We start from the raw sequence: 57,329 nt of genomic DNA on the forward strand, positions 1-57,329 counted from the left end.
TTAGATATTTTAGATTTTTTGGGGGGTAAAATGCTGTTCTGATAATGCTGACATAACCACGAAGGCCCATTTCCGCATTCAAACCCCAATGTTGTCCTTCTACTGAGCTGCAGCCATGAAAGAGTTAAGGATGGATTAGTTTATGCTGCAGGGTGGTGGAAGAGATATCAAATACCCCTGCCACAACAGGAGCACAGCATGACTTAGATGTTTCTGTGAGAGAACTTGTGCAGTTCTTCACACTTCAGAGACAGCAGAGCAAAAGGAGGTGAGTAGACTTTTTTGAGATTCTGATTAGTACGAGACCGGTGATAAACGATGATGACCAAGAATGTCTTCCTCCTTTTTCTTGTTGTATAGCTATATAGAGTTTGGTAACAGGGTATGATCCTGTAACTGTTAAGTGGTTTAAGCATATCCACAGTGACAGCTTCCTGTGGGTGCATCAAAAATGTACACATGTTCACAAATGTGCACGCACAAGCTTGCTAAATATGTAAACAAGATGGCTATATGGACATTTGCTTTCAGGTCAAGGGTGAGTGCACTTCCTTTGCTTTTTCTCCTCACTCCTCTCCAGGGCTTGGCCACTGAGGAAGATGAGAAGAGGAGACACGCCTTTTTTAAAGCAGCACTCAAGCCCTTCTTTGGGAAAGAGTGAGCTTCTTCCTCTCCCTCTCTCATAACTATCTCAGTAATGTGGCAAATGGCTTTTTTCTTGTGTTGTTGAGCCTTGCTGTCAGATATAAGAGCCAGCTTGGGTGTTCAGCCAATAAGAGCAGTGAGGTGTCTGAGAAAAATCCAACGAGACAAGATAAAGGTGGCAGAATACAGCGAGCTGGGTCTGAGATAGGCTGTGAGTGATCCAGTAATGGCCTCCTGCAGTCTCCAGTGGGATTTCCACTGGGAGTAGGAAATAATGAATAATGATCCTGCCTCTCCAAAGTAACCATGGCGATAATATATGCTTGACTCCAAATTTCCACATCACAGCGCCCTTGAGCAGACTCACAAACAAGGCGATTCTCAAACCCACATTAGCAGTCCCCAAAGACTGAGCACCATTAAGATACCGCTCACATTAGTGCCTATTAATGCTTTCTGCAGATCCACTCCATAACACTTTCACAGCTATCTGAGATCTGATGTTACAGACAATCTGAAAGGCTCCTGTAATGCAGATTAAAAATACTTTTCCGCTGCGTTGCTGTAAAGCGGAATCAGGAGGTATTAGCACTGAAAATCATCGTTATTATCAGGGATTATTATTGTTATTATCAGGGATTGGTTCAAGAGAATAAAAAGGAATCCAAGTCATTAACCATCCATCCGTCCATTTTCCATACCCGCTTCATCGAGGGGGGGGTTGTGTGGAGGACTGTAGCTGATCCCGTCTGCCACAGGGTGGGAGGCAGGGTAACACACTGGGCAGGTTGCCCACACAGATAAACTACGTCAGCTCATTATTTTCCCCCCCAGATATCCTATTATTTCAAATTCTGAGTCGTACTTGCCATTTTAGAATATTAGCTACTCCAATATAAAAATTGCAGAGGTCTAAAGTGAGCAAACAACAACTTTTGCACATAGCCACATGCAGATGAAACAATGTAGGACCTCCCTAAATGAATTAAACAGAGGCTCAGACTGAGCTAATTTCTCAAGTAACTTGACCATCTGTGCATAACAATATAGCATGAACACTGTCGATGTTTTGATGCTTAAAGAAAACATTTAATCATTCTCACTTACTGATTATTGCTACATTCCTGGAAATATGTGCAGTGATGAATTGAAACATGTGTAAGCATAAATGGTATAGAGTACAGAGTTTTTACAATTCTAACCTGAATGTCAATATTAGGCACGACCATCTTTTGTCTCAAACCCAGTCTGAGCCCTCTAAGGCAAGCGTTCCAGTAATTTCTTAAAGTAGCTTTCAGGAATAGTTCTCCAGGCTTCTGGAAGGACATTCAAAAGCTCCAAAGTCTATTGTCTGTCAAGATGACACCACAATACTTCAGTGGAGAAATGACGGGTGGCTCAAGACCTTTGCACGATATTGTACAAAACTGTCACAGATCACAATCTACATTTAACTCTCTGATCACAGCGTAAACAGCCCCAGAATCCCAAAGCATGAGCATTTTTTTTGTTTTACTGCTAAAGTGAATCAACATAGACCTGAAGGACAAGTAGCTGCTTGGTTACTTGGCTGCAGTGCAGTGACAGAGAGTATCTTCAGCGTCATAAACAGATAACAAAAAGCGAGGAGGGGTCAGCTATCTTTGCCATCACCTTGTTGTGATGCTTCTTTGCAACGGAAGTAAAAAGAGATCTCTTCTTTTCCCGCCCTCTTGCGTGTGCACATTGTGTCGTTTGTACTCGAGTGCTTTGTGTTTGTGTTTAAAAGTCAGAGTGAAACGGAGACTAAGAGAGAAACAGGGCAGTGGATTCATCTGTCTACCCACGATTGAGACCTCTCTTTCTTTGTTGACAGCCAATTTTGACATATTCTCAGGATTAGCAGCTCTGTCAACATCATGACACTGGATCCCTAAAATAGAGAAATCGGAGGCCACAGAAATAAAGCCCTAGTGGTGTATCACTTTAGACTCACAAGGAAAGGCAGACATAACCTCTTCAGGTACTGCTGATCTATGCATTGCTTCTCCAACTTTAAAGGACCCCCCCACAGAAATGGCTATGAGCATCACAGAGGGTAAGTGCAGCAGGCTAAATGGTTGTGAAGTCCAGTTAAAATGCTGTCTAGCAGATTCTGTGCATCAATGCACATCTGTCAACATCAAAAGGCAAGGTTGGTGAGCAGCAAAATAGATAACATAAGAAAGATGAGCCCCCCGCCAGAGTTTCATGTGTCTCATAAATTTACGATAATTAATGTAATAGTAAAGTAAACTGTGGAGTTCCTGGAGAAATAGCGAGAGACTCCCCAACCCTTGTGTTTTGTCTAGAAGTTAAAGTTGAAGTAAAAGTGTGTGTGAGTAGAACAGAGAGAAGACAATCTGCTGATGAGCAAGTGTCCTTTAGCTGTGATCTCCAGCAGGTGGCAGGTGAGGTCGCCATGGTGAAACACCCTACCTCAAAATTCAGTTCAATTTGATCTAGAATAAAACTGCTGTTTAGAGAAAAAACGTAGCACTTTTTGACACTCATAAAGGGGCCATGAGAGGAGCAATTTTTTTTTGTCATCTAAAACAACTAAAACCAAAAAAAAATAAAAAATTCATAGCATTTTGAACAAATGCCACATGACAAGTTGCAATTTTTCAGTTTTCTCTAATAATTCTTCTATCTGAACCATAGCTAATGGGAAAAAAACAAGTCAATAATAACATTTTATCCCGTTACAACGCCACGGTGGTTTACGCTTTTACAGTTATTCCGTCAAATGTCTGTCAACATTCGTTTGTACAATTATGCCACCGTTTTACCTCGGTTGTCATGGTTACCATGGTCAAGGTATGTTGAAACTCTGTTTTCAGACTGAGATAGTTCTTGGGCTGCAAACATAGGCTCAAATATTAATACTTTAATACTTTATACGCCAAGACCAGTCAAAATGTACTGAAAACTCACCTTACCAGAGGAAACACCTCGGCACGATGAAGAAAAAGTGTTCCATGGGTAAGTGCAGGGGACTATTCTAGGTTAGCATCTAAAAAAAATTGAAATTTTAGTTGACTTATATTATATGTTTCCAAACTAAAGCTATCGTTTAAGCGCGTTATTTATTGTTGAAAATCGTATTTACAAACTTTCCAAACACGGTAAACGATTCAATTAACCGTTATAGCCGTTGATGCAGTTAGGAATGTGTTCCTCCGCCGTTTGCCTGGGTGCAGTCGCCTACAGTCGCACACAATCTGATATAACACGACGAGCATTATGGTTGACAGTCAACTGTAAAGGATAGACTATGAGTCTTAAATGTCTCGAATGCTGTATTTCCATCCTTTTGGGTCACTGCAGTTTGAATAGCTGTTTTGTCCTACTAATTTTGGGTAAATGCTTGGGTCCAATTCCTCTCCTCTTCCATATACGTTCCGTTTACTTATTCTGTAAACACGATCTGTGACTAGTTTTATTTATTGATCATGTCTAGGATTAGTATTCCCATAATTTAGTAACAACTCCACATGTTGCATTGAAAGGGTTAAGAATAAAGTAGGCCTATACTGAGTTTGTTGCCATTGTTTTTTTTTTTGTTGTTGTTGTTGTTTTTTTTATCTCTGCAAATAACGACTGAATTAACTGCAGGTTGTTGCAGCCATTTGTCAACTGATATGCAAAAATCCAAACAAGCATCATTACAGGTGGTCTAAACAAGAGCAAGTCCATCAGTGTATTACTTTAACTGTGCATGCATTTAGCTGTTGGGTGTTTAAACGTGTGACAAAACGTGATATTTAAGTTTTGTCAGCAGAGAATGTTGATTTTACAATGGAACAAGTTTGCTTCCTTGAGCTGTCAGATGAATGTTGTGAGGTTAAAAAAGTAACTTTTCATGAAAAGAATAAAGGTAAAAATACGAAGTTAAAAAGAGAGACTAAAGTGAAGTAGAAGTTGCACAGATTTGAACCTAACTAGTGTACTTGGGTCTGCATACATGTGGAAAAAGTGGGAAACAGAAAAACCTGTGTCATTGGTAATAAATTCTATTTTGGGACGTGTGAGATGCTGGTTATTAATTCATAAAGCCATCAGCTCCCAATCATTACAGCACTATTGGCCTAGAATCTCTTTTTACAACACGTGCTGCCAGCAGTGATATACACAGCTGTTGTCAGGATAGTCTTGTGTGTTTGTAATGATAAGTTTCCTGGACACACCCTGGCTTGGATTACACCATGCAGCGTGGCCTCGCTCCGTCATTGCTGCAGCACTCCAATGACTAGAAGTATGTGTTGTATCACCGTGAATATCAAGAGGGCACTGTTTGTTTGTCCAGATCGTCTCCTTGCAAAAGCTATGTCTGTATTGTCTGACAAATGACTGCAAGTAGATAGAAATGACACAGGATTGAATATAAGTGTGTATAATACAAGTGTTATTATGCGACTTTGTTGTTTATAAGAAATAAACCTGATTTACTGCCATTCATAAGAGGAAAAAGATACACTGCCACTACTAAAACCTGACATGTCATGACTAGATCCAGAAGACTTTCGTTCCAAACAAGGTCTGGGTGGTTTCTTTAAAAAAGTTGGATCTAATCTAAGTTAATGTGCCAGCACATGTCATTGCTGACCTGAGTGCTCAGGTCAAAATGCTTTCAGCATAAGTGTAATGGTTTTCCCTTCAATATCCCATTGGCTGTCCTAGTGTTTCCACTCCAGTATCCATTACAGCAGATGATAATGACTTTATTGTCAGAGCATGTATTAAAATAGAAGGTGTTGCTTGACACAGAGAATGCTTCTTAAAATGAAAGAGACAGCCTACAAGAATAGAAAAAAAAAGCACATAATGACATTATGCAGGGACACAAAAAGCAGAAAAAGCTTTTTAAGGACGACAAGAACACCGGGGAATATGTGTATATGTCACATGTTAACAGAGGCTGTTAATTAAACAAAAAGAAACCAAAATGGACACGACATATCTGTATTTCACCGAATGATCGAAAAATCTTGTTGTTTTGGTTGTTTGAACTAACAAAGGTAGTTCATGTAGAGCTCCGCAGGTGGCGCAACTGTATTTGAATGGCATTCATACTAACCTTTACACAGTTAGATCCTCATGTTTACTAAACAGCCCAAACTGCTCCGAGCAAAATCACCTCAGAGATTAAGAACAGGTTCTTTCATCGCCACCTGTTGTTTCACTGCAGCTTCTGCCTTCTTGCAGACATGCCTCGTCAATTCCCGAAGGTAACTCTGACTGAGGTGGATGAGAAGACGCAGCTGCTCGCAGAAAAGGTGTACGCTTCAGCATTAAAAGAAGAAGACAACAATGATGCATTGTCAATGTTCACGGTGCCCGAAGACTGCCCAATTGGCCTTAAGCAAGCCAAAGACCATGAGCTGCTTAAGGAGCTGGCAGAGCAACAGTCAGAGGAGAGCAACAAGAGGTAGGACCGACGATGGCTCTGTCGCTGAACCGCAGACCACAGACTGGTCAGATCATAGCAGAAAACGTGTTATATGAATATAAAAACTTATTGAAACAAAATGATTATGTTGCGACTTTATGGTCATTTGTTTTGATCTTTCCAGAACTGACAGTAACACCAGGTTTAGTAAACATTATACCAACTGGTAAACATGTTGATGATTCATCTTCCAGGAGAAAAAGCCTGAAGATGATCCGTTCCCAGTCCCTGCAGATCCCGGTGATTACAGACGGTGCATGGTCAGGGACAGTTACCCCCTTTCTGTCCCCCAGCTCCACCAGCTCATCAGTGATAGAAAACTGCCCTGATTTCCAGAGGGTCACCATAAGTGGCGATTACTGTGCAGGGGTAAGTCCCTCCGTGATCTGGTGTGCCTCACAGTTACGAAAAATTGAGGCTTGTGCAACTTTACTTACTGTGTATTCAATAACTATTTACTAACCGATGTATTTGAACAATCACCAAATGACTCGGATAAGACTTTATGTGTAATGTCAATTTCCCGCACAGATCACATTGGAAGACTATGAGCAGGCAGCCAGAAGTCTTTTTAAGGCTCTGCTTCTTCGAGAGAAATACTCTAAGCTGGCCTATCACAAATTCTGTAGAACCACAAGCCAGTTCCTCTGCAGTGCTCAGAACATGAGATGGAGCGAAGAAGATGAGGTTCTGCCAGGTATGAAGTGCTCATGAAAGAATGACTTGTTGCTGCTTTTTATGACATTAACAGAATAATGACATGGCCACCAGACATGTGCCCGCCAGCAGGTGACGAGGATCCCTACACCATGGACTACATACCTGAGAATCTGAACTATGAACTGAAGATGAAGGATGGGATTGTGTATGTGTATGATAATGCTGAGGCACTCAGAAAAAAACAGCCCCATGATCTTCCTTACCCAGACTTGGAGACCTTTGCCATAGATCTTGGTCATGTGCTGGCAATGGTTGCAGATGGACCCACGTAAGTTGCCAAAACAAAGAGACTGTTTGGTTATGCTGGCGGAAAAACAGTTCTTGTTGCTTGAAGTATACAGCCTAATTACACATGTCAGTTATGAGTTTCACTGTGATTTCTTTTTTAGGAAGACCTACTGTCACAGAAGACTAAACTTCTTGAGTTCAAAGTTCCACCTCCACGAAATGCTTAACGAAATGGCTGAGCTGAAGGAACTGAAAAGTGTGTCTCACAGGGATTTCTACAATGTTAGGAAGGTCAGTATTCTACCTGCAGGTGCTGTGCACCGATCAGCCACAACACTAAAAGCGCCTGCTTAGTCTGTGTATTGTCTGGCACCGGTGAAGGCTTTGGGTCCTTTGGGTTCCATTGTGGCGGGACTTTGTGGATCAGGCTTGTTCTACTTGCTGGATCGGATTGAGTTCTGGGGAGTTTCAGTTTGTGTTCCTCAAGATGTTCCTGAGCAGTTTTTTATAATGTGACGGGGCTGGTTGTCCTGTTGGACACAGGGTGGGGTAGGATTGGTCTGCAGTAATGTTTAGGTGGGTGGTGCATGTCGACCACATGAATGCCAGGACCCAAACAGAACATTATGTTAAACCACGATGATGAATGTTGTTCGCTTCATCTGTAAGTGGTTTATCTTGAATATCCAGTAGTAGATAAAGGACACTTTGACTTAACCTCTTAAGCTTTAGGATGATTTTTTTTAAATAAAAAAAAAGAAATCCAAATGCATAACCACAGCTAATCTCTGTATAACTTTCACAGGTCAGAGTTAGATCTGAAAACTGGACCGTTTGACTCCTGCATCATTAACACTGTACAGACTAAATAGAAACTGTATCTTATGGTCAGTGACACTCATGTCAACTGTAACTCCAAATACGATGCAGCAACAGTGAAATATAACAATGTTACATCTTTTTTATTAATTGATGTTGCAGACAGGCTTTGTTGTTGATTGTGCCATGCTCAGCAGCCTTCTAACAACTGTGCTAGTTTTGTTTTACATACAGATACAGCTTTGGACCAGTACCTTAACCTCCACTGTAAGAAAGTATTTCAATAAGTGCTCCCAATCTCTACTTAAAGGGATAGTTTGCCTCTTTTAACATGAAGCTGTATGACATCCCATATTAGCAATATCATTTATGAACATTGACTTACCCCCCGCTGCGTCCTGTGGGCCGAGTTCCAGCCGAGTTTTGGCGTTGACGATGGTAGTCCGGCTAGTTGGCTAGGGTCCCGAAAATAAAGCGTTTTGCTTCTCAAAACAATATGCGTTCAAAAGAGTAATACATTTGCATCACAAAATCGTTAGCCAGAAAAAGTCAGACCTCACAATCGCTTGGCGCTATTTTTGCCTCCCTTCATATCAATGCGTTCAGCCACCTAGCGATAGCCGCACCTGTTACGGTGTTTACTGCTCGGAAGCAGGGGACTGCTCGGTCTGCACGGTCTACACAGCCCGTAGTGATACAAAGGTAGAGAGAAATAGCGCCAAGCGATTGTGAGGTCTGACTTTTTCTGGCTAATGATTTTGTGATGCAAATGTATTACTCTTTTGAATGCATATTGTTTTGAGAAGCAAAACGCTTTATTTTCGGGACCCTAGCCAACTAGCCGGACTACCATCGTCAACGCCAAAACTCGGCTGGAACTCGGCTCACAGGACGCAGCGGGGGGTAAGTCAATGTTCATAAATGATATTGCTAAAATGGGATGTCATACAGCTTCATGTCAAAAGAGGCGAACTATCCCTTTAATCATCTGTTCAAATAAACTATTACATAAGGTGAATAGCCACGTGTTAAAACAAGTTAAATTGTTTGTCTCTTCCAGATTGACACACACATTCATGCAGCTGCATGTATGTCTCAGAAGCACCTGCTGTCCTTCATCCAAAAAACATACAAGACTGAAGCAGGCCGCTTGGTTGTGGAAAAGGACGGACAAAAGATGACCCTCCAGCAGGTTTTCCACAGCCTCAACATGGACCCATATGACCTCACCGTGGACTCTCTGGATGTGCATGCTGTAAGGGAAGAAGAACAAACCACCTTGTTTTAGCATGTCAAAATGCTGTTATCTTCTGAGTTCTTTTATTTTTTCCCAGAATTTAGTTATGCATAGTTTGTTAGGCTGAGTTGAAGAGAAAGATATGACACGAATCCTGTGTCATATCTTTCCGCTGCTTACAGCTCCCGTGCCGCTTCTGATTAGTTAACGTTCATTTGACCCCTCGTGCTGGTAGTGTTGAATGCCAATTGTTGTGGGTTCTCAGTTGCATTTCATAACTTGTTAATTTTCCAGGGGAGACAAACCTTTCACCGGTTTGACAAGTTCAATTCAATGTACAACCCAGTGGGCGCCAGTGAGCTTCGAGAAATTTTCCTGAAAACAGACAACTACATCAACGGAGAGTATTTTGCTCGGATCATAAAGGTATCACGTCCTGTCGTCGTGCATCATAAGTCAGTTCTGGTGCAGAGGCAGTTCAGCACACTTTCCTTCTCATCTCACAGGAGGTGGCTCGTGACCTCGAGGACAGTAAGTATCAACACGCAGAGCCTCGCCTCTCAATCTATGGACGCTCTGCTGACGAGTGGGAGAGTCTCGCAAAGTGGTTCATTCAGCACAAAGTGCACTCGCCAAACATGAGGTGGATCATTCAGGTGCCCAGAATATAGTGAGTGCAACACATCCTTGGGAGAAAAAGAAAACAAGCTTCTGATGGAAAAATCTCTCACGAAATAAAGCTTAAATATGTTTTTGTTTTTTTCAGTGATATTTTCAAATCAAAGAAACTGGTATCTAATTTTGCCAAGACATTGGAGAACATATTCCTTCCTTTGTTCAAGGCCACTGTGAACCCACAGAAGCACAGAGAAATTCACGTTTTCCTCAAATATGTAAGATGCTGGATCTTTTAGGATTAATTAAAGCAAAATATGCATGCCATTAAGGGGATGTTCTTTATTCAGCATGATATGAAGTATGCAAACACTTACTAGATTGTTTATGACAAACTTTAAAGTAGATAAAAAAGTTCAGAGCACTGTTCATCATTAATTTGGGGGGAATCACATGAAGAAAGTCGTGAGTAATTCATTGATTTGTTAGTGAAGTAGCCATGCTAGGCTTTGTAAGACAATCCCAAAAGAAAATGACACATTTCAATTTTTTTGTGTAGGTATCAGGCTTTGACAGTGTAGACGACGAGTCAAAACACAGCGATCATATGTTCTCCTTCAGGAGCCCAAAACCGGAACAGTGGACCACAGATGACAACCCTCCCTACAGCTACTACATCTTCCACATGTATGCAAACATCATGGTCCTCAACAACCTCAGAAAGTAAGTGGTGCAAATGCCTTTATCCTCTTTCTAAACATACACTTATCAATTACAGGAAGAGCTCTGATGGAGGTCCTATTTTATTTGATCTGAACTGAAGGCCTCGTACTATGTTTCTTGCTCTAAGTTTACTGTGTCGAGAAATAACCACGGGTAAATAAGAACTACTGAACAAGCAGATGAGACGACCTCTCAGTATTTAGTAGATACATTCTCTTAATATGATTAAGGCAGGGAGAAACAGAATTAGACGCTGCTCTGTGACTAGCTCGTATATCGACTAACTTGTTTGTTACTTGTCTTTTGTCCTCCATAGAGAACGTGGACTGAGCACCTTCCAGTTTCGTCCCCACTGTGGAGAGACGGGATCAGTCACTCACCTGGTTTCCGCCTTTCTCGCTGCTGACAACATCTCACATGGACTCAACTTGAAGAAGGTACTTGAGACGCGTTGACAGGATTATTTCCAACCCTTTGCAACGTCACCACTGCACAAAACACTTTGAATTCAAACTTTGTCCGTTCAGATCAAATGGTAATCAATCACAGAGCTGGGAAGACATAACTCAGAGCTGTTTTTGGTTCACCTTGTTTCTTTTAAATGCCTGGATTGAATTTTTCTTGATATGTGTGTGTTTCACACAGCAACTGAAAATATCAGAAGTGTGTAAAATCAAGGATATCTGGAATTTTTAATTCCCTGTGGATGGATTGAATTTCCTGTAAGCAACTGCCAGAAAAGATAATGATATTGACTTCCTTAATACTGATCTGCAAAAGTCTCCCCAATTCGAACTGGTTTTTAAATGCACCGTCACCAATTCAACTATACCTCCACGTTGTGGATCTTCCAGGATCCTTACACGTTCTTTTAGGAACAGAAAAACCTGGAGCAATACAGATTGTTTTAAATTTGGAGAACTTTTGAGCTGCAAAATGATCACAGCTCACTTGTACAATACTGATACATAAACATTGTATAGTATGTTAACAACTGAAAGGGGTTTCATGTAAAGGTAGGATTAGAATAATTCTTCAGTCAGGACAAAGAAGAACAAATTTGCCAAACCTTAGCCGTCCCCGCTGTGTGAACCTGGTGTCTTTCATTACCAAATTGTTCCACGTTTGTCCAATCTCTCCTCAGAGCCCTGTGCTTCAGTACCTGTACTACCTGGCCCAGGTGCCGATTGCGATGTCTCCTCTCAGCAACAACAGCCTCTTCCTGGAATACTCCAAGAATCCACTCAGAGAGTTCCTACACAAAGGTCTGTGTGTATCCCTGTCCACAGACGATCCCATGCAGTTCCACTACACTAAGGTAAAAACACACAGGAAACATGGCGAATCCTTGTATGACTTACTGTTGCAGTAAGGATGAGATGGATGATAGTTCTGCCACATAAACAGGCCTCCTTCTTATCCACTTTTTGCGTGCCCTGATTCAAGGAACCACTGATGGAGGAGTACGCAATAGCAGCCCAGCTGTGGAAGTTTAGCACTTGCGATGTGTGCGAAATCGCAAGGAACAGCGTGCTGCAGAGTGGATTATCTCACCAGGTAACTGTGACGGCCTCCTATTTCATAGCAGGCATGTAAATGATCTGTTTTACAGCAGTTAATTAGATTGTTTTAATCTAAAGGAAAAGAAGCACTTCCTAGGAGTGAACTATCTGAGAGACGGACATGAAGGGAACGACATCCGTCGGACCAATGTTGCCCAGATCCGCATGGCCTACAGACACGAAACACTGTGTAATGAACTTAGTTTCATAGTCGATGCAGCAAAGTCCGAGGTTATGAATTAAAACAGATCCCACAGTAAACAGAGTCATAGCATGCTGCACACTCAGGTATCATCAGTCAACATTATCTTTTAAAGTATCACCCATTGCCTTGATGGTTATCTAAAACACACCACATATTGTCACTTACAGAACAACGCATCAGAGAATGTGGCAAAATAAAGATGCATGCCTTAAATGACTGATGGTACTTCAGTTTTCTGAGGTTTAGACTAAACCTCCGGCGCTCCAGACTCCAGGGAAGCAAATCCACACTTGTCATTGTCTTTAAAGAAGCCCGTATTTATGAACAATTGTACCTTCCACTGCATTTTGTGATGGGGGAGACGGCTAAAAACGTGTCATTTACTGCATACACTATATATCAGACATGAGAACACGAATGGTTTAAAAAGCTTTCAGCAGTCAACTGGGATAACAGAGATGAATATTTCCTGTGTCTCTTCTTTCAACAGCTTGTTCAGTTGAGATTCTGTGAATGTTGATAGATATGGTTGATCCCCAACTGTTTAGAAAGTGCTTGTAATTGCTGAAGAACCCCCCCCTTTAAATGTATGTTCACTATCTGAAGCACCTACGCAATCTTCTGAGAACATAAAGCCTTGCAAGCATTGCCCTCTATTGGCTAAACGGCACCACTGAGCGACATTAAATGACTGAAAACAATAAACACATGTGCACAAAATAAATTCCCTTTATAGTCATTCAGTTGCAATATTTTCATACCAATCAAGGTGCATAAAACATTTAAATCCTTGTTCAAAGTTTTTCCCAGAAATGTTTAATGTGCACTGTCGTCCACTTCTATCCTTTCATCTTCTGAAACAACTTTCTTGGTTTCTGTGATAGTCTTCGCACACTCCCACTCTTCTGTCTGGATGTACTCTTGCTGCTGCGTCACATCGGAGCTTTGAGAGCAACGCCTTGTCCTTTTCACACAGAGAGAGAGGAAAAATCACGCAAGAGATTGAGAGGAAGAAATCATAACAAACACTGAAATCTGAGTTGAATGAAACTTCTTGAATCAAGGCAACAAACGCCTGTTTTTTCTCTCCAGGACAATACTATGTAAGATATTCTTAGTTGTTAATGATATTTCATCACTGGTTCAAAGTCAGTTAATACTTTTAATAGAAATATTTTTAAAAAAGTGATAGCAGGAGAGATTTTGCAGTCCAACATCTGGATTTTGTCATGCACGAGTGAGGCTTTGCTTTAAAAGTCTTCCCCACATCTATCTATCACCTTCTTGTTAATTCTGTTGAAAATGTATCTCACTTACACCTGGCTGACTCAGATACTGACTCTATAACGCAGTAGTTAACCTATGATAAATACTTTTTTTCTTCTTCTATCATTGTGTTTATGCTACTCACAGTTTTAGATATGCCAGGATGGCTACTGAAATCAGAAGAAGGCCACAGGAGCAGGTGATGAGCACCGCCTTTGCTGTAACAAAATAAAGAAGGGTAATTAGTCGCTGCTGTGTCCTCTGCACAGCACTGGATAAGACTAGAAGCTCCTGCAAAGCAAAGTCTCATACCTCCCGCAGAGTTATGCACACTGCCGACAAAGCGGGCTGGTTCTGCCTCACTGTTCGTGGTTGTAGGAGGATGAGAGGAAGTGGATGTAGACTGTGTTGTCAGAGGGGATTTTGTTGCCCTGGAAGTAGGCCGTGTCGGCTCCGAGTTATACCCGCTGCTCGAAGGGCTGTCAGTCGCTGTATCCTTCAGCTGTGTCACTGCATCTGTGTGTGGATATCGAAACCACGAGTTATTAGATACGTTCATGTCCCACCATGAGTCAGTTTATGTGGCATTTTTAATTATTTTGACTTTGTCGTTGCCTCTCATTTGCCACCATATACTGTTATTTATTCTAAGAAAATGGGGGGGGGGGGGGAGCCCATACATTTATCCAACAGTCCATTAAAAATGTAATTCTGCTCTCTGCACATAATTCTGCACATAAGAACATTTTCAAGCTTTTGTATGAAAAAGTTGTGTAGAATGTGCCGAAAAATACATTTGATTTCAAATTTAGTAAAAAATACAAGTGCAGTAAATCAGTCATGTTCACTCCCTTTAATCTGAGTTTAGAGCATCTGATTTATATCAACCCTCCGTCTTTTCAAGAGCCAATGAAGAGCAGGGGGGGCAACTTGAAATAACTGTGATCTTATCATTGGTAGTTTGAAGCACAAGAGAAGACTGCAGATCAAAGGTCTCATACCGGATTCATTGAAGCAAAACACGTCAAACTTGTGCGTTACAGCAGCTCGCCATTTCACCAGCCCTGTCCGGTTTTTGCCACAATTAGCAAGTGCATGGACGCGGGGAATGACTGCAAAATGTTCATCGATCCATCCAAATCTAAAAGAAACAAAACATGACATTATGTACCTTTTTTTGTTTAAATCAAATTTTCACTTAGGAGGTATTGTGAAGCATGTCTGTGGTCTTACCTGCATGTTTCTAAACCTCTACTCAGTGCTTCCTCTACCTGTGCTTTTGAGGCAATGCTCAGTCTGAGAGAATGGCACAGCCTCCGGGCTTCAGAGGCGTTGAAGGCATAATGTAGCTGGTTTTGTTCATTTAAGCCGCTAACCTGGATTACACCAGCTATGCTTTGGTTCACTGATGGGAAAACTGGAAACAGCATGAAACAGGTTCAGATTTAGTATAAGATGAGATTAAACATCTCATTTTATTTCTGACCCGATGAGTTAAGCATAGTTACATATTAAAAATCACCCGGAATGACTTACCGCTGATGTGGGTCATGTTTTGATCAGAGGAGACAGAAGCGATGGCCAACGCTGACGCGATGCAGAGCCAGATGATGTTCATGACTGCTGGGAGCAGAGATAACAAGTGCCAGGCAGTAATAGCTATGCAGAGTTCATGTGTCTGTGAGCCAAATGACTCGGTTAAATAGAGATGGTTCTGTTCACAGGGGTGTGTGGACTCTGTCATTGCCAGAGCGTAAAGGAAAAGGAAGGAGGAAGTACTGCACACGGGTCAGATCAAGAGCCATCATATGTTCTAGGAGCAGGACCCAGGAGACACAGACATATCAGTAAATGCCAACAAAGACAAAGCTTTGAAGAAAATCAGTGGAAGGCAAACTGTTCCAGACATAATCAGCCAGATAAAGTGTTTGACTAAAACAAGAGCCAATGAGAGAGCGAGAGAGACGTTTAAATTTGAGGGTGGAAGCAGAGTTATGAGAAATAATGTCCTCAAGTGATTTAGACCGTTTCCCACTTCTGAGTGGCCGTGCTGTCCCCATGATTTCCTCCCGTGAGGCATTACTCAGTCATAAACGCACTCGTTATCGCTGGTATCCTCTGATGAGCCTTTGGCACAGAACGACATCCCACTTCCACAAAAACATCTTTCCACAAGCCCCGATGGCAGGAAATGACGCAAAGCGTGCTGACAACGACTCGGCAGCTGATGTGAGGTGTCGGTGAGGTGAGTGAGGATTGAAAATGACAACACATAGCAACACAAACTTAAACAGACGTTTCACTTCTTGAGACAATAAAACCACTGAAATGAGAATGTAATAGAATTTATATGCGTTGAGAGGAGAGAGCAAGACGTTTTTTGTCCCCCCCCCCCCCCCCCAAACAGCCATTTTGACTACAGATTACTCCTGCAATAATAACAGCAATAATGGCTCTATTTGTTTATTTATAACAGGCCCACATCCAGAAACTGAAGCAGCTAAATTGAATTCTGTCACCCCTATGTTTTACTATTCACACACGTTCTCCTCCGTCTTTGGCCTGTCAAAGTGCTTTCCTCTGAGATGACCTGAACTTCATCATTGTGATGGGAAGAGCTGGAGGACATTCATGTCTCTGCGTTAACATTCTCATTGCTGATGACAGGACTGCTACCTCACATTTCCACCATCCAGTTTAGGCTGTATGAACAAACAAATCATAACAGTTAGCAGCAGTGGAAATATTTAGCAGCTCCTTAAGTAAATTTGTTAATATGTAACAGAATTTATTACATTTATTACGGGATTACCATCCCGTGAACAAACACTGAGCTAGGTATATATTGTGTTGTCGTCAAAATTCACTTAAAGCACCATAAGTGTCAATATTTATTCTGCATAAGAAAGCTCCTGATCTGTTTAACTTTCCTACGCTCCACATATGTGTTTGTCACATTTCACTGAAAATCTGATCCTGACTGTTAGACATGCTTATGAAATGTTAAGCTAGAGGAATAAACCCTAATCTGTAGGATTATCGTGTTCTGAGTCCTGGATATCCCCAGAGGTAGGAGGGTCATTGCGTGCCAACTCACTTGGAACACTGGAATACACTTTTCAAGGTATTATGACAACAAAGGATCATTTTAAATCCTCAAAAGTTTCTGTTTAGGAAAGTGTTACCTGTTCATTGCTGATATATTAATGAATACTCCATCGTTCAGTACTCTTTAGGTATAACTTATACGTGATACTTTTCATTGGCTGTGATTTTACATGAAGCGTTTTCATTTCACACAGTGTAATCGACTTGTATGTTGACCATTTTATCTCTTTATTATGCAGAGACACTCACCTCTCACGTCACAAGGCTCACCTATAAAATGGAATGCGCTTTAATACAACTTTGCCACGGGTGCCTTTTTACCATGAAGTGCATGAAATGTGCAAGTTACAGCTTATCATGGCTCGGTTTGTTGAAAACTAGATAATGTTATGTTGTTACACTTGTCTGGACAACATATTCATGTAAGGTAATTTATCATTGATTGTTACTTGAAATGATGAACTCGTAGCATTGTAAAACAATTAATGAAGTTCAGCCTAAAACTATCTGAATTAACAACCCACTGTCTGTAACCACCTGTAACAACACCACCAATACTTTGTGTGTGTGTGTGTGTGTGTGTGTGTGTTTTAATAAAGCAGAGCTTCATGAATAAATCATCACATTAAGCTGATTAAGTGTCAAATGAACTAAACTGTTTTGTATTTTGATTGTGGTGCAGTCCATTTACCAGAAATCCGCCGAAATCCATAACCATCTTCAAAGAGGTGAACAAGCATGTTCCTTTAAATGTCTAACTAATCCCTGAGGAGGAATGTAACACCAGTCTCCACCGGCATGACCCATCAACTGTCACAACTGAAATGACTGAATGTCTTCAGGCACCTTTTATTTAAAGGTGAAGTGGTGGAGCAAACAATCAAGAATGAACACACAAACACAGGCACTCGGAAAGATAAAGATACCATCTAAAAGCCATCTAAAAAGTGCTCTCATACAAGAAAAAAAAATAATAAAATCAGTGCTCTGAATCCAAAATTAGACAAACGAGAACCGTCAGCAGCAAATTATTGCACCGAAGGAACTGCTTTGGAATGTGTTTATATTTTAATCTATAAATATCCTTTATATTAACTAAACAACAAGTAAGACAATCTTTAAATATGAAGTCAAAACCTCTTAAGGCCTTTGTCCTCAGTTGGACCTGAGAGATTAAACTGTAACTTTAGAGTGTAGATAAATACACACTTTTTCGATGGTGCCATTTAAAGGAAAGTGCCATTGTCTCTATTTAAAGTACCCCAGAACCAAAATATATCAGTACATGAGCATCTAAATTAATTAAATATGTACGTTTCATTACACTATGCAGTTGGTCCCCATCCTAATACTCACTGCATTCTAAACAAAAGAATGTCTTCATGCTGTCAATCGTAAAAAAAAAAAAAGGGGCAACATCTTCCTAAGAGCCTCCCAAAAGGCCTTTGAGCCTCGAGCTTTGGGGTCAGTCCATTCATGTGAGCCCGGATGTGGTGATATGGTAAAAGTGCCAGAGACGTGATGACTGTGGCCTCTGCTGTGGAGTTCTTAGGTGGTGCTCTTACACTCAGTCCAAAGATCTCTGCTGTGATTCGTACAAAGTCACTCTCTCCTTACGTGTCCCCGCGGCGGTTGTAGTAGTCACTGAAGAACGTGAAAATACTGATAACCACACACATCACCACAAACAGCATCAGGGCCATCCAAAGAAGCCGCCGGCTGATGGAGATCTTGGGACAAAACCGAGTGAGAAGAGCCAGGACCTCATCAATCCTCCTGTGACGATCATAACTTGTTCAGTACACAGTAGATTCTTGATATTTCTGATAGTTTAAATCTCATTGCAGTATAAATTAATTTTCTGGCTTGTATTTGTCATGTGTCAGTGGTAAAAGATAAAGATCATTAATGTTAGGACGAGCTCCTACAGATTAATCCACATCCAATAAGAGTTAGTTAGCTGGTGGAATATGTGCAGTCTTACAGACATCTTAAAACAATTATAAGCCCAAAGCTGAATTTTGAAGCACTTTATGAGGCTGTGGACAAAAGCAAGCTCCAGCAATTCTTTATTATAGGAAACTGTCTCATTTTTATATAAGAAAAAAAGAAGAAAAAACACAAAAACATCAAAAAAAAACAAGTTGATATTCTATCTTTTAAGCTATCCATTCACTTTGTGTATGATATAATTCCTGATCTGTGTTGTTGTAAAATGTGTGTCAAGATTCAATGATTGTAAGTCATACCAATCAAGTAACCTGGCAATGAACCTCTGATGCTGCTTTTGTTCTAGATAAACTTAAAAAAAGAGCACAGATTAAGACAGATGTTCTATTTAAACTGAATGATAACAGATGGGACTCATTTGCATTTCAAATGTAATCTTGTGTATTTACAGGTCTTTGAAAAATATTAGGATCCAAAAGTCAAAATCTGTTTGGAGATTTGCACTTAATAAAGTTACTAAAATACTATAATACCATCAAAATACACATGTGTCTTATTGTAAAGGAACAGATTCAGTTTACCTGCTGCTCTCTAACCTTTTTCCACTCTCTTCATCCTTATTTCTTGACAGGAGCAGTTTCTCTGCATCATTCTCCTCTTCACATTTCTCTTCTGCTTTGCTTTGCTTTAGCCCCTCTTGGTAGCTGCGGTTGAAATTTTGCACATTTAAAATTTGAACTTTTTCCACATTCAATTCTTTAGAAAAAAAAACAAAACAAGATTCCTGCATTAATTACACATAAAAAAAACCTAGTCTGATCTTCATTTTAGGGACGATCTCTATCGGATTAAACCGGTAACGCGACGAATCACGGCAACACAGTGCCGGCTGGAAAAAATATCAACCTACATCGCGTGTTTGTTGTGGAGGCTTTAGAGACTTTGGGACCACTCCTTCCCTCAAAACTGTTTTAGATCAGGCGGAGCACCTTTTAAGAACTGTGACAATATTGAGACTGAGCTGAGTTTGCGTCTCCTCCAAGCTAAGCATCGGTGAAGACTTCCTGATGATTTGAGTTGTTTAATCCAAGTGGTTGGTGTTAAATAAACCTGTATGTGTGTACACAGGGAGCTGCAGCAAGAGTGTCTTTGCTGAGAAGAAACCATAGGTTATAGAGGACTCGCGTCATTTGTAGATACAAATAGCTTGATCCACGCTAACATACAATTCTCACTCTCTACTCTAAAAACAAATGTGAACGTCACATTACATTCATGTCAGTGGATCACACTAAATGCTCAAAAGCTGGAACTTTGAGGTCCAGTGCTCAGGCCCTGCAACCCACACTTCCACTCTCATTTCCTTGACGGGAACACTTGACTTCTAAAAAGTTTGGAGAGGTTTTTTAAAGTTTGGAATGATTACTTAGTCTGTAATCATGTGCTCAGCTGTTTGTGTGGTATTAGTTTAATCTGTTTGTGTTTACTATTATTGTAATTTAGATGAAGATCAAATGTTTTATAAGTAATTCATGCAGGGGATCCTTTTTTGCTGTATACTCACACAAATGTGATCATTTATGAGCAATAACGACGCCATCATACAGAGACTTTTCACATTAATGAGCAGGAGAGAAGGCCTTACCCTTTGTTGTACGCTTCCTCCTCGATCTTTGCCTTCATCTCAGCTCTGATCTCAGCTCTAATCTCCTCCACGTTTATTGAAGGTTTGGCTGGCTCACTTTCCTGCTCCGTCACACTCTTTCCACTGCATTGTTTCAGATTGGAAAGAACAGTCAGCCTTGGAGACCACAACTATCACAGCAGACGTTATAAAACACTTCACAGTTAGGTTCCGTCAAAACATTATGGCTCGTCTTTGTAATGGACGAGCTGCTCAGAACTGGATGAATTACGGCATGCATTACTGACACCACCACAGGCATGGTGAGAGCAAACAGAAGGAATGGAGCTGGCACATTTGTTATTACTGCTCTCCCCACAGAACGTCCAACTCAGACACTCGAGTGCTCGACTGAAGCTCACTTTATAACCACAATATGATCTGAGCCGAGCGTCTGGACTGTGTCAGACTCTTTCATAAATGTTTAGATTACCCAGGATAGCACAGCCCTCATCTGCAGCAGCGTTTGATTATGCTTCCAGGATAAGTTTTAGCTCGCTGGGGCTGTCTGTGCAATGCAAAACACATCCTGCAGGTCACACGAACAAGACAAAGTTCCCTACGCAGCACAAAATGCTTTGATAAGAATGATTAGTAGTTCAGGATTTCTCCTGAACCATTGTTTTCTAGGCCTGTGGAATGACCTTGAACAATCAAACAATGACACGTGACTTGTATGCAGATGGTGTATATACGTGTGTGTGTGTGTGTGTGTGTTTGTGTGTACATGTTCACATTACCTATCTGCTGCTGGTTGTGCTGCTTCTGGTGAAGTGCTGCTTTTCACATCATTTGCTTCACACTGCAGTGGAGAGTGTTTAAGAATGTCATTGTTCTCTAACAATCAATCAGTTAACAATAATCTTTGATTATTTTTTGTCAAATATTGTGTCATTTTTACATTTTGGAGGGAAAAAAAAACCAGACCACATTTCATATAGTTAAATGACTAACAAATTCTAGCAATGCTAGACAAAGGTTTAGCATTTGGAAACAACGTTATTGCTTATCAGACAAGCGCTTATCAGTAATATTAAAAAAACAACTATTGTCTGAAAAAGAGCTGAATCTGCTTCTGACCCACAGATGAACTTTCATTCAGAAGTCAATCTGGGTATCATTTCCCAGTATTTCAGAGCAGGACAGGAAGACCTACCAGAACAGGAAGAGCAGCGCCTGTTGTGGGTCCTGCGTTGGGGCCCGGGCCAGCAGTGGCTGGGGTCTGACCCGGGATGTTAAGTAGGTTAAACTTAGGCACCACGGCTACGCTCACCCTACGCCTGGGCAAAGCCTACAGATGACAGTGTGAAGAAACAGAACATGCAAGTTTGTTGTTTACAATGCTACGACTTGTGTTTTTTTGTTTTTCTTTAACTTTATGCATATTACAGTGTGCCGGTGCCTAGCACCGATTGGCAAGCACTTGAAGTGGACTTCGTAATAAAGACCTGGGATGACGACGGCAAGGGGACTCATCTCCCACTCCTCCCAACCAGCCACACACAAGTCTTTTTTTTTTTATGTGTAAGCCTATTAGTCAAACCTCCAAGTTGACATTATATTTCTTACATATATTATAAATAAACTGTCATGTTAAATTCTAAATAATGTCTCCATGGTTGCTTGAGGGTTAAGGAAAATGGGTCACATTTATGTTGTTACCCCTAGACAGGGCATTACAACAATTACAAAGGCTTGAAGACATCATCGAAAAAAAGGCTCGGTTTTGAAAATGAATCCGGGAGGGAAAAAAAGCAACGATCCTAAAAACTTCATTGCTTACCTTTCCAAGGGTAAGAGACATTGATCTCGATGGCCGTGGCACTCCATCATCTTTATGAAGAAAGCGAACATAAAGTGTGATTGGAAAAGGAAGCATCAATTTCATGCTGGTAGATTTTTTTCCCGAACACACAGTGTAGCTGGTCAGTAAAAACATTCTCCAGTTCAAAGCTAAAAATACGCTAAAAGAACGAGCCAGAAGTGAGCCTAAAATAGGTGCATATTTCATCAAACCTCCGACTGCAAAAACCTCATTATTTAATGCTTTTTTTAGAAGGAAATAGTGATGATATGTTGAGCAGATTTGATTCCCCTGCACTTGGGGACTTTAGTGACATCTTACCTCCAGTGTCTATAGATCCTCCATAGCAACGATTTGAGTTCTGGTTGGCCAGCTTCTTAAACTCCATCAGCTCTGCATGGTCCTTCTCATATGTCCTCTTCAGATTTTCCACATATTGCATCATTACCTCAGTGGCCTTGTTCATGCGTTTCTCCTGTTTGACAAAAAAAAAATCAAGTCCATCAGGCCCGCTCAGTGTATGAGCACAGAAACAGGAACTTCCAACAGTCAGATCCACAATCATTTGCTCTGTTAAAGGAAGAAATCCAAAGTAATTTAAGTGGGTTTACAGTTCAGTTGCTGTTCGCGGGCACTTTTCAAAGTGGTCTGTAGCAATCTAAAAATTCAACAGTCTTATCAATGAGAGCAGAAGCTACAACTAAGGCAAAATCAACAGCTTGGCACATTCTTGCACTGATGAACTCAAGGGTTTCCTCAGTGAAGATAATCCCCTGAACAACATCCCGACCTGTCAAGAACACCCGTCGTCAAAATCGATACTCTCATGGGTGTAAACACAGATGGTTTACCTACAGTTTGCATCACCTGACAACAGTTTATTGAACACACAAAACTAAGATGATATTGTACCAAAATGATATGAAGATAAGAGCATGGCGAAGGAAAGCGAGGTTTCTCAGTTTAAACATCATGGTGGAGGAAGAGTGATGGTAAAGGCCTGTCTGGCTGTCAGTGAAACAGTTTATTAATTATGTGACTTCTAAAAAGTAAAAGTAAAAGTTCTGCAATACACAGAGTTACAGTCTGTGCTCTGTTTTAGTCACACTGCAGCGAGCAGGACCTCACTTCACATCACAGATATATAAAGACAGAAAGACATACAGCACAGACAACAAAGAGCTTCTTGAGGCAAATGAGTTGAATATTATTGAGTCGAGTCAGTCATCTGATCTTAATCAAGTAGAGCATGTATCTCACTCACTGAGGACACTACTGAAGTCACAGAAAATGCGGTATAGTCCAGGAAAAGCATCTCAGGTTGTGAATTAGGTTGTTCTTTAATTACATTAAAACATGTAAAAATGAAGGTACAAATTCTGTGGATCCGAAAGGTATCAAAAATATCCATGTATGGGAGCCTACAATTTTGGTGCAAATAGAATTAGGTTGTTTGCTTTGGTTGGCATGAGATCAGACAAAATTCTTCCTAGTTTTTTTCTAGATTACTGACAAACAGGCATTCCAGCCATCCACCCCGAAGATGACCAAATCTTCCAAGCAACCAAAACTGCACAAGACAAAAGTGAGGTGATAAGAGGTATATTTGTGCAGCGGAGCATTAGTCACTAAATTGCACAGGACTCTACCAGGTTAGGGGTTAAGGTAGTAGGTATTAGGGTGTATTGTCATCTGCACCTGTCGAACAGCTCCGACTGTCTCAGCTCTACTGGAGAGTCGCGTTGCCAGTCGGTGCAGCACCGCCACGGTCTCTATGAGGCGCTGATAGGATTCACGCTGCTCCAGGTTCTGCCACTGTGGTGCGGTCATCTGCAACAAACACTGCAACATGTGACAAATATCAGGAGAACAAAGTGTACATCAATGTTTCTTTTGTAGCTGGGTGTGGACTCTTAGCCACACAAGATGAAAACCACTGCAGGGACACTTCCAGGAACATTAACCAGAAAAAAACAAGTTTTACAATTTAATGAACAGAGTTTTCAAGGACAAACCTTCAGCGCTCCTTTGAACTCTTCAAGTTCTTTCTCCGTGTCTTCCTCAGTCAGGTTCCTCTCCCTCTCGGCCTGTTTGATTCGCGTCTCCATAGTGTAGTTGTCATTACGAAATGCCAGTGACAGCTGGACAAAGGCATTCTGTGGAGAGGAAGTTTCTTCAATATAACACTCATACTGGCACATTAAAAGACTCATTCAAATGCAGATGATGGAAACACACAGTACAGCAAACACACAGCTAAGTGAGGATAATACTGATATGCAACATGGGAGGGAGAATCAAGCAGCCATGATATGAACATGGAGAACAAGCTGTGAGGCTGACATTTGACTTCTTGTTGTTTTGCTATGCTGATCAAAGCCAGTCTGCACAGTTTTCCAATATATGGGCCACCAGCGGGAGGAAATTTATGACCTCTGACTGTCCTGATCCAGACGCATCCCAAAGGGAGTGCGGCTACAGCCCGAGCCTGACAACATTACACATTACACATGTTTGCATTTTCTCCGCAGGAAATCGCTCGAACTCTGATCAGGAACATAAAAACACTTTCCTGTTGACTTTACCGTCAAATCCAGGCAGGCGATTCTGTGACCAGTGAGTAATTAAGCACTTTGGCAGGAGAACAGGTTATTATAAACATGTGGAAAAAGTTCAGACGTAAGTGGAAGAAGCCATCTGTTTCCAGAGCGAGTGTTTGGAACACAATGCACTGTTCAAGGTGCACAAATTACTGTTGGCACTCAATTTTATGACTTGTTTTTATAAGATATATGGACACTTAATTACTGTGGATCATATTCATCACTTTTAAGGCAAGTGAGAACATTAAATGTAAAAGGAGAACATAATATAAAGCATATTCTTGGTTTATTGTTGTTTATGTAAGGATCAGTAATGATATTTGTGTATTTGTGCTGAGAATCCCTCCAAAATCCCTCTGGCAACTATCATAGCTCACAAGCTGTGTTTTCAGGCTCATTGTTCCTGAAAAAGTCTCCCATTTATGTGAGATTCATGGACTGTATTTCATGCATTCCTCTGGTAAGGTTTATACATAGATTTACAATGATTGTTTTAGTCACATGGCGAAATCCTCTATTTGCGCCTTTGATTGGGGATTAGGATCACTACAGTGGAAACACTCTTTTCATCTTAAATTTTTTCATAGACAGTATGATGCTGAAATCTAAATTTCATTGTTTTTAAGTGACTCTGTTCTTCCTTATAAGAGTGGAACGCCCCCTGTGGCATGATGGATCCACCTCTGTGCTGAATAGTATGAGAACTGTGTGTCCTTTCATGAAATTGTTTGGGTTTTTTTCACGATGAAGATCAAGTTATTTGTGCACACACACACACATATACTGGGTGTATATGTATATATATATATATATATATATATATATATATATATATATAACTTGATCTCCATTGTTCCTATTGACTGCCATTTCTTAATAACATGATCTATAGTGAGGGAATGACTACCTGAAAGTGGTTATGTCAGAGTACTGGGTAGTTGCAGAGAAGCCCATATCTTCTGATTATTGATACAGCAAATTTAAAACAGTCAGTAATCAGTTCATCATCTTCTTACTAAACATTTGACTGCAACTCATCACATACTGAGGATTCGACAGTTTTCATCACATGGGGCACCATTTCACTGTCACTTTTCTGATGCACAAGGACCTGCTGTGGCACACCAGCTGTGCCAATAGTAAACGGTGACCGGAAAACATTCATCACTGCTGGTTTATCAGCAAGTTAATACAGATTGTGTAAAGAGGTTAGAGCAGAGGAGGTGGATGGACATTCATCTCCCAAACAAGGGGCTCCTGCTGGCACTGCTCTTTCTTACTTTTAATCCAGAAAGCTTCGCTACTGTTTCAGAAGTTGCCATTCTGACGTGTCACATGACTGTCATGTTAGCTCAACATACAAAAGTGATGCTTTGGGGGTTTCCTCTGCAATCAAAACCATCTTAGCAGGCTCCAGACCACGCGTCAGGAGCCTAAAATATAATTATTGACCTTTGGATTCAGTTGATTTAGGTGTCGACAGACCAGGTTAGACCTCATTGGGGTAAATAATGTTTTTGAAGCTTTGCATATAAATATTTGAAAAGGACTCGACCAACAACATGCAGATATGAAACACCAACCTCAACTTCTTTTTCAGTGAGTGGAGGCGCACTGGAATTGAAAGAGAATAACGGTTTGTTAAATAAGTAATGTACATATTCATACACAGTAAATTGGGTGTAATGAGGCTCACTTCATTACCGAGAAGCAATTAGTCGAATAGTAAAAAATAAACTAAAGCAGCAGTTTGTTACACACCAGCCTGGCAGACCACGGTGAAGCTTGAGTTTTCTCAGCATGATGTCTGAAATGTTTGGCATGGCGTCAAACTTCTCCTTCAACTCTTCACCACTGGTTGACTTCAGAGAAGGTGAAGATCCTGTAGACACATTCAAAAAGGCCTCAAGAGAATGACCAGGTCTATCTGAACTCGACTTTCAAGTGAGAATAACTAAGGGCCTCTTATGTTGTCTCAAAGAAAGTCCAGAAACAATCTTGAGTAATTTCACTGGTATGAAGTTATAAAGCTCAGCCTCCCATGAAACCACAAAAATTACACGGAATTAATGTTCTCATGCCATCAGGTGGTCTTTTGCTTACAGGCTTTAACAATAATGCCATCTGCTGATGGAACATGAAAACACACGTCTTTCTGTGTTTGCCAGTAAATGGGTGGAACAAAAAAAAACAAGAACACATCATTACACTATAACACATTCAGTCTTTTCGGAGTGGAGCAGATTTTTCCTGAGAGGAAGTGTACATCCTGGGTGATACCCAGGAGGGCAAATGTGGATTGTTACCTTTTTCCTGTTCTGCAGCTTCACTCAAGTCTGGTAACTTGGATCCTACAATGGTTTGGTTACGAATCAGCTTGTGCTCCTGCGCATGCAAACACACACAACAGCAGAAGATTTGAATTTTTACATCATTTCAGCAGAGGACACATTTGATAAGAAGAATGGTGACGGCAAAGTGTAGCCTAATTAGTGGATGTTTTACCTCTCTGAGTTTAGACAGTTTCTGCACACTTCCCGGCTGGGTGGGGAGGTTCTTGTACTTGTATGCAGCATCTCTGGGTTTATCTGAGAGAGTGTCCTCGGCTGTAGGAGGGAAACTTGGGGCTCCACTTCTTGAATTGAGGCTGCCTACAGCATCCCAGGAAACAGCTCTCATCAGGGGAGGAAAGGCTCCAATCGTCTTAATCTCAGCTGTGCAGGGGGCCTGCTGAGTAGGAGGTCTGGGAACTGGCTTGGCCACCCCTGTGGCTGGGGCCTGGTTTGCATTTCGACCAGAAGCCTCATCTGCTTTATTGACTGTCGAAGGACTCTTAGGCACGGCAAGATCACAGTTCTCCTTCTGAACAGCAAACCGGGGCTTTAGAGTCCCAGAAGATACTTTCCTTTTTTCAGCGGGATTCCAGTTCATAAAGAGCTGGTCCTGGGGTTAACGAAATGATACAGTATTTAGGACTCTTGCTGTGTTTACTTGAGAAAACCTCTCACACACTTCAACATGCATTAGTCTCTAAAGCAAACAATCAATCAAAAATACTGAGATGTTCAGCGACTGACATGGGCCACCAACACATTTTTTATACTCATTGGCCCCTCTGTTGCTGTATTTTCAATAACATTCTGAGTAAAATTGGACAAAACCACACGTCTAATAGTATAAACTAATTCGAACACTCTAATATTAACTGATCCTAACTTTGTTATAGTTTTTTACATAGTAGTAGTTTCTTTCCCTCTTTTTTGTCTACAAGTGCTATGTGACCATGTGACAGATACTGTTTTCACCACAGGAGCCCAAACTGATAAAATGCTTTAAATCTTTTTTTAAAGTGTGAAGAAAGTGAATGGGACAACTGGAGCAATTATGTTAGAACTGATGATAGACTAAGATGATAAGTTAAATTATCTTTAAAGTATGATTTTACCTCCCTTCATTTAGGTTTTAATGCTATAGGCGCCCACTGAATACTTTGGTGCTCAAGTCATTTCTGTGGTTCTCAGTCAGATCCAAGACTCACTCATCCGTTTCAAAAGACCTCTGACGCTTATAGCTACTTTTCATCCTTCATGGTCTTCCTTTTGGCTATGCTGTGAAAGAGGAAGGACCAGCCAATTCTCACAATGTGAACACATCGCAGACGAAGTTACTAATGGATTTGATGCATATCTAAAGTATTTTGCTCTGATGCTTTCCTTAAAAAACAAAAATGTTCGTCAGCAGATGTATAGTTCCCTTAACTGAAGACACAAATGGCACTCAAAGTTTGTATGTTTTTGTACATTACAAAGGCATTTACGTTCGCATTTATTCTTAAAGAAGCCTTTTTGGAGAATATGATGAAGGTGAGATCATGAAATCTGAGGTTTTGTGGAGTTTTCATACATTTTTCCTGGCAGGAGATAAGAAATTCTGAGTTCCCACTGAATTGATGGAAGCTAAATACAAGCTAGACGGCCTACATCAGCAGAAAGTTATCAGGCATTGGTGGCCCATGCTTTGAGGCATAATAACACGGCTTAAACAGAGAGCGTATGTGTATATGAATATGTGTTAAATTGTCATCTTCTCTGTAGTATTACAGTTGTGGTCAGAGTCTGTTTGCAAAATGCTGCAGCTGTCCCAACAATCATGATAAAATGTTTGGGATCTTCATTCAATGCAGTATACCACATGTAAAAGCTTTTATACACCAAGCTGACAATCGGGTGCTAGGAACATCTGTCGCATTTGTGAACATCTGTCGCTTTTGCTTTTTCGGTGTGTGAAACAGTAAAACGCTGTTTGCACTGTCGAATACCGTCAACGTTGTTTTTTCCCCAGCCGAGTCAATGTGTATAATCGTGTCTATGAGTGAGAGAGATCACTCTGATTGGCTGGTCAGTGACGCAAATGAGAGCACAGGAAGGAAAGCGGCCATGACAACAGAGAAATAACCATTAAATCAATAGGTCACACATGAACTCTGCTCATTTTTCATCATCTCTCCAAAACAAACAACACTTTTCACAAGAATATGGTCATGGGGAGCAAATATAACTAAAAGCCAACTGATGATCACAATTAACAAAGCAAACACAGCTTTGTATAAGTTACTAATCAACAAGTTCTTCTGGGTTTCCTTTTCTAATAACACCTGTACTACCCCTTCAGCACTTGTGTAGATCGTGCATCCTAACAGACAGTTGGACGTCCTCTTTGTGATGTGTTCAGGCGCTTTTATTTTTCTTCCCAAACGGTGGCTACTTGAGGAGACACAACAGGAGGCATGTGGAAACGTCACCACTGGCTCTTTTTGTTAGTTTGGTTAACAAATTAGTGTGAGCTTCAGAGTGTACCAACTGAAGAATCTGACATGAGGCACAGTGTCAGTTAGTTCTCAACTGCGTTGCTACAGTTTTCCTCCTTTTTAACTGGCCAACGAGTCGATGCTTACAGGTTGATTGGTTAAAATGAAGTTGCACAGTGTTTACTAAGAGATTTGCATGTTGGAGATGAATTGAATCAGCATTGTGAGAACTTGTTTAACAAAGTTGTAAGTAAAACTCTAAACGCACTCCGTTTATGTTTGTCATTTATGTGTTGATATGAAGACATGCAGTTCGTCTGTTTATCTGACCTCCTGATCCTTGTTGGTTAAATCGGGCTGCTCACTCACTGAAGGCACCTCCAGATGCTACAAGAGAACATTCCAGTTTTCACGTGTTAATATCGATTAGTTGGATCAATAGTTACTAAGTTGGTTGAGAAATGTTTCTATTTCTGAGGCAATGCGGCATAAAGATAAATAGCTTCATAGAATTACAGAATTAGTCCAACATTTTAATAAACAGAATAAAATCGAAAATAAAGAGACGGCAACTAATTCTTTACCTGACCAGTCGACTGTGAGCAGACCTGAGTTGTCTCTGAGGATCCTGCAGCTGAAACAGGAGAAAACAATTTACAACTCACTATCACTGGGAGCTCGCTTAGACCAAAAGAGAACTTATTCCATTCTTGCTCATGAACAAAATTTAGGCATAAAAAACATTTTAGGTTTCAAGCCAATATAATTTGGTTCCCAACGAGAACCAGAAGCCGGTCGGATCCGAACAGAACTGATGTTCAAACAAGAATCAAACCAGCTCTCTGTGGGTAGAAAGTCAGCAGCAGAATGATTAAAAAAAATATATATATATAAACAGAAATAAAACAAAGATGTATAAATGATTTTTAGACAGGTAAATAGACTGTTGCAATCCATTTGAAGAACCCAGACAGACAGAGGAGTACGGACCAGTCTGAGGGACCACGATGAATGAGCTGCTTCTCGATGAACATGGTGAAGATGATGGTGTTGGAGTTGGAGAAAGACCTGTGGAAAAAATATTGTGAATCAAACAATTCTCTTCAAATTATCCAACAAATAGAGAAAAAAAAGTTGCAGACATTATGTACAGTACATTGCAAAGATGTTTAAAAACCAATAAAACTTCACAGGGAAAACAGACAACCTCACACCAGTAAAAGCCCAGTTCAAGCCACATAATCAATACTTATTATTCCCTAAAAAAAAGTCAGAAAATTGCCAAAAACTATTTTTCTATTTATAACAGTGCAACCCTGTGAAAAGCCACGGACCTTTATATTGGAGAAGTTAAAACTCTTAAAACTTTTTGATTGATCTAAATCACCCCGTGATTTGCCCACAGCCGCAGATCCAGATATATACAACAGTTCCTGCAGATTAAGTAATCATGAGGTATTTATCTGTGTAGCAATAAGAAAGTAATGGACACCTTAAACAACTACTTGTCACGATCATGCTTGGCTGTGTTGTTGTTGCTTTGGTTTCTGAGTCTTAGGAGGAGGCTGGGCAGGTTTCCTGGGAGCCCGGGGCGGAGTCAGGATTGCTCCTGATGTCATACCTGCTCCTCATCTTCCCTCATCAAGACGCCTCCCGTCGTCCACTCTCAGTGCTCTGGTTTCTTATGCCTGGATTGACACCCGCAGTTAGATTCTTGACATCTATCTACTTCATTTACCTGCCTGCTTGCCCCGCCGCCGACTCAGAGCCACAGCACCACGGCCAGCACCCTCCCCTCCTTCCTGGATTCCCTCCCGGACACTCTTAATCATCTCTCTCCTCCCTCAGAGTACCGCCTTACCTGGATTCTCCCTACGGTCTACAACCACCTCCTCCGTTCAATAAACTCTGATAACTTTTATCCTGCCTGTTTCCAGTGTCTGCTCTTGGGTCTGAGTTATTTTGAGGTGGCTAGCAACCTAGCTGTGACACCACTAACACATCATGTGTATCATGTGTGGTAATAAATCTCTCAGAAAACTAAGGCCAGTAAAGACACAAGGCTCCTTGTCCATCAGACCATGTTCCTGCTGAACTTCACCTTCTTGATTCACAACTAGGTGGCTCTTTGGGTAGTAAAATCACAGTTGACTACTTTATGTTGCCCACTTTAACTTGGTTTGCTGTGCAGGCCTTCCACCTCTGCCTGCAGCTGTAAAAAAAGGGGGGGGGGGGGGGCAAATTGTAATCCAACGCTACATACTCAAAGTCTTAGTTACTACGAGGAGTAAGTGGATACTACTGTCACATTAACCAAATACAGATTAAGCCTGAATATGTTTGAAATGATGTGGGCAAGTTTTTTTTTTTTTTTTCGGTTCCATGGTACTGGACAACTAACAATAACGCCCACACTACAAGATATTGATCCAGATATTCAGCTAGAGCGACAGCCAATGACAGCGCAGAAGTACAACAAGCATGAAGAAATTGCATTCCTCCTGAACTCAGCAAACTGATCCGAATCTGGTGAGAACACCAATGTCTCTCTGACATGAAATAACATAACAGACCTGAGACAGAAGTCCTGGACAAAAATTGCCAGTTCTCTTTAACAACAAATACAACTACATGTATCATAGTGCAACGTTATTTCTGGTGAAAAATCTTGTAGAGTGTGAACCCCCCCCCAGACTGTAAACCCAGCAAGACTTAAAAACTCCCGACAACCATGTCTCATAGTGTGCACAACACAGCAATCCACCACTGAAAAGTTTGATGTGTGCCTGTGCACGCGCTACCTGCGGGTGAGTCGGTGAGGCTGCTTGTGGATCGGCGTCCTCGTCGCGTAAGAAAGCGGTCGCTGACCTTCTTGGCCTGTTCCAACAGCTCCAGGTTCTTCTGTCGATCCTCCTCAGAGAGCTGCAGCTCCGGCAGCTGAGCCTTCACCAGGTCGATCACGTTACCTGTGCTGTCTGAAGAACACAGTACGAACATGTTCACACACTTCCCACCTATTCTTTTTTGTTTTTTGAAGTGTTGCTCTGTACGCTCCATTTGTTTTACAAGCAAAACATCCAATAATGATGTTTTAAAATGACATCCCATTATTAAGAAAGTTTTTAGCACAAGAATCTTGACTATCCTTTGAGTGCTGTTGGACTAGAGTTATTTTAGTTGCATTTCAACAAAATTCTTTGTTCTGAAGCCTCAAGGCAAGGAATAATTTATGATGGATGAAAGCCAATAAATCGCCTATTGAGTGTTAGCAAAGTCAGGGGTTTTGAAATCTCCTGCTTTCATCAAATAAGTACTGTAAGTTGAACATAAAAAGTAATCAGATCAGCAAAAGCATTTCAGGCATGTGGCAGAAAACACCGTCAGAAGGGAGATCACCAGACTTTGTCTAAATGTTGAGAAGGTTCTTGTGTAACTAAACAGCATGAAAGTAGTTTGTTTTTTATTTATAATTTTTTTCTTTCTTTACAAAAGACAAGGTATGCCCATTTAAGTGCGGAACTGAACCCCATTAACCCTTTGGAAGAGCACAGTTTTCAGTGACTATGCTGTCATCTCATTAAAGTATTGTGGAAGTAAGCCTATCTGAGCCATGTCTACAACTTGGTAATATTAAACATAGTGAGTATAGGTAAGGACATTGGTCGTAACATATGATCAGAGCCATAAAGGGAAAACTGTTCTTTAAAATGACAACATTTTTCTTGTCGAACAGCTTGCATGGCTTTATTTCTAATTTGTTTAAATAACGAGTGGTCTGCAGAAGATCTGGCACACATTGCTTTACGCCAGGTAGCATTTGTTTCGTTGAAGAAACATAACGAGGTCCCAGTCAATCCAATGACTGAATTGTGTTTTTATTCTTAATCTTTTAGCTGGGGCTTGTTTGATCAAAACGGCAGTAAACAAGTCGCAAGACAAAGTCCAGGGAACTTCCAGCTCTAGACCATTTCACATTGAACAGATAGGGTATAAAAGCTTGACATTTGTTTTTTAGGATTTGTTTACAACTAATTCAGACAGGTAGTTTCAAATGACAATTAGCCTGAACACGGCAATAAAACAGCGGCCACTAATATCAAATCAGAAAACTAGACTTGTACATATGGGGAGAACTTGTTAAGATTACGTCAATCAATGCAGTCCTTTCAGGGTTTTAGGGGTCATACCCAGAGGGATAGAATAAGATCTGATGAAGGCTTAAAGAGTCCAGCTGTTGTAATAATTGTTAAGGTGGCTGGAGCAAGTCTCAATTTGAGATCACCCAATACAGGTCTTCAAAATGGAACAGAATAGGTCCAGGATGAACATGAAAATCACCCAAAATAATGAGCAGAGGAAAGATCAGGGCATGACAGAGAGCGATGGAAGCATTTTAGCGTTGTTTGTAGCAACACTTATTACACCTTTTTACTGAGTGGAAAAGAAAGCCAAATGAAATGTAAATAAAGCAGTTTAGAGATAGCCATCATCAGTCTACTCTCCTTGCACAATAGTTCAAACTTCAGCAAGTTGGAGAGTTTGCAAAGAGTGACATGAAGCCCTTACTGTAGCAGTAGAGATGTTAGTAGAGTCCTAAATTAAGCTCAACAACAGCAAAGATGGTAACATAGCTCAACTTGAGGCACATGCTCCTTTCCCTTTCTGATTATTATTTCCTGCAACGCCAAATATGGCGGTCAGTGGGTCTGATCTAAATCCAGTTTGAAAACATCTTATGGTAGATTCTGATTCAAGACAGCGCCAAAAGAAGTGGAGCAGAGAGATATGTGTAAATGAGGGTGTCATTTTGCCCTGGTTTATACTTCAATAAGACTGAAGCAAAGATGCAGTAGATAAAGCAGGTTCATGGAGAAGCAGGTTATGCTGATAGTGTTACAAACCTCCACTTATTAGCTGGCTCTCGGAAAAATAGTGCTTGGCTAAAGAAATGTAACCAAACAGTTCTCATGGTGTTTATTTTTAGTAATTACAGCTGCAGCATGTGTGTGTGTGAGTGTCGGTTTGTGGGAATTACCCACCGACTCTGGTGATGGGTCCTCCAGAGGAGTTTCTTGCCAGGCGAGCTCTGGGACTGTGCGGCCTGAGAGAGGAAACAGTAATGATTCAAACCCACTATCTTTGTTTACAGCTAAAAAGGCAACAAGAAAACAATTACATGTTTTGAAAAAGTGGGCGTTTACCTGGCCTGCTCCAGAGGACGCCCATCTTGTTGAACAATAATGGCCTGCTGCGGGTAGACGATGGTGGGAGCAGTCACGACGACAGCTCGGTTTTCACATGGTGTAGACTGTGCAAAGCAACACAACAAAGTAAAAGCAGGATTGCATTAAGCTGCTCTGGGGCCCTGATGAAAAATTGAGCTGCGAGTGTGTCTTGACCCTCTGGTTCTTCGCATTGTCTCTGCATTGTGGCGCTGTATCCATCAGGGACAGAGAGACACTGTACACTACCTGATCTGTGCTAATTTGATCAAACATTAAGGCCACTCGACAAGACTCTAGCCTCAAGGACTTAAGATTAAGTAAAATGTAATTAACTGTGTGTTGTGCTGCATGTCCCCAAACAAACTGGCAATAATCACATTTCAGCAAACAACTGTAAACAGCCTGGAGGCTTGTCATAGTCTATCTTGAGTATGGTTTGACTGGGACATATTTCGATGAAAATGTAATCTCACAACTCAATGAACCAACAGTCATTATTAAAACCATCAACAATACTTCGGAGGAGTAAAAGTACCCTAAAAGAGTCTCAATGATGGGAACTGATCAAATATTCTAAATGCTAAGAAAAGGGGCTTTACAGTATGAGATGTAACAAAGGTTAAAGGATAAATGTGGAGGTGATGAAAATGCAGATGAGTTCAGAAAACACGGCAGTGAAAATTGATGCAAATGAAAGAAAAAGAGTTCTAAATGATTCAGAAACAGCTGATTTAAAGTCAGTCTCATTAAAGCAAGTGATGTAACGAGAACCGAGCCACGTTTCGTCATTTTGCCAGTGCTGCATTCATCATTCCTCATTGGTTAAACAAAATCTACCTTTTTAGGAAAGTGGCTTCAGCTTCTCATTTTTCTGTTGAGGTCAAGGTAAATTGTTCAAAGGAAAAAATTGACAAAGAAGGAAATGTTTCTTTATATTGTGTGACTACACGATTAGAGTCCCAAAAACACTGGCCTGAGAGCAGTTGCTCCAACTAACTGATCTCAGGACCCGCCTGTTATAAATGAAAGCTTGGACTGACTCCTTATAATATCTTATGGGACATTCTACTGAGGCCTCCAGGTCTGGATACCAAAACAGATGTCTTTTAAGTATGGTGTCCTTTTTCTTTTGAGAATCTAACCATCCAAATGCCCCGCCAATTTCAACTCGACTAAGCCCCAGCCCAAAGGCAAGGTGACCTCTACCTCTTGTTTCCAAAAGAAAGGGGGCGCCTAAGCCCATCCAGCAGAATGCCAGAAGGATTAGTAGGACCAAGGGACAAGGGGGTGGGATTATGCATCAACATCAGCTAAATGCTATTCTCATGAGTAATTGGCAACACAAAGAAGTCTGTCAGATGATGAATTATGATGAAAATCATCAAAAACCCATTTAACAGTCATTCACTTTTACGGCATAAGATTCTCACGAGACTACCAAAGGTAAGTATGCTCCTATAAAACTCCTATAAAAGAGTTTATTTGTAAAACATCCCTAAAGCAAAAAAATAAATAAAAAATTAATCCCTCATGTAATAACAGATATAGGCTGCAATGAATTTGTCTTCCGACACGGGGTGCTCCAAGTATTCTGGACCTCGCTGTGACCTCCAGCTATTACTGGAACTCCCACCACATTAAAATTACGTTCAAACAGAGGTATGGCAGCTTCTTTAAATGGAAATGTTCAGTTCTGACAAACAGAAACAAAATCCCAAATCACCTCCTTTATGACAGGACTGTCATATGACTGCTGTGACAGGGCTCGCAGAGATAGGCCTGTGAATGACTTAGGAGTCGTCAGAGTCCGACTTGTGGCACACAGCAGTCAGAGCAAGCTCAGTTTGTGAGAATCAGGGAAGATTCCTGATGAGCGAATATAATTTACAGCTTCCTGTGTTGGTTTGGATGTTATTCTTTGTTTTCTTGGATTTATGTCATATTCAGTGAATAACTCTAGTTAAGTTAGGTTCGCCTTGGTTTTAATATGTTAATCGGTGTGGACTTACTCCTGTCTGTGTTCAGTGCGCTTTGCCCTGCTCTGGTTTACTTTACTTCCTGTTTTATAATGTTGTTAATGCTTGCTTTGTTTATTCCAGTTAGACTGGTTTCCTGCCCTCGAGCCACACTTGCTCTGTGTTAAGTCGTTACTCCCATCAGCATATACGCGTGTTGGTTTTTTTCAGTCCAGGATCTTTGTCATTGTTGGCTGTCATTGTTCCGTTGACCTTGCCTAATTTAAATGACTGTTTCTGCTGTTTTTTGTTCTGCAATTCTGTTTTTGGGTTAAATTACCTGCCTCTGCGGGTTTTATTTCGTTTAGATAAAATTTAATTTCGCGTCTTAATCAACTTTCTTCTGCCGTCCTAAACTCGGGCTTGGGTCCTCCTTCAGCTCAGTCTTTCTGTTCTTCCCTCAGTTCTTCCCCTTTATATTTTGGCACATGGAGATATCTATTTTTCTCCTCAGAAAATGTCATGTTGTTACTTTGCTAACCACCCGTCAGTCTGGCTGATCAGTGCCAGACTATATCGGGCGGTAAATATGCAATGATGCATAGCAAAATGGAGGTTATTTTTCGGTCAGTACAATAGTGACAAATGAATTAACCGATGTTGTAAAAATGATGTAATGTAAAAATTCCCACGACAGTGATCACGTGTAGTAACATTTTGAGGTTTGAGTTGTTTTAGATGGTGAAAATTACATGGCCTGAATGAACTGTTTGCATGGCTCACCATGAACTTCTCTGATTCTTCAGAGTGAGAGCATAGCTACTGAATGCACTTTACTGCAGTTAAGACACAAGCTGTGTCTTATTCAACATGTCCTCCTACTGAAACGGTCATATTTAATTTGTTCACAACCCTCAATGGCATCCTGTAAAGAACTGTGCCTACATGCGTCAGAGGAGAAACACGACTCATATGAATCTTTCCACATCAGAGCAGAAGTCATTTGTTTAGGAAGCCACAAAGTCCTTATAAGAAAGAAGGTGGATGGAGCAGCCAAGCGCTGCACTTTCAACCATGATGTGTTTTTGAGACCAAGGTACGTTTGGTCAACATCACAACGATTTACCAAAACACTTTTCTCACTTGCTGGTTGGGTTTAGGCATCAATATCACTTGGTTGACACATATCACATGACACATTTGGAGTAGGAGGACAGTCTTGTTTTGAGTCACCATGTTCAAACAGTACTATCACCTTCTTCCTGCTCATTGAATGACAAGAAGGATAACTTCCCTGAACCAAATTTTGTATTCAGAGCATCTTGAAATGTCACCAGTGAAGATGGCAGTGTGTCCATACATTATGCTGGTCACTTAATCACCTGAGATGTGTCTTACTGCTGCTGTAGTAATCTTAGCACTAATAGCTAATGTTAAGGTTTACTTCTTAGCATTGGTTTGGCTAGGTAAACTATTGTTAGCTTAGCTTGCTAACAGGCTTGTTTTCATTAAGATATTAAAAGAATATTTTGGAGTTTTCCCAAAAACCCCAAAAACAACCACTATAAAAAATAAATCTTCAGAAATAAAGAGGGCATTTGGGATATTTTTAGTGAAAGTATCCTTTTCTTATTAAACAATCTTATGTCAAGCCTGTCCATTTATTATTATTTATTCAGCCTGGGAAGAGACTATTTTAGCTGGGGCCACAAATCACAAATATGTCTTAAATGACTCAATGATACTATTTTTCTGAGACATGATTTTCAGTAGACAGAACAGAAATGGCCTGAGTGAAAAAATAAAGAACAGTCTTCACCATGAGCTAAATTTGGGGGGCTTTGCTTTGAAATTCCCCAACTTATTTAAAGATCTCTGTGGGTTCAACATTGGATGATTCATAGTGAAACCAAGTGGCCAACAAATACTCATAAAACATTCAGGAATCAGCAGAATGAGACTCATTGGTAAACTTTTTGAGGGAGCTAACTGAGTACAGAGCCCAAAAAGGAATACATGTGCCACGTCAAATAATATTTCAGTTTGCAGGATTGGTAACATCTGTTTTTCTTTCTAAACCTCTGTTTGATAACAGTGGGGAGCATTTTTAACGGGAGAGTGGTTGATAAAGGACCAGTGGGGTCTCCCTTGAGGGGGATAAATCAAGAAGCTTTTTCTTGTTACCCGAAACCAGCATGTTGAAAATAGACAGATTTTTAAGGGTGGACTTTAGCAGAAACATTGATGGAATTTCCTCTAATGGTATTTGTAAAAATCATACTTACAGTTCTGGGAGAGCTGGAGGAACTGTCCAGTTCTTCAGGAGAGTCCTCCTCTTCCTCAGGCAGTGTGGGCATGATGGGGGGCAGTGAAGGGCGAGAGCGGGTAAGTGGAAAGATGAAAGGTCTCTCAACAATGCTGAGGGCGTTGCAGGACCACTTGGAGTTAAGGTCACTTTGTTCAAGCGGTAACCCCTGCAGTAAAAGTTTCTCTTCTTGTTGGGGCTGCAAGATCATAAACATATAAAGAAAAACAATAATTTTATTTCAAATCTGAGCAAAGACGTGAGTAAATGAAGAGGAAAACTCTTTTTTTGGGGGGGTAAATTTTAGGTACCCACTGTAATACCACCAGCATGATGTCAAAGTAAGTTTAAAGGGTAAAATAAATGATTTTCTCTATAAATTTATACAATAGATATATTGTGGTCTTTGACTGCCAGTCACACCATGGAGTAACATTTGTTGGATGGCATCTATGTTTTGTTCATACGGCGCAACATGAAAGAAGATGCATGCAAACAATGACAGCATAGTGCAGCTCCTGCATGTACACCAAGCAGTAACGCACCTAAACAACAAAACTATAAATGAGAACATGTGAAGGAAAATGCAGAAATTACTTATGAGGAACAAAATGGATTCAACTCATTTGTTGGAGCTAAACGATGTACGTCTGTGTTTTAGTGAGAAAAATATTTTTAAAATGTCATTTTGGTGGCAAGAAAACATACATCAGGTCACCTTCCATTGATTTTTTTTAATATTGGATGGGGAAATAAATGATAGCTTCAGCTGTGGAAACAAGTGAAACATTGAAAAGCAGCGTTTGTGTGCAACTCAGTGGAGGGATACGCTAAAACGGCCCCTCTTCTTTACAACATGAGTGACAGAGATCGATAATAAATAAAACCCAAGCTTCGTGTGTTTTTCTTCCCACACTGTTACTGTTCTTGTCACAAACACTTGCTGGCATGCTCTGGGTTGTTACAACACAGTGTAGCTTGCTCTCACAGGCTGACTGAGGCAATGAGCTCCTGAGGGACAGTGTAAAACAAACAGAGGGGCTTGTAGAGAGAATATGAAAAAAAGCAATGTATAATACATGGATGAATCATCGCTATGACGTCCGCACGTAGAGCCAATCAGCGCTGAATCTAATAAAGCTGCATTTACCCAAGTTAAACTTGGGAGAAAGTGAAGCAGGCATGAGAGCTTAAAACAAACAAATTGGTCAAAAGAAATAAGACTACAAGTCATCAGGAAACAATTATCTCATTGGTAAATTTTCTGCACAGTACTTCCTTTGAACTTGACGAATCTAAGACTTATATGTTCGTGTCGGTCATCCATTAAACTTCATCATCAGTACTGCAGCAGTTATGTGGCTCACTGCACTGAAGGCAAACATCACCCGATTAAATAAGAAAAATTCTTTGTGCAGCCATCGTAAATCATAGCCTCAACACACAACTCTTCCCTTTTTGGTCGCAAATTTCAGCAAATCTAAATGTAGAACTCTTTGAAGAAGGACATCCTGCTGAGGATGTGTACAAACTGGTGTGAGAGGTTACTGTGCTTCATGTTCGTTTGATTTAACCAGAAACAGGAAGATCTACATATGTATGAACAACACAGGTGTGGCTGCTCCTGTCACCAGTCCTTGTACTCAAATTCACCACCTGTTACAGAGGTAAAGGATTGGATTACTCACGGTGTGTTTTGGAGGTATGGCACGAACGTAACACTGGACAAATCCTCTGAAAACCGAATACCAAGATATGCCGAGTGCTGCTGAGTGTCATCACAAACATGACAAGTCCTTGGGAACATATAGGTACGGAGAGGCTGTGAGTCACTGGAGAGGAAATGGGTTGTTTAACTATCTCTCAGTGAGCTGCAGGGATATTTCCTGATTGCAAAAATAGTGTCATAAATGAGTAAATTCAGCTCTCTTCACCTGACTGTTTGGCTGCTCATTTGATAAATATTGTTGTGTCTTTCATATGAGAACGCTCAACTATTTTACAATGCTGATTCCAAAAAAGTTGGGACGCTATGTATATTGCAAAAAATACAGTTAACCTCATAATACAATATTCTTTTGACAATAGGACATAGAAAACATATCAAATGTATAAAGTGAGACATTTTACTTGTTCATGAAAATATAAGCTACAAAGAGCTTAAAAGAGCTTAAAAGAGCACCTTAAAAAGTCAGATTCGCTCAGAAGTTCTCTCTAAAAATCATTGCCAGTGAGCACGTTCACAGAGCCATCCACAGATGCTTTTATCATGCAAAGAGGAAGCCGTAAGTGAACATGATCCAGAAACTCTGCTGTTTTCTCTGAACCAAAGCTAATTCAAAATGGATTGAGGAAACACGGAAAACTATTCTGTGGTTTGACTTTTTTTTGGAAACCATAGACACCACATCGTCCAGACTAAGGAGGGGAGAGACAATCCTGCTTGTTATCAGCACTCGGTTCAAAAGTCTGCATTTTTTTTATTCTCATTTTCTTTTTCAACAAAGGTCTTGCATATTTCAGCAAGACAGTGCTGTATCACTTAATGCATCTTCTACGAAAGCATGGTATTGTAGCAGAGGAGTCCAGGTGCTGGACTGGTCTGTCTGCAGTTTGCCAACTGAAAACATCAAGAAACGCAAAATATGACTATGAAGACCCAGGACTGTTGAGAAGCTTCCTATATCAGACAATAATGGGACAACATTTCTCTCCTCAAGATCCATTAACTGGTTTTCTCAGTGCCCAGATGTTTACAGTCTGTTGTAAAAAGAAGAAGCGATGCAACACAGTGTTAAAGCGGACATGCTACTGCCATCAAATTCCAGGTGAGCTCGTGTTTTTAATTAGATTTAAAAAAATGTCTCACTTTCAACATTTGATATGTTTTCTCTGCTCTACGGTGAGTAAAATATTGGTTTTAAGTGATTTGCGGATCACTGCATTCTGTTTTCATTTACAGTTCACACAGTGACCAGACTTTTGGTATTAGCGTTGTACATGCAGGAAAATGCATCACGAAGCAACCAAACAAAATGCAAATACAGTTAAAGTAGTTTAACAGTTCTTTGGTGAAAGAATCCTGCTTCCATGTGACCCTGACACATCCCTGACAGACAAAAAAAGCTTTGTACAGCTTAAAAATGATTCAGCTTAAACAAAGGTGCTAACCTGCAATGCAAGAGGCTCGGTGGCGCACGGTGCTTCTCCAGCAGAGCACAGCACTGAGATAAATATTACGGAGAAATTGAATCACTCAGTTTATTTCCTGTAGGGAAATAGGACAGAACATACAGCCCTGAGCTCAAATAACCTCTTGAGCACAACTCCTTTCTTGTGCCTACAAACAAGGAAGAAAATTGAATTGTCTGTCACTACCGTCAGAATTAGAATTAACTTCTTACTGTGGCACAATCCAGCTGTCTCTGAGGGAGGCGAGGGGACCGGCACCCTCCTCCCCTCCTCCCCTCCTCTGTTACATAAGCCCACTCCCCCGTGCCAGATTTGTTTAAAATTTGGTTGTGTAAAGCAGAGTGCAGAGCCAGTAGAGGAAGTGGTTACCAGAGAGGCACAGTCTAAGATAACATGGGAGAGGAAGTGGGAGAAAGAAAAAGACATGATGGACTCGGAGATGTACAGTCGGGTGAGGGAGCAGATCAGTTCCACAAACTTAAAAGAAAACGCATGTTCACACATCAAGAAGATGGAAAGATGAGTCGCACATGCAGGCAGTCTTGTACAAACTCTAACCAGCAGTTATAAATCAGACTAACAACTGTCAGCAAACCTTTGTGGATGTTAAACGCTGCTGCAAAGACAGAGCAGAAGCTGCATGCGTCTGATCACCCACTAAAACCCCACAGCTCTATGCAACCAACCATCTATCTGAACCTGTCCACAGAGAGCACGCACGTTACCTGAGTTCGCCGCTACAGTGCTGTGGTGAAACACATGCACTCTGGACAATCTCTCCCTCTCAGACTGACTTCCCACAGCCGAACTGTCACTCTCAGCCTTTTCCCCAGAAAACTCTTCAATCCTCAGGGCTTCTCCTTCCTTCTCCCGTCCCCTTCGTTCCCTGTCTTTTTTCAGCAGCAGCTCTCTTTCACTCCTGGGAGCTTTGACCATTTAAGGAGAAGGGCTCTGTGCGCCTCTTTAGGCTGTGGAGTGTGTGTGTGAGTGTGTGTTTGTGTATATGTGTGTGTGTGTGTTCTCAGGCTCCTCTGATCATCCCTCAGCTCAGACCTGAAGAAAGTTAGAAAAGTGTGGTATTTCTCTCTGCTGGGTTTGTTTTATTTTCTGCTGGAGGTGTAGGAACTTTTGCCTGCTGTTGTGTACGAAGGCGTGTTTGTGCGAGACAGACACAAATTATTTCACTCGGATCTGTGTTTACTCTGCTGGTTAGAAGGAATCCACGCATCCACTTCCGAACTCTTGAGATCCATTATAGTTTGACAATTTGCTCTGTCAAAAGTTCTGTCATTTGTGCTCCTTTTTTTTTTTACTGGTGAGAGGTTTAGTTTGTGAAGGCTGCAATCATCCTGAAGTTAATGGAATTAAAGAAGAACAGCAGCTACATTGTTTGGAGGAGGACAGCTGAACTACAGCAAATAACAGCATCACATTTTAAATTACACTTGGATGATCATCTTAGACACTCCAGTATGAAGAACGCTATTAATGAAAGGAGCAATTTGTACCAGAAAGTCACATGTTTCTTTCATTCTATCTAAAGAGGAATGATCATCATTCAATTCAATTTGGTATTTTCTTCTGAGTATCCAGATTCTTTTCTACAAAGCAATAATCTAATTATACAAGTTGCACTCCTGTATTCTTGGAAATGATTTAGACTGTACAACTCAGCTTACAAATAGCTGGCACTGTGTAAAAGACAAGGAAAACTGAACACAGTTATTTGCAAGTTGTTTAACTCAGCTGATAATGGTAGAAAAATTTCAAAACTAACCCAGAAACAGAAGATTTATTGTTCTTTCAAAAAATGTGGGCTAATTTTGATTTGATGCCGGCAAAATGGTTCAAATAAGTTTGAACAGAGGCAAACTGGAGACAGTTGTGTAATACCAAAGAACAGCCTGGTGGACCAGTTCAGAACAAATTAGCTTAATTCAAAACAGGTCACAAGATAAAGAGCCGAGAGAGGTTGAGTTTTTCAGAGATTAGAGAAAAAAATAAAAAATGATGAACCACATCATTGACAAATAGGTCAAGAGTTTAAGAATAACATTTCTCAAGGTAACATGGCCAAGAATGTGGGTATTTCATTAGGCACAAAGCAAAATGTCATAAAAGATTCAGAAAATATGACTCTGTTCAGAAGGGGGATCCAGGAATACAGATAAACCGATAATATTAACAAGATCCGAACACAGCTGCCTTCTGTAGGTCTAAGCTCATCCATTCAGCTGGACTGAGGTGAAGAGAAAAGCTGTCTTGTGGTCTTATGAATCAAATTGTGTAATTCTTTTTGAAAAATATGGACACTCCTGTTCGCCAGGACAAAGCACAGAGGGGCTTATTTACACGGGGAAGGCCCAGATTGTTTCAGAGAGACAATGCTGAACACAGACTGGTCTCACGCAAAATGTGAAACAGTCAGGAAAATTAAAACAAATTTTAAAACATATCCACCAGAAATAAAGCCTTCCAGCAGTCAGACGTTGACCTTCAACACTCAGCATCAACCAGTGACCGCAGCCAGTGACAGGCTGGATCACAGCTGGTGCTGGTGTGTCGGGCCAGTTCCATGCACCTCCACCAATGCTCTGGATTGCCCCCCAGTCCCAGCAGGACCCATGCTGTCCAGCTAGACCCTACCAGCAACAGAGCCAGCCAGGGCATGAGCCCCCCCAACCCCAGGTGCAACAGGAAAAAGGACCAGCCCACAATCCAGGAAAGACACCAACCAGGACATCCTGAGTAAACCAGCGCCCCAGCGGGTATGGTACAGAGGGTAGGGGGAGGGAAGCAGCCCAGCCCACAAGGAGGAGCCAGGAGCCGCACGACACAGGCCCCCCAGCCAGGAGGGGGCAACCAACCCCCGTGGGGATCCAGTTGGTAAACATCCTAGTGGGGCTTGGTGGAAAAGCACCAGCAGGTGGGAGCGAACCAGGCAAAACCCGCAGCAGTCATTAAAAGAAGTACGAGGACAGCTCTGCTCCACATGTTCGCGTTCATTTTGTTCAGTGCTCGTTTTCATGCAATTTCAGTATATTGTGAAAAATTAGGTCATTATGTATGTGGGCTTAAAGCTGTTTGTGAAAGTATGGAAGCACAGTGTACTGTGAAGCCATAATCCAAAACATGCAAAACTTAAAACTCAAATGAACAGTTTATAACGGCAGTGTGGTTGTACATAACAGGGTTTATTAGAGCCCAAAGAAGATCCCTTTAGTGTCATGCAATGTCCTCATGGGACACTTCTTCTTTCATATGTTTGTTGAGAGATACTGTCACTGACAGGAGCTTAAATTTACAGCTATCTATGTATGTTGTGTTATAAACTGTTAATTTTGTGACTCTTGTTATGTTTAATCTTTTGTAATTTGTGCACTGGAGCGCTGTGGCGAAAGAATTTCCCGCAAGGGACAAATAAAGTATATTCAGTTCAATTCAATTTAATTACACGTTAATGTGCTGCTTTTTCAACTGAAATGGGGGTGGGGGAAGGGTAGTAAACTGTTTCAGTTTATAGTAAAGAAATACAATGCACTGTCTACAAGTACATTAAGAGTGTTTCTGGGATAAAGACAAGCAACTACTTGCTTAACTACAATACTTCCAGTAAATGAATTTACTTGGTTACCTTCTACAGCTGCTAAAACTCTTCAGTAAAACTGAACAGTTGCATTCTCAGCTAACATAGGCCGTATATCATCTGCTTAACAGGCCACTTCAAAAGCCATGAACAGAACACCAAGACACGCCAGCGTGCACTCTGTGTCCACAAACAGACATGATATCATATCTTACAGAAATGAAGCAGAATGGGTCTTACCTCGCTACTGCTGCCTCGTTCTGCTGCACCTGTTAGAATCAGAGCACAAGCATACAGAGAAAACAACTGATTTGCATTTAACAGGAAAGCATGTGCAATGCAAATGTCATGGGACAGGAAAAAAAAAAGAAAACAACAGACCAACGTCAGTGAGGAGCATTTGTGTCTGTGACATGCAAAAGGATAAAACAAAAGGGAAGAAATATTCTCAGTTCTCTTTCCTGTGAAGCTGATGCTCAATGTATGCCATTCAACTGATTGGCAAAACTATTGTACCTCTTATTTCAGGAAGTATCCCAACCACCCTACTTCTATATCTAGGGGCAACAATAACCTGGCAACCATCTCAAGTACACGAGGTGCTTGATCCGCTGGTTGAAAGCTCTTGTCATCTGCTTTAGAGGCTCTCAGGATGAGGCCTGTATTGTGGTAACAAGCAAAAGACTAAATACCAGTAACTCCTGTATATCATACTGAGCATCATCAGAGATTAAAATTAGTGTGCCAGTTTTACGGTAAATAGTGAGCTACAAATAAACCAAGATTATTCAAACATGAGACAAAAAAAGCAGAAAACACTTACTCTGTCATGGGAGTTTTGTTTCTTCAGCACATATCAAGCATTCAGTCTGACCACAGATCAGTTAACTTCCCAGCAACAGAGTTTCTGTTATTTACGACTTTCTTTCAATCACAGACTTCCCTTCAAAGAACACACAGTTTGTAACCACCATATACATCCACAAAGCATTAGAGGCTTTTCTAAATTATTTAGATTCAGCCCTCAGTTGATCGTTATTTGTCACCCAATCTGACTGAATCTCTTTTTAAACAGCATTGTAAAGCAAGTTTTTTTCCTTTCAATGGTTACAGTGGCATGCATAATGTTGATTTAATATCAAGTCAGTGTTGTTAGTGCAGGAAAGACAGTGAAAGACTATAAAATAGCTTTAAAGCTATAGCTTAATGGAGGTGGAGGTGGAGCACTATATTGTTCTGTAACGGGATCCAAATTAAATGCTGGACTCTCTTCAGGGAGGAGATCTTCCAGCTCACCCAGAAGTGGCTGAAGATCCCCCAGGAGGAGCTGAAGAAAACTGATAGAAACTGTGAGGCCCGGGCCTCTCTGCTCCCCGTTTTGCTAATGTAACCCTGCAGTGAGATGTTTTTGTGTTTGGATATTAGATGTTGCTTTCTTTCTTCATTTTATTTCCTGATTGATCAATGCATGTTGTAACTGATAAACAAAAAAGTTCAACTGAATTATTGTAAAATGTGCTGTTCTCCATGTGGAGAGTTAAAACTTGTTAAAACAACAGTCACTTGATTGTAATACACAGTAACACACATCACAGCGGACTCTGCGGTGCAACTTTTACAACTGAAGTGACAAAGTCCGTCCTATTTGTGGCTGCAGATTAAAATTTGATTGGCAAAAACCAAGCCTACGTCAACATGGCACAGCACAATGTCAACTTTAGACAGGAGGCTGTAAAATAAACAAACATTGCCTGCTCATAATAATTATTTGTAAAACTTTCCCTTTATGGGCCATCAGAACCGTTTTTAAAGGGATAGTTCGCCTCTTTTAACATGAAGCTGTATGACATCCCATATTAGCAATTTATGAACATTGACTTACCCCCCGCTGCGTCCTGTGAGCCGAGTTCCAGCCGAGTTTTGGCGCTGACGAAGGTAGTCTGGCTAGTTGGCTGGGGCTAAACAAATAAAGCGTCTTGCTTCTCAAAACAATATGCGTTCAAAGGAGTAATACATTTGCATCACAAAATTGTTTTGCATGAAAAAGTCAGACCTCACTTCGCATGGCGCTATTTTTTGCCTCCCTTGATATTAATGCGTTCAGCCACCTAGCGATAGCCACACCTGTTACGGTGTTTACTGCTCGGAAGCAGGGGACTGCTCGGTCTGCACAGTTTACATTGGACGCATTGATATCAAGTGAGGCAAAAATAGCGCCAAGCGATGTGAGGTCTGACTTTTTCATGCAAAACAATTTTGTGATGCAAATGTATTACTCTTTTGAATGCATATTGTTTTGAGAAGCAAAACGCTTTATTTTCAGGACCCTAGCCAACTAGCCGGACTACCATCGTCAACGCCAAAACTCGGCTGGAACTCGGCTCACAGGACGCAGCGGGGGATAAGTCAATGTTCATAAATGATATTGCTAATATGGGATGTCATACAGCTTCATGTTAAAAGAGGCGAACTATCCCTTTAAGGGGAAAAAAAGTGGAAATATTTTACATGACCTCCTCCCAAAGAGGTGGAACAAAAAGGGATCCTTTCTTAGGCCAAAACTCATTTAGCAAATGACTAATACTGAGAAATGTTCAAAGACATGAGAAAATGCTCATCCACCCAAAATGGATAGTATAATTTCAAAAATAGTCATATGGGTCGTAGAAATGTTTTAATATTTTGAGAAGTAGCAGCTTTCGTGTTGCGAATAAGAAGATCAATACCCGCATTGTGATTGTGTGTGAGCCAGGGACTGCGTGGTTAGCTTAGCTTAGCACAAAGACCGCAAACTGGCAGCTGCTCGTGTCCCGTGAAGACAGAAAATGTAGAATTCTCTCCAATAACTCTCATATAGTTGATTAAGAAGAATTTCTAATTGTTTTGCACAAGTTCTATACTGTCAGTCATAACAAACTTATGAGTAACTATTCGCTTGTTCTGCTTCTGTTGAAGCCGTACGGTCTCTGTAGAAATTCTAAAGAACATATCAGCCACTAAAATGAAACAGGGCGAACCACACGCACTGAGAACTGGGAACAAATAGCTCATGTAAAGTCACTGCAAAAAAGTGCTTGTTGCTAAAAATATTTGTCTCTGTGTTTGCATTAAAAATAATTTTGATCCCCTCTAATATTCCCAATGGCCCACTTTGGTAGATAACATGCACTCCCCCTCCTCTGAACCAGCTGTTGTGCTCAATGTAAATATCTGCACAGTCTATTTTCAGACATCCTCTGGGATTACTGCCACAGAGGGAAGCAGCTTTAATTCATCTCTGTCTCGCTGTGTACCCCATTGCCAAGATAACACTGAAGACGTGTTTCTGTGATGCAGTCACCATACCATTCATGGGTAGCTCTGGTACTTCTGGGAATACGGGAGACAGAAGGGGACGCCCAGCGCTGTCTTTCTCCACCGGTTCAACATCATCCATAAAACCTGTGGCGTTTGTTCCAAGATCAGCTGACAGACTGACAACTGGAGGCTTCAGAAAAGAACGAGAGAGCGAACAGATTTGATACTGTACTGCTAATGTCACTGGAAGAGAAAGAGCTATCAGCATCTGTAGATATGACACATGAGAAAAGTGGGAAACTTTCAAGCCTGTGGAGGAATCTGCCAAATGATGCAGTGATGTTTTAATTAGGTGTCACCAAAGATCTCCAAAACACAACGTTGATGGTTTTGATATATCTGAAATACCACAGCCAAAAAATACGCTAACACGCACTACTCAAGAGGGCATTGGATGGAAAGAAAATTTTGTGCAATGACTCCTTAACGAGACAAGTTACCAACAATTCTCCTTTTGAATCTCCAAACTCTTCTTGGTATACACAAAAAAAACAATAGACAAAGGAGCAAAAAAAAAAGGAAACGAAAATAAAGAGAAAATCCTTTTGAGTAATATAAATGAATTTGCACTGTCAAACTGTCTAAAGCTTTTTGTTTGTATGGTATTTTTTGTTCAAATGCAAACTGAGTGCACACACACATGCACACGCAGAATCACAAAAACACACATCTGTTTTGATTTGTGCATCTTTTTTCTACACGAGGTAATTAGACATCTGAAATCTGGATGACACCTCAAGCTTTCCAAGTCTGGACGGATGATTTTAGACGACCATGTTAAAGTTGCATTTGATTTCTAATTTCTTTTTTATTTGATGCTGTTTTTCCAAAACAAACATTCTCTACATGTATTTATGAGGATTTTAGTTTTTAAAAATGTTAACAGAATTCACAGGTTTCTCACAGGGACAGACCTGAGTTGGGGTTTTTTCCATGTTCTGGGCCTCCAGAGCGTTAAGCTGCACATCGGTTTCGGCTCCTTGCCCCAGATCCTCCTCCACCCTCTGACCGATGCTCTCCATCCTCTCTTTCACCTGGCTCACCCTCCGCTCGCTCTGTCTCACCAGCTCAGCCGTCCCCAGGGCCCTGCTGACCATTGCCTCCATCCTCCTGAGGGTCGCCAGAAGCCCGTCAGCGGTCACCTGCGGCTGGGTTTGTTCTTGCTCTGAGGCTGTGATATCCTCAGGCTCCGTAAACAATAATGCATCCCTCTGATCCTTCACCACCTTCTCCACAGCTGTGTCTGCTTCCTCCCTCTCTGTGTCCTTCTCCTTGTCAATGTGATGAACTGTACTCGTGTGTTTGTATTCCGCACACTCTTGCTCAGATCGTAGAGAGGCTTGCAGGTGGCAGACCTGCTCCCTCATATCACTGACGTTCTGCTGTGCTTGCAGTAGCTCTGCTTGTGTCTCAGAGAGCTCATGGATTGACTTAATTTCTTTTGTGCGGGCCTTCGCCCCCTCCACAATATGGGCTCTACACCAGTTCACCACAGCCACCTTCTTGGCCTCCTGGATCTGAGTCTGACTCCCAGTCTCTGTCTCCCAGTCTCTCTGCTGCTCCTCCCACACACACTTGCGCAGCTCAAACTCCTGCAGCCTGAAACCACCACCACAGCTTTATAAACAACTCTTTTACATGATGTCATGAAGTTACCAAGGGGTACTTAAACTGCACTTATCCCTGATGGAGTCTCCCATCAAAGAAGATAGTAACTCTTGTTGGTTGCGTAATGGAGTTGCCCATAAATACACTCTCAAAACCAGACACCCTTTTTATTAGCTTAACTTCTCAGAACAAAGACTAACATCAGCCGCATGCACTATGTTACCATAACAGGAGAAAGGGATGCAAAAACTCACATACACATTGACAAGCTGCTGTTTGATGCTTGCCTGATGCTGGTGGCAGTAAGGAAAAGGCCTTTCCTCCACAGTAGAGGAGTCCTGTATGTGAAATATAAGACAGAAAAGAGGTAAATGCATACATGTTACTGTATTCATTGTGATCATTATCATTCTCAGTTCAGTGCTTCAATGCTCACCCTTACAGGATATTTGTTGTGCAGGTGATGAGCCATTTCTGTCCTCTTGACCCTGTGGAGGATTCCCTCAACATCATCACTGTATGTGTGGAACGATCGGACGCTTTTCTCATCTAGAACTTTGGGATGCTGCCGCAGACAAAGAACCTTATTACACGAACAACATGAAACTAATGTTTTGTACCATGGAGCAAGCAATACCAACCTGCCGCAGATCCAGCATCTCGCTCTGCAATGACCGATAGTTTGGAGGATCGAAATGTCTGATGCAATGTCTGTCGTACCTGTGAGCAAAACGAAGCTAGCCTCAGCACTCCGCAAGTATTTGTGGGATTCACACGCAATCTTTTTAGATTCTGTAAATGATCTGACGATGACAGCCGACACACCCTTTGGTGATGTGAAAATTCATTTAACAGTGCCCTGGCCTTTAGGCTCACAACACAACAAGAATTTAAAAAAAACAGAGCGTAAAACAGAGAATGAAACTTATTTCCAGAAAAAACAAAACAAAAGACAAAAAAATGATAAAAATAAAATAACTCCCCCTGAAAACCAGCGACAAAAAAACTAAAACACAGCTTTTTACAAAACATATGAACAAAAGAGAAAAAAATATTCTTCCAAAAAAAAAAAAGGAATGAAAATCACAACATTTCACAAATAGAAAAAGAGTTTGGAATACAAAACAAAATATCAATATATCATTTAACCATGAACACAGGCTCATTTCTTGTTTGAGATTGCACAAAATTCTTGTCTCTGGTGACAGGTCATGATAATTTCCTTTCTTTAAAACTGTAGCCAGGAACATCCCATAATAGTCAGGTTGTTGGTGGCAACTGCACTCCACCACTAAAATGAGTTATTAATGATTAATATCTATTGTATCTGATATCATATCACTGGTAGAGGTGATGTAAACCATACCCCAGTCTTAAATGTCTTCATTTTTTAAAAAGGTTTTTATATTTTTTCAAAATTGTGGCAACTTTAATTATGTTGCAAACCCACACACAGCTTGAGAATCACAGCTTTGTAATACTGTCACCTGTGTTTTGGAGCAAAGTTTAAATTAATTTAAGGAGAGAGCAGAAGAAAGACATTTCACTTGTTATTCTCACAATGGATTTCAACATGTAAAGAGATTAAAACGTCTCCCTGAAACCTGAGAGCACTAAAGTCCACATTAGTTCATGCATTCCTCAAAACAATTACAGAAAAGGATTTAATTCACCAAATGACTCTGCTCAGAGTCACTTTTGATTGGGTTTCTGTACAGTCACAAAGAAAATTTGTCGCTATCTCTTCCATAAAGTGAAATATTGCTGTGATTTCTGTTTTGCAGTTGTGTTTTTAAACTCTTATCTGTTGTTGTTGGAGTTGTTTCTTGAGTTAAAGTCATGATATTCATGACACCCACCTCAGATGCTTTGTATCTAAATTAGTTTTGGAATCTGCAGTGAAAATTATTTGAACGCAAATGATCAGTTTATAAACAACTTCCTTTCTTGGACAGAGCGTATAAACTCACAAACACAGTAATGCTTTTTATTAAAAATACCTCAAGAGAACCTGGTGTGAGTGTTCCTGTAACGACATCACCTCCGAAAGCAGACCCTGCAACACCAGAATACAGTGTGCTGGATAAAAGCCCATTTGGCAATATAACTTGCTTCTTGTTCGCACAACAAATCACAGAATATCGAAAAGGATCAATAAAAAACAGGGTTCCTTTCACTTTTTTTAAAAGTTAAAGTTAAAGCTGCCGTCGGCAGGTTTTCAAAATTGCTAGTCTAAAGTCGGAAAATTCGAACTGACACAACTTTCAGGTCCCTCCCCCAACCTCAAACAAGCTCCGAATAGCCCCCCAAACCCCTCCCCCTCTGTGGACGAGGTTGTGCACGTGAGTTCACACCAGTGTGAGCGCACACAAGCTGGGGTAGACTCACGCTCAGCAGCGTGTGCACAAGCTGTGATTGACAGGTAGGATTCCTCCACCCTAACTTGATTGGTTAAAAACAGCCGGGAGCGCTCGGTTTTTGCAAGCATGATAACAGGCTTCAGAGGGAGCTACAGATTTCGTTATTTTTCCTAAACAGCCTATTTAATATTCTACTTCCAGAATCCCATGACAGTTCAAGCTAATATGACTAAAAAAAAGTTGCCGACCGCAGCTTTAAACTATGTCCTGCTCCCTTTACTTTGAGCATCAAACATACCTCAATCCTTTTGTGGTTCTCCACATGAGAGTTCTTCATCTTGTCCATGACAATGTCTTTCTGAACAGCAACATTCAAAAGTTAAGTTAAAAAACATTTAAAAAAAAAAAACTCATATTCTTCCTGCTGAGCACAAAAAAACAACAACTGACCTTTGTTATTTCTCTGTCTCTCACTGTCAACGTAATCAGGGTTTCCTCAAGTTCAGCCTGTAACATTATATAAGTAGTTTAGTTAACTCGGAGTATGAACTCAGACTATTAAGACCAACTCCGATCTGGTCCTACCTTCAACTCGATGTTGACCGTCCTCTGTTTGTTGAGGCCTTCTTCAGCACATGTCCTTTCAAAGGTGAGTTTTTCATTCTGTGTGGATGAAATGAAACCACATCAAAGACCAGCAGCTTTTTAACGTTACGTAGGCGGGATTGTCTTTTATATTTAAGATCTACCTTGTCTTCAAGCGTCCTTATATGAACCTTCAGACATTCAACCTCTTGCTTCTGAAAATAAAAATAAGATTTATGAAAATAAGATTTACATGTAAAAAGATGCCATGACAAAATGAATGGGAGACGGCAGATTGTTTGATGTACCAGTTTGGTGAGGCTGCTCTGAGTGCGACCGACTCTCTCCTGAGCTTCTTTTAACACCAGATGAGTCTCCTCCAGTTCTTCTGTCAGGGATCTGGCTCTGACTGCTGACCTCTGAGCTCTTCACACACACATGCACACACACTCCAAATGACATCAGAGCATCGTAATGCAGTCAACACAATGCACACACACCTCTACTCCTGTCCACAGGGGAAATTACGAGGCCACGTTGCAGCTACTGTGGTGTTGTACTTTAAATTTCAAAACTTTACTCACATCAAGCAGTCTGTGTCAATAGTCAAGTCTTAAATAAGCAGTTGCTAGATTCCCACAGTCTAGCCACTCTAGAGAAAACATATTAACCCCCTCCATCCTAAAGGCCCTGTCCTAGCTTCCAGGCATGGTGCATTCACTGATAAGGTCTCTTAGGTATTATCAGTTTTGTCTTTCAGTTTTATTCTGAGAATCTCCTCCTTGTTTTTGTAGTGCCTCTCAATTTTTTGCCTTTATTTTGCACTCACATGCCATGTCTCTGTAGTCACTTACTGTCTTTATTTTGGTAATCACTTCCTGTGTTTTTCTTCTGTTCTTTAACCTCTTTTCTTGCTTGTTTTCATACCCTCATCAGTTTCAGCTTGTTTGTCCAGTTAGTTTTCAGCGTGTATATGCTCTTCTACACTTTGTCCATCTGTTCCTATTCTTTGTGATCCCAGGATGTGATTCTTGTCTGCGTAGCTTCCATTAGCCTTTATGGTTTATGCTGGCTGCCTTCATCTTGCGTTTATGGACCATCACATTGCTTCCCTCCTTTTTTTTAAATGACATTTTTGGACTTTACTTGTACCAGCTCTAGTTAAGTCTCACTTTTTGTTTGGCCAGCCCACCTTCCCTGTCTTGTATTTGAGTCTTCTTTAGCACCCACGCATAACACAAAGACAGTGTCCAGTTTAATGGGTAAAACATCAATCATGCTTAATTTTCATTTGAAATTAAATGATAAAATCAGACATAATAATGATGTCCTTTTACGCAGATATAGCTGAACTGAACAGGGGTAAAAGCTGGTTTATCCTTTACCTGACCAGGTTTGCTCGTAGCTCAGTGATCTCCAGACTGAGCTGCAGGTTTACATCTTCATATTGAGCCAATGTCCTCAACAGGTTGCTGTTCTGCTTGCTCCGCTCGCAATGAGCATGCTTCAGTTCAGCCACTGCGCCTGACAGATCCTGTCCACCACTAAACCAAACAAACTGTTAGAAACTGTTAAGTATGACAACAAACTGATTATAGGAGGCACAAACAAGCTGTGATTAAAGGAGGGAAATTACAAACCAGGAGCACTGGCAGTCCTCTGATGAAGCTGCTATGCTTTCAGAAAATGACAAATCTAGGCCTGGAAGGACATCAGATTTAGTTATTTTCTTTTGTCTTTTTAAAAAAAGAATCTATTTGAGATGTTTCTATAGGTGTATGAGCAAAACACGGAAAGCCTACCATTTACATTCACTTTAGAGGAGTCTGGCCAAGACATGTGACTGGCATCCACATCAGAGCTGCAGCATAAGAGTCAGTGAGTTATGCCGTCAGTAAGTATGTAGTTTACCATTCACACAGAAGGGAAGCAAAATCATGAAGGAGACACATCCCGCTCAGTTTGTAAAACTAAATGAACATTAATTGTAACGGGTGTAGGGAATATTATGGCTTCTAGATTCTCCACATACTATATCTTAGCTGCTGGTGGTAGAAGTACTGAAATAGTTTGGGTGCAATAAGTACTGTAAGAATAACATGACTTAAAAACTGTAACAAGTACAAGTTTTGCGTTGAAACTTTTAACTCTGCAGAAGTACATATTCAAGAGCAAGTGCATCAGAATTAGTGTTACATTTAAGGACACCTTGTAATTTGGGAAGAACTTAATGCTGCCATAGTGGGGCTCATCCGAAAGCCTTCTAAGGTGGTTTAGTCTGTTATGTGAACATCTAATAGCCCCACTGCAAGACATCTTTAATCATGGATCTCTCCTGCAAAGCTTAGTCTAACCTGTCCTGGCTGCACTGGGCGATCCACTCTCTCATAGTGGAGTGGAAAGTCTCTCTGCTCACATGTGGGTCCTGATGGTCTGGATCAAACATCAGTCGCAGGGCGGCCAGTCTGTCCTGCCCTGCACTCTGAGCTGTCAGGGTCTCCAAGTATTTTACAATGGTGGACGCCAACACTTCTCCTGAGAACAAGAGGGAAACAGGAAAATATGAGTCAAGATTTCATTCTATCATTTTATTATGTTTTGAAGAAATTATATTATGCCACTCACCTGTTTTGTGGCTATTACATGCATTATACATTATGTCAAGGAGTTCACGTTCAGAGAATCCGTTAGTGTCATTACTCTCCTCAAGCATGTCCTCCGTCCCACAGCCGGACGACCCCCTGGCTTCAAATGCTGAGACAGGCAAATGTTAGTGTATAATCATAAACACACAGAAGAAGTTGATATTGTGCCACACTTACCAGCGTGGCCATCAGACATTGTGGTTTTTCTCTCCTCCAAAGCTCTGAAGAGGTAAAGTTCTGATGGAATGGCTTCTTCCTAAATTACCTGATATCTTATTTAACAATTAAATCTTTGCCTCTGCATGTTATATCCAGAGTCCACAGAAGAAACACTTGAAAGAGAATTTCACCCATTAATTAGAATAGAATAATAACAAAAAAACAAAGAGAGATGTGTGATAGTCCGCTCCAGGTCTGACTGCTTTGATTAACTGACTCTTGCAGTGTGGTGAAATAGGCCTATGTAAGGTCTATCAGCTCTTGAACAACAGAGTTAAAAAAACTAAAACATTTTCAAGGATGAAGATGCACCTTCCAAAATTGAGATGATAGGGTATTTATTTTGTTGCTGTTAAAATCGATAAACTAACAACCCCTTTTTTGAAAGAAAGAAGTTATAGAATTGAATTCTTACTTTTCAGTCCTGCTCTTCTGCCAAGAAAAATATTATTCTCAAAAGCTAAATTAAGACCTAAACTTTCCTTCTTATTGATCTAATCTTTCCCTGCTTCACTGTGATGCTACATGTGTTCCTGAAGATGCCTTTATGCTTGTTTTCACTGCTTCACATCAAAACCAGCTGACATCCTCCTGTCCACCTCTCCCATCCTCCTTCTCCCTCCTCCTGCCAAAACGCTGTCCTCAGGAGGTTGGACACATGGTGCACCGAGTGGATTTTAATTTTAATTCTCCAGTTTAACACATCAAATGCTGTGTGCCAGACGTTTTTTTTTTACACCCCTCACATTTATATGTTAAATACAGAATATGTTAGTGGTCAATTTCCTTTGACGATCACGGTATGGAACAGACAACCCTACTCTCAATCAATTGCTACTGGAGCTG

At 40.9% G+C, this 57,329-nt stretch overlaps 3 protein-coding genes across 12 annotated transcripts; 1 reads left to right on the top strand and 2 right to left on the bottom strand.

Annotated features, from left to right (window-relative positions):
• The first annotated feature begins 205 nt into the window (after nt 1-205).
• Nucleotides 206-13,030, top strand: ampd3a (adenosine monophosphate deaminase 3a). Of its 2 annotated transcripts, none has more exons than XM_075460409.1 (15): nt 206-268; nt 5,872-6,094; nt 6,310-6,484; nt 6,647-6,812; nt 6,887-7,103; nt 7,225-7,354; nt 8,943-9,137; nt 9,414-9,545; nt 9,626-9,789; nt 9,886-10,012; nt 10,294-10,457; nt 10,774-10,894; nt 11,602-11,775; nt 11,904-12,014; nt 12,098-13,030. In XM_075460409.1, the coding sequence occupies exons 2-15, from the start codon at nt 5,874-5,876 to the stop codon at nt 12,260-12,262; spliced, it is 2,262 nt and encodes a 753-aa protein (XP_075316524.1). In that variant the 5' UTR covers nt 206-268; nt 5,872-5,873; the 3' UTR covers nt 12,263-13,030. The 2 variants fall into 2 exon arrangements, with proteins under 2 accessions (XP_075316524.1, XP_075316516.1); XM_075460401.1 differs by lacking the exon at nt 206-268 and adding an exon at nt 2,583-2,722.
• On the bottom strand, nt 12,936-15,183 carry lyve1a (lymphatic vessel endothelial hyaluronic receptor 1a). The gene is made up of 6 exons (XM_075460421.1): nt 15,027-15,183; nt 14,724-14,907; nt 14,492-14,631; nt 13,803-14,006; nt 13,636-13,708; nt 12,936-13,188 (listed from the first exon to the last, which is right to left on the bottom strand). The coding sequence occupies exons 1-6, from the start codon at nt 15,106-15,108 to the stop codon at nt 13,041-13,043; spliced, it is 831 nt and encodes a 276-aa protein (XP_075316536.1). The 5' UTR covers nt 15,109-15,183; the 3' UTR covers nt 12,936-13,040.
• A 2,244-nt stretch (nt 15,184-17,427) lies between these two features.
• mrvi1 (murine retrovirus integration site 1 homolog) lies at nt 17,428-43,064 on the bottom strand. 9 transcript variants are annotated; one of them, XM_075460388.1, is made up of 22 exons: nt 42,849-43,064; nt 38,912-39,130; nt 34,648-34,754; nt 34,486-34,547; nt 32,248-32,421; nt 30,437-30,514; nt 30,031-30,080; nt 29,777-29,833; nt 27,145-27,582; nt 26,946-27,024; nt 26,401-26,521; nt 26,223-26,253; nt 24,052-24,192; nt 23,735-23,878; nt 22,358-22,511; nt 22,016-22,065; nt 21,389-21,523; nt 20,973-21,034; nt 20,194-20,316; nt 19,145-19,252; nt 18,848-18,899; nt 18,292-18,374 (listed from the first exon to the last, which is right to left on the bottom strand). In XM_075460388.1, the coding sequence occupies exons 2-21, from the start codon at nt 38,981-38,983 to the stop codon at nt 18,851-18,853; spliced, it is 2,235 nt and encodes a 744-aa protein (XP_075316503.1). In that variant the 5' UTR covers nt 38,984-39,130; nt 42,849-43,064; the 3' UTR covers nt 18,292-18,374; nt 18,848-18,850. The 9 variants fall into 9 exon arrangements, with proteins under 9 accessions (XP_075316458.1, XP_075316436.1, XP_075316451.1 ...); XM_075460371.1 differs by having other exon boundaries at nt 19,130-19,252; nt 42,849-43,063; XM_075460343.1 differs by lacking the exon at nt 18,848-18,899 and having other exon boundaries at nt 17,428-18,374; nt 42,849-43,062.
• Nucleotides 43,065-57,329: the final 14,265 nt, after the last annotated feature.

Source organism: Odontesthes bonariensis, chromosome 1 (genome assembly GCF_027942865.1).
Source record: "Odontesthes bonariensis isolate fOdoBon6 chromosome 1, fOdoBon6.hap1, whole genome shotgun sequence".
Classification (NCBI taxonomy): domain Eukaryota; kingdom Metazoa; phylum Chordata; class Actinopteri; order Atheriniformes; family Atherinopsidae; genus Odontesthes; species Odontesthes bonariensis.

What these genes read in the sequence shown, in the direction of transcription:
- ampd3a (XM_075460401.1), top strand. Translation starts at nt 2,701, where the DNA reads ATGGCTATGAGCATCACAGAGG. An exon ending in ACTCTCTGGATGTGCATGCT is followed by an intron (nt 9,138 to 9,413) that starts GTAAGGGAAGAA and finishes TTAATTTTCCAG; the next exon opens with GGGAGACAAACCTTTCACCG. An exon ending in ATGGACTCAACTTGAAGAAG is followed by an intron (nt 10,895 to 11,601) that starts GTACTTGAGACG and finishes ATCTCTCCTCAG; the next exon opens with AGCCCTGTGCTTCAGTACCT.
- lyve1a (XM_075460421.1), bottom strand. Translation starts at nt 15,108, where the DNA reads ATGAACATCATCTGGCTCTGCATCGCGTCAGCGTTGGCCATCGCTTCT. An exon ending in AGAGGTTTAGAAACATGCAG is followed by an intron (nt 14,632 to 14,723) that starts GTAAGACCACAG and finishes TGTTTCTTTTAG; the next exon opens with ATTTGGATGGATCGATGAAC. An exon ending in TGTGCATAACTCTGCGGGAG is followed by an intron (nt 13,709 to 13,802) that starts GTATGAGACTTT and finishes ATTTTGTTACAG; the next exon opens with CAAAGGCGGTGCTCATCACC.
- mrvi1 (XM_075460321.1), bottom strand. Translation starts at nt 38,983, where the DNA reads ATGCCCACACTGCCTGAGGAAGAGGAGGACTCTCCTGAAGAACTGGAC. An exon ending in TAACCAACAAGGATCAGGAG is followed by an intron (nt 27,583 to 29,776) that starts GTCAGATAAACA and finishes CGTTAACCCCAG; the next exon opens with GACCAGCTCTTTATGAACTG. An exon ending in AGGATCTATAGACACTGGAG is followed by an intron (nt 22,066 to 22,357) that starts GTAAGATGTCAC and finishes TTCTTCATAAAG; the next exon opens with ATGATGGAGTGCCACGGCCA.